At 45.4% G+C, this 71333-nt stretch overlaps 3 protein-coding genes across 3 annotated transcripts; all 3 read left to right on the top strand.

Moving 5' to 3' along the window:
• The first annotated feature begins 24441 nt into the window (after window positions 1–24441).
• LOC100304440 (uncharacterized) lies at window positions 24442–26331 on the top strand. Its single transcript, NM_001361421.1, has 4 exons — window positions 24442–24656; window positions 24947–25129; window positions 25221–25280; window positions 25855–26331. Exons 1-4 carry the CDS (start codon window positions 24450–24452, stop codon window positions 26140–26142), a joined length of 738 nt encoding a protein of 245 aa, NP_001348350.1. The 5' UTR covers window positions 24442–24449; the 3' UTR covers window positions 26143–26331.
• A 5626-nt stretch (window positions 26332–31957) lies between these two features.
• On the top strand, window positions 31958–35187 carry LOC100216661 (uncharacterized). Its single transcript, NM_001143072.1, has 4 exons — window positions 31958–32680; window positions 32942–33429; window positions 34174–34269; window positions 34944–35187. Exons 2-4 carry the CDS (start codon window positions 33298–33300, stop codon window positions 35001–35003), a joined length of 288 nt encoding a protein of 95 aa, NP_001136544.1. The 5' UTR covers window positions 31958–32680; window positions 32942–33297; the 3' UTR covers window positions 35004–35187.
• A 2081-nt stretch (window positions 35188–37268) lies between these two features.
• On the top strand, window positions 37269–45874 carry LOC103634773 (putative leucine--tRNA ligase, mitochondrial). The gene is given in 20 exon segments (NM_001348123.1): window positions 37269–37333; window positions 37599–37743; window positions 37821–37877; window positions 38582–38701; window positions 38909–39013; window positions 39128–39351; window positions 39451–39517; window positions 39582–39736; window positions 40247–40508; window positions 40588–40782; window positions 41413–41492; window positions 41704–41766; window positions 41852–41933; window positions 42569–42646; window positions 42724–42825; window positions 42911–43083; window positions 43151–43328; window positions 44496–44573; window positions 44846–44977; window positions 45398–45874. Coding segments are annotated over 20 exon segments (2547 nt in total). The 5' UTR covers window positions 37269–37316; the 3' UTR covers window positions 45632–45874.
• Window positions 45875–71333: the final 25459 nt, after the last annotated feature.

Here is a 71333-nt window from a genome sequence, read left to right as displayed (position 1 = left end):
TTAGGCTTGTTTGGTTCTACCCCAATCCATATGGATTGAGGGGGTTTCAATTTCTAGTAAATTAAAATCTCTCTCAATCCGTATCAATCCTCTCCAATCCATATGGATTAAAAATAACCGAACAAGCTCTCACTTGGTACTCACCCGTCCACAAATGTTTACCTTTATGATATTTAGAGCATCTCTAACAGACTAGTTAAATGGTTCTCCAACAGACTAGCTATCTGACTCTCTAAATTTACTCTTTCATTAGCCAAATTTAGCTAGCCACCTGACTAGCAAAACTAGATAGATAGTCTGTTAGAGTGAGATGCTACATATATAATGTAATCTTTATGAAAAGTTAAATAGAGAGTCAAATAGAGAGTCAAAAATAAAGAGTCTATTGAAGATGCTCTAAGAGCATCTTCAAGAGTTAAACATCCTTAAGTTTGACTAGATTTATAAAAAAATATTAGCAACATTTGTACCTCCAAATAATTTTACTATAAAAATATATTCAAATAATTATCTGATGACACTAATTATGTACTATAAATATTAACATTTTCTTATATATATTTGGTCAAAGTTAAAAATAGTTAACTCGAAAAGTGAGTACGACCAACATTTTGGGACGGAGGGAGTAGCTACCATGCAGAGCTACGTCGACACGGAGGAGGTGGATCTCAAGGATGTTGCTCTTGCTCGTGCTTTTATGTTGGACGTGTTGAATTAGGTTTTTTTGGCTTTAGGTTGGGTTTTGAATAAAAATCATAGCATGTGTCCGACTCGTGAGTTGTTGCAAATCGAAAACTATGATTCGTACATGTTCATTGCATTAGTCGGATTGAGTCGAGTCGGATTTTTTGGACGGATCAGATTGGTTGGGTCGGACGACCCATAGTCACATCTAGACATAAGTAAAACATATCCTGAGATATGTGAATGGCACAAGGGATCTTGGATTATTTCCAAAAGAGGCCCAGATTGTGATATGATTGGATATAGTGACGCTCAACATTTGTCTCATCTCTCCAATGGTAGATTACAAACAAGCTTTGTGAACAACTATTTAACTTTAGCTACTATATCCACAAATCATTATGAGGCCTCACATGATTGTGCCTAGGGATAGTAATGAGCAGCGGCGGACGCAGGACGAAAATCTATGGGGCCAATCACACGACAAAATCAAACAATTCCGTAAAAATTAGTGTTGAATAGAATTCAAGTTTTATATCAATACAGTTCAAAGAAGTAAACTATATAAACAAATGGCAAAAAACATACGGCTAAGTCCTTACTGACTAAGACAATTGCATCCTTATAGTTTTGAGACGTTAAAATCGTCGAATATTGATCTCATCATCAATCGTTGAATAATGATCTCATCATCCATTTGTCTTCTTAATTTTGTATATGTGTTGGGGACTTGTTCTCAAATGCTATGAATTAAGAACAAGGCAACATATAATGTTAAATGTTAATACCCTTCGCCCGCTGAAGCATTATTTCCTCAAGGATTTAATGAGCTTCGGACGAAGGTTAAAAACGGTACAATTACGAAGGTTAAATCTTCGTAATTGGACTCTCAGAGATTATATAAAACAATGCGAGATATAAATCATTAAAGACAAGTAAATTATAAGTAAAAGACATCATTTACATATTATATAAACATGATGTATTCAAATATTAGACACATTTATACCTCTGCCTTGGCAAAGAATAATTCCCGAGTGATGCGATTGCAATTACAAGAATGCGTGAACAGTAAAGTAATATTGTTCACTATTTATAGGCACAGGACACAGCCTGTGAGGAATTACAATCATGCCCCTCATAAAAGTTTACAACATTGACTCAGACCTTTATGGACTAAAAGGTCATTCTATCTTTAAGTCGGTTCGACCCTTCATCTTCGGATATGTTGCAATACCGAAGCTTCATGAATGGTACCTTCGGCGTCACGTACAAGCAGCTTCAGCCGAAGCTATCTCTTTCTGCAGGACCTTCGGCGACGAAGCATGGTCCCAACAGTAGCCCCTTCGCGGTGCTAGATCGTTTTTCGTAACGAGCTTGATCCGTGAAAAAAGTCTCTTAGGCTTCAGGAAGCCGAAGGTCCGAAAAACACCTTCCCTGAGCTCGTTGTCAAGAAACGATACAGTTTCCGAGCGCGTAGCGGTCCCACCCTGCAGGTTTACTATTTGGTCTCTGCGGCCCACCGCGCAGCGGGTGTGAGCAGCTGTTTGCCTGGTGTAAAAATCCTGACGATTCACCTTCTTACCTGCAGTACTATATAAACAGACGGGTAGGTGTGAAGTTACCACAACATTCATTGCTATTGCACTGTTTTGCTGCCAAAATTTTTAACCATAGCCGAAGCTTGACTCTCGCAATCAGACGAAGCTCCAGTTTAGAGCCTACTTCGTCAGAAGAAAAGCTTCGGGAGAAGAAGTTATTTAGTTCCCAAGAAATCTTTCAAGAAATTCAGAATTAAATGGCCAGAGTGCGCTCTACCGCTAGAGTTGAGCGCGAGGGAGGCAAAGCCAAAGGAGCGGAAACTGTTCCTATCTCCGAAGCAATGCAACGATCCGGATTAGTGACCTCGGAAGGAATCCCCACTGCCGAGACAGAACATACTGTTGCCGATACAGAACAAGTTGTTGCCGAAGCGGAGGAAGGACATATTGAGGAAGCTGCTTCCGATGATGATTACCATATCGCCGTACCGAGCAAGCCCAGTCATTTGGACTTCGGAAAGTCGACTGTCTCCAAGGCTGATTTCTCCAAAATGGTGAAGTCGGGCTATTTCAGTGAAAATGAGAAGGAGCTGCTTCGCTTCGGGGGGGAGGAAACTACCCCGAAGCCAGAAAAGGATGAAATAGTTATTTTCAAGAGTTTTCTGAAAGCTGGGTTGAGATTTCCTTTGAATAGAATGATTTCTGATGTGCTGCAAAGGTTTGGGATCTATTTTCATCAGCTGACACCTAACGCCATTGTCAGGCTTAGCGTTTATATCTGGGCTCTCCGAAGCCAGGCGGTGGAGCCGTTTGCCGATAGCTTCTGTCGAGTTCATGAGCTGCATTACCAGACTAAGGCCAGAAAAGATGGATTGCATGAAAATTTTGGTTGCTATAATTTTGCCTACCGGAAAACCACAAAGTTTCATGTGATCAGCTACCGAAGCAAATGGCCGGCAGGCTGGAAGTCAGAATGGTTTTATGTCAAAGTTGACGAAGACAAAGAGAAGCTGGTACAGAGCCCTCTTGAACTGATCTTCGGAGAAACAAGACCCTGATGCAAAATGGCAGTAGAAGGTCCAACTTGGGCTGCACTGACTGAATTCAAAATTATTGCAGAACATATTGACACTAGAGATTTAGTGAGGAATTTCTGGCCTTCAGGGTATTTCCAACTATGAAAGAGTGGACTATGCCGAAGCTTAAAGGGGAAAAGAAAGAGTGGGAACTTGTCCGACTACCCTATTATTATAAGTTTAAGAAATATTTTAAAGCACCTTGCCAAGAATGGCTCGATACAATTGAAATAATGAGTAATGAAATTCTTGGAAATTACTCCAAAAAAGAGGACCAGCTGATGACAGCAGCCTTCGGCACTCGGCCGAAGCGAAGGCTGAACAGGGTGCTTGACGCTATAGGATTTGAATATGCTGATTATGGTCGACTGGGCGGGGATGCTGGAGGCCCGAAGCGAAAAAGAATTGCCAGCACTACTGACGAAGAGGTCGGCAAGGTAGCCAAAAAGAAAAAGAAAGATTCTGAAAAACTTAGCCCTGAAGAGTTAAACCCTGAGCCGAAGGTGGCCACTACAAGAAAGAGAAAAAGTGCATCTCCAGAGCCTGAAGCGCTGGCTCGAGAAGAAGATACTCCTGCTACTCCTTCTGCTGTTGAAGTAGAAGAGATTATGAAGGTAATGACTGAACCCTTGCCTATCAGGCTAAGTCCGCTGGCACTGGAACTGACGAAGTTTTTTCAGAAGGACAAGGCAGCTTCGGCAGACGAAGGCCCTGCACTGCCGAAAAAACGAAGGATTATTCAAATAGCAGATGTAATTCATGGGACACCATCACCAACAGCGGCATCAAAAATTGCCATTGATCAAACTGCCAAAACTGCCGAAGCTAAAGGCACCGCAGCCGAAGCCACCAGAGCGGAAATTTTCGAAGCTGATACTGGCGCAGCCGAAGTTGCCGAGGCTGAAATCGGGGCCACAAAAGATCCGAACCTAGAAGAGACACTTGAAGTTATCGATAACATACTCCTAAAAATGACTGAGGAAGAATCTGTTGTGGCTGCGGCAAGCACAACTACTGAAAAGGGGAAAGAACAAGCTGAGGACATTTTGGAAGAAGGAGATTTTGAATTTCAAGATTTACTTGGGCAAGGACTGACAGACGCTGAAAAAGCAGAGCTTAAAAAATATACTATAGCCTGTGGATATAAGCCAGGGGCTACATTGTTCGGCGGTGTTAACGAAGGAAAATTAAGGTGCCTTCGAAACCGCAGCGAAGCTAAAATTGTTAGAACTGATAGTCGCCTAGAGGGGGGGTGAATAGGGCGAAACTGAAATTTACAAATATAAACACAACTACAAGCCGGGGTTAGCGTTAGTAATAGAAAACGAGTCCGAGAGAGAGGGCGCAAAACAAATCCCAAGCGAATAAGCAAGTGAGACACGGAGATTTGTTTTACCGAGGTTCGGTTCTTGCAAACCTACTCCCCGTTGAGGAGGCCACAAAGGCCGGGTCTCTTTCAACCCTTCCCTCTCTCAAACGGTCCCTCGGACCGAGTGAGCTTCTCTTCTCAAATCAAATCCGGGAACAAAACTTCCCCGCAAGGGCCACCACACAATTGGTGCCTCTTGCCTTGATTACAATGGAGTTGTGATCTCAAGAACAAGTGAGAAAGAAAAGAAGCAATCCAAGCGCAAGAGCTCAAATGAACACGGCAAATCACTCTCACTAGTCACTAGGGCTTTGTGTGGAATTGGAGAGGATTTGATCTCTTTAGTGTGTCTAGAATTGAATGCTAGAGCTCTTGTAGTAGTTGAGAAGTGGAAAACTTGGATGCAATGAATGGTGGGGTGGTTGGGATATTTATAGCCCCAACCACCAAACATGACCGTTGGCTGGAGGCGTCTGCTCGATGGCGCACCGGACAGTCCGGTGCCCCTGCCACGTCATCATTGCCGTTGGATTCTAGCCGTTGGAGCTCCTGACTTGTGGGCCCGCCTGGGTGTCCGGTGCACACCGGACATGCACTGTTTGATGTCCGGTGCACCAGTATGGGCGTGCCTGACGTCTGCGCGCGCTGCGCGCGCATTAAAAACACCGCAGGGAGCCGTTGGCGCCGAAGGGAGCCGTTGCTCCGCTGGTGCACCGGACAGTCCGGCGAATTTTAGCGGAGCGGCTGCCACGCGAACCCGAGGCAGGCGAGTTCCTGAGACCGCGCTTCCTTGGAGCACCGGACATGTCCGGTGCACACCGGACAGTCCGGTGAATTATAGCGCGCCGTCTTCCGAGAAATCCCGAGAGTGAAGAGTTTGAGCCTGAGTCCCCTGGTGCACCGGACAGGTACTGTTCACTGTCCGGTGGCACACCGGACAGTCCGGTGCGCCAGACCAGGGGTGCCCTCGGTTGCCCCTTTGCTCCTTTATTGAATCCAAAACTTGGTCTTTTTATTGGCTGAGTGTGAACCTTTTACACCTGTATAATCTATACACTTGGGCAAACTAGTTAGTCCAAAGATTTGTGTTGGGCAATTCAACCACCAAAATTATTTAGGAACTAGGTGTAAGCCTAATTCCCTTTCAAGAACTCTCTGCAAAAACATTGGCTTGCCGAAGCTAGAAACGGACCTGTGCCGTTATCAACGACACCATATCGCCAGAAGCTTGCTTTATGCCAACTTCAAGGTAACAAATATTTTTGTTATTTTATTACTACTATTATTATCTTTTAGGTCGTGTTCTAACGAAGATCGTTTCGACAGAGCATATTATTGAGCAAGGTTCTAAAAATGCAACAAGATCTGGAAGAAGAGAAAAACAAAGCCGTCATTCAGGATTTGGCTGAAAAAGTTGAAAATTACGAAGCTAATCTGAAAAAGAAAGACTTCACAATCCAGGACCTTGAAATCATGGTCAAAGAGCACGAAGGTGCATTAGAAAAGAAAGATTTTGTTATTCAGACCATGGAGGGTTCTTTGGCTGAAGTCCAAACTGAGAATAACAAGTTAAAGAATGAATTGCTCCGACAGTCAGAAAAATTCGAGCAAGAAAAGAAATATCTTGAAGCAAGCCTGAAAACTGAAGTGGATAAAAATTCAAATTTGCAAAAATCCTTTAAAGAACTTCAGGAGAAATGCTTAAGCTTCGGCAGCCGATGCGTGCAGCGGCTGAAGGATGTGTTTCACTCTGTTGGAGCTAGCTCTGCGAAATTTACACCTTCAGCTGAAAATCTGCCCAGAACATTAGAATATATTGAAGGTGAAGTTGATGCCCTTGACGAAGTTATTGGTGGGCACGCCGACTTCTGCGCCCTGGTAGCTTCTCGGGGTACAGCTACTGCTTTTTTGAAGGCTGGCTGCACGCATGGAAACATTGTAAACAGACCAAACTTCAGCTTGTCAGCATCAGATCTGATAGATATCCCAAGCCTAGCCCGAAGCATTGGAAATAGATTCATGACCCAGATTTGGGTAAGTGGCGGGCGAAAAATGGCAGGTGACGAAGCTCGAAGCCATCTTAAGCCGGTAAGAAACTTATGTTTGTTACTTTTACCTTCTCCTTTGAAATTTGCACCTTTCTTATTCTGCTGTTTGGTATACACAGGATGACGAAGCTGAAGTTTGACGAAGCTGAAGACGAAACCTAGGCTGAAGCTTAAAGTTGCTTACAATATGCTTTCCTGCAAAAATTCTTGGAGAAACTCTTGTAATATAGCTATGGAACAACTCATATAAATTTGTACATACCTTGTAATATATTCTGTCTCCCTTATCTGCATTCAGTCTGCTTTGCTGTGGACGAAACTTCTCTTTTGAGCCAAAGGCGAAAAACACCTTCCCTTCTTTTCGTACACAACGAAGCATAAAAAAAATTTCCTTCGAAACTTTTCCTCATTTTCTGAAGCACCTGTCTTCTTTGTGTAGCATGATGATGATTCTATATATGTCTACATGTTTATGAATGCAAATGACATGATGACATGTACTGTGCAAATGAATATTAGGACACATGTTCAAAAACCATAAGCACAACCCTTCATCCCCTCAAGAATGATACAAATCTTTTTGCCGTTTACTTTTCGGCTTCACCGTTTACTTTTCGGTGTATCAGCGTTGACTTTTCGCTGTAAGCCTCCCTTGGGAGCTTCTTCGCCTTTTACTTTCAGTGGAATCAGCGTTTATTTTTCGCTATAAGCCTCCCTTAGGAGCTTCTTCGCCTTTTACTTTCAGCGGAATCAGCGTTTATTTTTCGCTGTAGGCTCTGCATTCCCTTAGGAACGACTTTTGAGCTTCTCCCTGTTTCCTTTTCTTTTTTCCTTTGCGTTTACATTTACATTTTTGGGGGATGTCATTCTCATAGAATTGAAATAAGGAAAATTACATGTTGTGGCCCCATTAAAAACCTTTCTCCCCCTTTGGAAAGGAAAAGGGTGCCACAAAAAAGAATATAAAAAATTACATCAAACATAATATCGTCGAAGCTCATCCGCATTCCACGATCTAGGAATGTCGTTGCCGTCCATATCCTTCAATCTGTAGGAACCGGGTCTTGACGAAGATACTACTAAAAAGGGGCCTTCCCACTTCAGCTGTAGTTTGCCTACTGTCTCAGGATTGGCTACTCTTCGAAGTACCAAGTGTCCTGGTTCAATGTTCTTCAGCTTGACCTTTCTGTCACGCCATTTTATTGTTTCAGCTTGATATTTATTGATGTTTTCCACAGCTTGAAGTCTGATCCCTTCAATAGCATCTTTTTCTACAGAGCAATCAGCTTCGTTTTCGCCTTCTGCCGAAGCTACTGTCCTTATTGATCCTGTTTTGGCCTCTTCTGGGGTTATTGCTTCGTCACCGAACAATAGTTTAAAGGGTGTAAAGCCTGTTGATCTTGACATGGTTGTGTTATGACTCCACATCACTTTGATTAACTCGTCTGGCCACTTTGCCCTGGGCTGATTGAAGATTGACTTCATTATTCCTGTCATTATTATCCCATTGGCTCTTTCGACAAGTCCATTTGACTCTGGGTGTCGGACTGATGCAAAATGGATCTTCGTGCCGATTTGATCACAAAATTCTCTGAAGGCTTCAGAATCAAACTGTGTCCCATTATCCACAGTAATAGCCTTCGGCACTCCAAAGCGACAAACAATGTTTTGCCAGAAAAACTTTTGAATAGTAAATGAAGTTATTGTGGCTAAGGGCTTTGCCTCAATCCATTTGGAAAAAATATTCCACTGCCACCACCACATATCTTAAGTTCCCCTGTGCTGGTGGTAATGGACCTAGCAAATCCAGACCCCACCTTTGCAACGACCAAGTGGGTTGTATTAATTGAGTTAAAGACGAAGGTTGTTTTTGATCTCTTGCACATTTCTGACAACCTTCGCACTTTTGAACTAAATCCGCTGCATCCGAAGCTGCCTTTGGCCAATAAAATCCTTGGCGAAAAACTTTCCCAAGCAAGGGCCTAGATCCAATGTGAGATCCACACAGACCTGCATGTATGTCCTTCATTAATTCTATACCTTCGGATCTGGATAAACACTTGAGCAATGGGGAACAGACCCCACGCTTGTATAACTCCCCTTCTATTATGACATATGGTCGAGCTCTTGCTTCTATTCTCCTATTATAAGCTTCGTCGTCTGAAAGAAAATTACCCTGAAGGAAAGAGATGATCTCAGTTCTCCAATCTTCACTATAAACAGGGGATATGTTAAGGATTGCTCTTTCAAGAAGCTCGACCGAAGGTGCTTTTATTGTTTCAAAAATACTTCCGAAGGTATAGGCAGCCCCTGGGCTGCTGACTTAGCCAATAGACCAGCGTATTCATTTTCTCCACGAGGAATATTTTTGACAGAGAAACCTTCGAAGGAAGCCTCAATCCTTCGGACTGTATCTAGATACTTTTCAAGCTTCGGGTCTCTTGCTTTGTAGCTCTTGTCGATATGACCAGAGATAACTTGAGAATCAGTTTTAAGAACGGCCCTTCTGATTCCCATTGCCTTTAATTTCCGAAGACCCAAGAGCAGAGCTTCATACTCAGCGATGTTATTTGTGCAACTAAAATCAAGTCTTGCCGCATAACAAGTTTTAACTTTGGAAGGTGAAACCAACACAGCAGCCACTCCTGCTCCGAAGGTTCCCCAAGACCCATCGCAAAACACTGTCCATGCTTCGGCATCTTTATTTGTTTCTTCCTCCTGAGCCCCTGGCGTCCAGTCAGCAATGAAGTCTGCTAACGCCTGGGACTGAATCGAAGATCTATGAACATAATCAATACAAAATTCATTGAGCTCTGCAGCCCATTTTCCAATCCTTCCAGTAGCTTCTCGGTTTCTCATAATATCCTTCAGAGGTTGTGAAGAAGGAACAATTATGTTGTAAGCTTGAAAATAGTGCCGAAGCTTCCTGGAGGCCATCAAAACAGCATACAGTATCTTCTCCAATTCTGTATAATTTTTCTTTGATAAACTAAGAACCTCGGATACGAAATATATTGGGGCCTGCCTCTTAACTTGACCTTCAAGCTTCTCCTGGACAAGTGCTGCACTTACCGCTGAGTGCGAGGCTGCCACATATAATAACAAAGGAGCCCCTGGCGTAGGTGGAGTTAATGTTGTTAGATCTATCAAATACTGCTTCAGCTCTTCGAAGGCTTTCTGTTGGATTGGTCCCCATTGAAAGACTTCAGCTGACTTCAGCACTTCGAAGAATGGTAAGTTTCTCTCTGCTGATCTGGATATGAATCTATTGAGAGATGCCAGCCTTCCTGTCAATCTTTGAGCCCCCTTTTTTATACTTGGTGGTTCCATTCGAAGTATAGCTTCGATTTTACTTGGGTTGGCCTCAATTCCCTTTGTTGAAACTAGGCAACCAAGAAATTTCTCCTTCTTTACTCCGAAGACACATTTTTCTGGATTCAGCTTTAGACCAGCCTGTCTGAAGTTAGCGAAGGTCTCCTGTAAATCAGCAATGTGGTTATCTTGCTTCGTGCTTTTTACAATGATATCATCAACATAAGTTAGTACATTCCTGCCTATCTGAGAATGAAGAACCTTTGCTGTCATTCTGCTGAAGCTTCCTCCAGCATTTTTAAGCCCCTCGGGCATCCGAAGGTAGCAATATGTCCCACTAGGGGTTATGAAGCTGGTTTTCGGTTCATCCTCCTTCTTCATCCAGATTTGATGATAGCCTGAATAGCAATCCAGCAAACTCATAAGCTCTGATGAAGATGCTGCATCGACTAAAGAATCTATCCTTGGCAATGGAAACTCGTCCTTCGGACAGGCCTTATTGAGGTCAGTAAAATCGATACACATTCTCCATTTACCATTGGCCTTCTTCACCATAACAGTGTTAGCCAACCATTCTAGGTATTTTACCTCTCTAATAACTCCGGCACTGAGGAGTCTTTTCACTTCATTCCGAGCACCTTCAGCCTTGTCATCAGACATCTTCCGAAGCCTCTGCTTCCTGGGTCTGAAGGATGGGTCAACATTGAGCGAGTGCTCAATAACATCCCTGTTAACTCCACAAAGATCATTAGCTGACCAAGCAAAAACATCTTTATTGTTGAACAAAAACCTTATCAAGGTTTTCTCCTGCTCTTCGGACAATTGAGATCCCAATAGCACCTTCTGCTCTGCTATATCCTCACATAAGAGCATGGGTTTCGGCTGGTCAGCCGAAGCAGCTTTTTCCCTTCTGAACTTGTATTGCTCACAAGCTTCAGTTCCATCTATATTATGGATTGCTTTTGAGTCTGTCCAATTTCCTTCGGCCCTTCTGGCAGCTTCTTGACTTCCATGAATAGCAATGGGCCCTTGGTCCGAAGGTATCTTCATGCAAAGATAAGCTGGATGCAGAATTGCTTCGAAAGCATTAAGAGTACCACGACCAATGATTGCATTGTAAGGGTATTCCATGTCAACAATATCAAACATAACTTGTTGAGTCCTTGTGTTGTTGATAAATCCGAAGGCCGCTGACATTGAGATTTTGCCGAGTGCTACAATCTGCCTTCCTCCGAAGCCGCAAAGGGGATGTGTGGCATCAAGAATTTTATCTTCGGACTCTTGCATCTATCTGAAGGCTTTAGCAAATATGATATCAGCTGCACTGCCTGTATCAACCAAAACATTGTGGACCAGAAATCCTTTGATAACACAAGAGATAACCATAACATCGTTGTGTGGGTAATCCTTGAGTTGAAGGTCCTCTTGGGAGAAGGTAATAGGAATGTGAGACCATCTTGACTTGATGAAGGGTCCTTGCACCCCGACATATTGTACCCTTCTCTGTGCCTCCTTCTTCTGCTTCTTGTTGGCTGGCTCTGAACATGAACCGCCTGTTATCGGGAGTACCAGCTTCGGAGCCGAAGCAGCTCCAGCTTGAATGTTGAACGAAGCCATCGGCTCAGAAAAGTGGAAGTGAGTTCACCGGAGGTGGGCGCCAATGTTGGGGACTTGTTCTCAAATGCTATGAATTAAGAACAAGGCAACATAGAATGTTAAATGTTAATGCCCTTCGCCCGCTGAAGCATTATTTCCTCAAGGATTTAATGAGCTTCGGACGAAGGTTAAAAATGGTACAATTACGAAGGTTAAATCTTCGTAATTGGACTCTCAGAGATTATATAAAACAATGCGAGATATAAATCATTAAAGACAAGTAAATTATAAGTAAAAGACATCATTTACATATTATATAAACATGATGTATTCAAATATTAGACACATTTATACCTCTGTCTTGGCAAAGAATAATTCCCGAGTGATGCGATTGCAATTACAAGAATGCGTGAACAGTAAAGGAATACTATTCACTATTTATAGGCACAGGACACAGCCTATGAGGAATTACAATCATGCCCCTCATAAAAGTTTACAACATTGACTCAGACCTTTATAGACTAAAAGGTCATTCTATCTTTAAGTCGGTTCGACCTTCATCTTTGGATATGTTGCAATACCGAAGCTTCATGAATGGTACCTTCGGCGTCACGTACAAGCAGCTTCAGCCGAAGCTGTCTCTTTCTGCAGGACCTTCGGCGACGAAGCATGGTCCAAACAATATGTAACTATTTTATCTAAATTAAAATGATTTTCCACACTTGATTGTTGTGAAATTCTTGTTTGTGCAACAAACGAGTCATTCATATTGGTACTGTCATGACCATCTATTGTGGAACCCCTTAAAAGTAGTTGAAAAAAAATCTCCTTATTTATCTAAATAAAGAAGAGCAATAATCATCAACTACTTATCTAATCTTCAATTCACAATCAAAAGTGAATATTCTAATCTAATCCAAATATTCAATCTCATACTCAATCTGTCAAACGAATGGAAACAATATCCACTAAATCGAAGTCCTACGTAGCTTGTCGAATGTCGATCTCCTCGAAGGGCGGGGGCGTCGATATGGGGCAAGGTCGAGCGACGTCGCTAGCTAAGAGCCAAGGCTCGTTGGTTCGCCAATCTTGTCGACCGCTAAGGACAGAACGCGTTGTCGCAACGAGCGAGATTGAGTTGACGTCACGATGATCACGAGTGGGACGGGGGCCTAGGAAAGGGACAGGCCAGACGTCGTCGCGTGTTAGGAAGGGGTGGAGTCGAGAACGCGGTGTCAGAGCAGACTGACTCGAACGACGTAAGAAAGATTAGTGCCGGACAGATAGATGTGAGGACTAGGCCGAGACGATGGACGAGAGTAAGGAGTATTGGGCCGATCCAACAAGAAAACCCAAATATGACTATTTTGGCCCACCCAATACTTTATTTTTCCCCTATTCTTGATATCGGGTATAAGAGGTTTTAAAAATTGAGGAGGGGGCATAGCCCACCTTGCCCCCCTCTCTCTGCTCCTGGTAATAAGTTCTAAATTTTACACTACAAAATTTACAAAATTTAATGATCAGATCAAATTAGGGTTGGACTTTATTACTATTCATTTGTAAACTAAAATTAATCAAGGGTCCTACCATTGTGTGAATAAACATTTGGATGATATTTTTCAAACACTATTCTCAATGTAGAATTTTATTACACAATTTTTAAAAATATCACATCAGTCTTTTATTTATAAGACTGTGGATCTAGAGTTTCATTTAGATGAAACTCTCTCTATTCTTATTAAATTCTTATCATGTTATCAAATTTGCTTATTAGTGAGCTATTTAATGAAGTGAAACTCAAATAAAATATCCAATTCAAAAAGCTTAATACCAAACTAGCCTACTCGAACTTCTTCTCCTGAAGGTATATTCACATATGTATCCCTGATTATGTATCATGCATCATCTATATAGTAGCATAGTAGTATTTGCTAGTATTTACTTTTCCTTATGAATTTAGTTCTACAAGGTTGCCTAAGAAACACTTATTGATCATCAAAAGAGGAACAAAAGAAAGAGAGACCATAGCCTCGTCTAAAAGAACTTTCACAAAGTTGAAATCATTGAAAAAATATTTAAAGTTAACTATGTCGCAAGAAAGATTAAATAGCCAACTACATATTCTATCGAGAAGAATATATTAGAAAACATTGATCTGAACATCGGCCTCACAGATTTTGCTTAAAAAAATACTCGACAAAGTTATTTATTTTGAAACAGTAGAACTATATGTAATTTGAAATTGTTTAATACTCTAAATTTTATTCTCAATTGAGATGAACGTACAAATTTAGCATTGTTTTACTATTTTAATCTTTTCAATTTCACTATAATAGATGATAGAAAAGAAAAAAAATAAGGGTCCTGTAACACCCACTTTGTATGAAAGGCTAAAAAGAGAAAGTATAATACTCCATATCTATGTGTTACCCATGTTTATCATTTCATGTGAACACATCACTTACACAAACACATGATTAACAAAAAAATACCCGAAGATAATACATGCATCATGCTGGGTTTTGTTTGCTTGTGCATTTAATAATAAAAATTAATAAGGACACATGAATGATGAAGATTAAGGAATTTAATCTAAACTCAATCATAGTACTTGGAAATAAACTCTAAAGAGAAAGAGCATAAAACTTACCTAATATATATATATATATATATATATATATATATATATATATCTTCACACTTAGTACCTTAATTGTGCACCATAATCCGAGGACAAATCTACCACAAAATTTAAATTTAAGTTTGAAAAGAAGTTTTGAATTTGAGAGGGAAGAAAAGAAGATAGAAAAAAAATAATAAAAAGAAAAAGGGAAGGGCGTGATGGGCCTAATTCCCTACCGCTGGCCCACTCACCCCTTTGCTCCCTCGCGCACAGTCGGCCCAGGTCCCTCCTCACCGTGCGCGACACCCTGGCAACCGGACCCACGCATCAGCTAGCTCAGGCGCGCGTTCGCTTCTTACACCGGGCCCCGCGTGTCAGCTGCTTCAACCACTCCGCGAACTCGCCGCAACGAACGCGCGACAATGGCGGACGCCTTGCGGGTTGGTTGCGGATGCCGCAGGTTGATTAAAGCTAGCCCCTGCGGCCGCCTTCCCCTCCGTTCCCCTCTCCACCACCCACGACCCGTGCCGTTCACTGTAGCACTCCAATTTCGCCGTGCGACTTCGGCGTGTAACATAGTGCCGCCGCACATGGTGGCGGAATTCGTTGACGGGGCACTCTTGGTGCCTATCCGTGAAGCATATCCGGGTCGCCTCCAACGTGCCTGTGGCCGTGCCGGGTGGAAATCTGCGAGTGGTGACCGGGGTATTGCTCGCCGTCGATTGCAGTCGCCTGGCGCCGCTCTTCATCGAATTTGGCCCATCTGATTCCTCGCCATTGGTACGGCACTGCATCCTTTAATTCCTACCAGACATGACTTCGATTTGGGCTTGACCAATTTGGGTTTGGGGCACCGGGACCCCTTGGGCGACTGGCCGGAGATGGCCTCCGCCGCAGTCGGATGTGGGTGCCGCTCTGTTTTGACGATGGAGCATGTTGACTTGGGTGCACCGTCGATCAGTGGATGGACGCCCCGATTTGCGCACACGTACCCCACCTTCGCTAGATCTTCCCTGGGTCGTTAGATCGGAATCCGAGGGTTGTGGCGGGATCTCGGCTTCATTATATCCGTACTGTTGGATTTAGATCCAAGGGCCGCGATCGCATACCGCTTCATTATAATGACGATATAATCCGAGTCGTTCAATCGTGATCTGGCGGCTAGAGTCTTGCGATACCCCTTCGGTTGCGCAAATTGCTAAAGAGTCCCCGGATTCATACTTAAATAACCCGCGGTCCACAGAAACTGTTCCCTGTGCCTTAGGAATTTTAACCCGAGGCCCCTGCCTTTCTCAGATTTAGTGCGCCCAGGCCAGAGTTCATAATAAATGGATAAATAAAATCTGAAAATGATTTTTTATGAGAAAAACAATTGCTAGAACTTCAATAATTCATAGAAAATGCGTATGAAATCCAAATTACTCCATTCCAGTTCCAAAAATTTTGTATTATTATTCTCTACCATCTAGAGTCTCTGTTTTGACATGAAAACAGTAAGAAAATCAATTCCTCACTTAATCCCATTTTAAACACATAAAACCTTTGAAAATCCATAACTTAAATTCTATAACTCCAAAAATTATGATTCCTGTTCCTAGGATTTTATTTTAATATGTAGATTATTACTGTGTATTTTATTTATATGTTTGGTGTAATGTTAATTTCTCTATATACACTGTGCTTGTTTGTATTGTGGCGAGTAGAAGAGCCCGTTGCTGAGGACCCTGGTGGGCAGCAGGTGGAAGTAGCTGAGCAGGAGCTCATTGAAGGCAAGTTGTGCCCTTGACCACATTTTACCCAATAATGTTCTTTAATATCATTTATCCATGCATAGGTTAATTTTGATGGGACCCAATAGGTCACCCTAGATTGTTTATCCCATTACCTTGTTTACCCCTGATTCACTTGGGTAGTTTGCTAATGCTTTACCTGGTTTTGGGATAATCATTTATTACCTATATGTTCCAATTCTTTTTGTTATTCTATTTATGTTCATGTTGAGATCATTAATGTTAATTGGAACATAGAGCTTAACTTGAGTAACACGTGCCACCACAAGGGTTTAATGGGACGCCCTTGGCTGATTAATTAGGAAAGCTAGTGGAAGACTACCTTACCCGAAAGGGGCAAGGGCAGTAGGGGAGTGGTCAGTGTAGGGAGGTCCTTGCTTGATTTTGCTGCGATGGCGGTCAGGCAAGAACCCTGCATTGGAACTTCCTATAAACTGTAGCGGGTTTTCGGAAGCTAGTGGAACTTTGTAAAGGCCTCGTAGTGTTGCCCTGCCGCGCTTCCTAGGTAGAGGTGTATGGGATTCGCGACCCCTTGGCTGATGGGTAGCATGACTTGTGGGTAAAGGGTACAACCTCTGCAGAGTGTAAAACTGGTATACTAGCCGAGCTCACGGTCATGAGCAGCTCAGGACTCTCTGATGATTAAATTATGGAACTTAAATTCAATTTTGTCATTTGCATATGCATGGGTTTATTATTAATTTTGTTCTATTACTTTACTTAAGGTTTGGTATTTACTTACACTTAGTAACTGCTAATAAAATTTTGACCAACTACTTAAAAGCAATGCTCAGCTGTAACCATTCTCTTTGATAAGCCTTACACTCTATGGGCTCCCACCTTTGGTGAGTTCAAGTCACATTATTCCCCACGACTTGTTGAGCGATGAACGTATGTGAGCTCACTCTTGCTGTCTCACACCCCCCCACAGGAGAAGAGCAGGTGGTTCAGGAGGAGCCACAAGGCGAGGAGTATGATCTGATCTAGGTGGCGTTTCTCAGTTGACATTGGCGCCAACGATCCTTTGTTCGTTTTATGTTTATTCTTTTATTTTGTAATAAGTCTTCCGCTATGTAATAAATACTCTGATGTTTTGTGACATTTATCTCTATACACTCTGTTATTATATATGTTGTCTTCTTGGCACATGTATGAGATGCACCTGGCTTTGTTCCTTAAAGCCGGGTGTGACAGAAGTGGTATCAGAGGAAATGTTGACTGTAGGATGAAACCTAGATAGAAATGGACAAAACCCTTACCTACTTACCTTACTCTGATTCATTCAATACTTATCTTACCTTCATCCTGTCTCACCTTTTGCTACTCTACTCGGATTAATCTTATCTTTTCTACTCTAAGACAAGATGGATTTCACACCTTGGAATCCTACCACTATGATCTTTTTTAGAGATAGGGAACCTAAGACGAAATTAAAATTATTTTCTCTATTAAAAATGTTGGTTGATTGTTCTGATGATCAATGTCTGATTTGCTTCTTTGATTGATTGAAATAGTATAGACGGGCATCTTAGCATGTACCACCATAAGGTAATGTATTAGCTTTAGTGGATAACACACTAATCTACTTAGCTAATAAATCTTCCGCAGTAACATTCCTCGTAATTACTCGCCTTGTCTACAATTCTTCCTTTCTTACCCTGTATTTCTAACTCAGATGGGCTACCCCTATAGTGTTAGAAGAGAGCACTATAGATGTGATCCTTGGTATGTCATGGTTAAGAAAGGCAAAGGCAGTTTATACACTGTGCTAAGAGAACCGTAGAACTCACCAGTTCCAAAGCAGAAAGATTTGAAGTTGAAATTGCAGTAACTACCGCCACCAGACTAGCGACATTCTTAGTCAATGGGAAGTTTGTTGGTGACAACATCCGTTTGGTTAAGGATTTTCCAGATGTCTTTCCAGAGGAGTTAACAGGGATGCCACCAGATACGGAAGTTGAGTTTGTCATAGATCTCTTACCTGGGACTACTCTTACTTCCAAACGGCCATACGAGATGTCTGTAGAAGAGTTAAAGGAACTCAAGAAACAGTTAACGGGGTTACAAGAGGCTGGGTACATTCGTCCGAGTTCTTCACCTTGGGGAGCACCGGTCTTGTTTGTACAGAAGAAGGATGGGTCGCAGCGGATGTGTGTGGATTATAGATCTCTTAATGATGTTACGGTGAAGAACAAGTATCCGTTGCCCCGTATTGAGGATTTATTTGATCAGATGAGAGGTGCTAGAGTATTCTCGAAGATTGATCTCCGATCCGGTTACCATCAGATGAGGATTAGACCATCAGATATTCCCAAGACAGCATTCTCGACTCGATATGGATTATATGAGTTCACAGTTATGTCGTTTGGATTGACCAATGCACCAACTTATTTTATGAACTTGATGAATAAGGTGTTTATGGAGTATTTGGACAGATTCGTCGTGGTATTCATTGACGATATTCTTATCTATTCCAAGAGTGATAGTGATCACGAGGAACATCTGAGATTGGTGCTACAGAAGCTACGAGACAATCAACTCTACGCCAAGTATAGCAAATGCGAGTTCTGGATTGGCGAGGTGCCATTTCTTGGACATATCATTTCTAATGGAGGAGTATCAGTGGATCCTGCTAAAGTGAAGGAGATAGTGGTGTGGAGCATACCCACTACAGTTACGGAGATTCAGAGTTTCTTGGGACTTGCAGGATATTATTGGAGATTTATTGAAGGATTTTCTAAGATCGCTAAGCCCATGACCTCGCTTCTGGAGAAGGGAAGAGAGTTCAAGTGGGATGAGAAGTGCCAAGATAGCTTTGACCAACTAACGAAGAGATGGATGTCGCCACCAGTATTGGTTATGCCAGACCTACAGAAAGGATTTGATATCTATTGTGATGCATGTGGCCAAGGCTTAGGATGTGTGCTCATGCAAGAAGGACATGTGATTGCCTATGCTTCTCGTCAGTTACGCAAACATGAATTGAACTACCGCACCCATGACTTAGAACTAGCAGCCGTTGTGCATGCGCTTAAGATTTGGAGACATTATATTATGGGAACTAAGTGCCAAGTGTACACGGATCATAAGAATTTGAAGTATATATTCACTCAGAAGGATCTCAACCTTGGGCAACGCCGTTGGTTGGAGCTTATTAAGGATTATGATTTGGAGATTCACTATCACCCGGGCAGGGCAAATTTGGTTACAGATGCCTTGAGTCGAAAAGAGCATGTTCATTCAGGTGTTGTTGCCCAGCTACCCGATGAGATTGTTGTGGATTTTAGGAGACTTAACCTGGGGATAGCTGCTCACACTGAAGGAGTTATTATTGATGAGGAACCTACTGTGGAGCAAGAGATCCGCAAAGGACAGGTTGGTGGTGCTAAAATACAAGAGATTAAGGAACTGATTACTGAAGGACGAGGTCCGGAATTTACGGAAGATGAGCAAGGCACCATATGGTTCAAGGACAGGATGTGTGTTCCTGATATTGAAAGCCTTCGTGAGACTATATTGAAGGAGGCCCATGACTCGGATTATTCTATTCATCCTGGTAGTACCAAGATGTATCAGGATTTGAAGCGGAAATATTGGTGGTCTGGATTGAAGAGAGATGTGGCTGCACATGTGGCTATGTGCGATGTATGTCAAAGAGTTAAGGCTGAACACCAGAGGCCAACCGGACTACTGCATCCACTGAAGATACCTGAGTGGAAATGGGAAGAGATTGGTATGGATTCCATTACTGGATTGCCTCGCACCCAGAAAGGATATGATGCTATATGGGTGATTGTGGATAGATTGACTAAAGTGGCTCACTTTATTTTTGTGAAGACTACTTATAAAGGTTCTCAGCTAGCAGAGTTATATATGGCTCGGATTGTGTGTTTACATGGAGTACCAAAGAAGATCGTGTCTGATCGAGGTTCACAGTTTACCTCAAGATTTTAGAGAAGCTTTCATGAGAATGTGAGTACAAAGTTGAATTTCAGTACAGCTTATCACCCCCAGACTGATGGACAAACTAAAAGGACTAATCAAGTATTAGAAGACATGTTGAGAGCTTGTGCCCTTCAGCATGGTAGTAGTTGGACAAGAGTCTACCTTATGCTGAGTTCTCATATAATAATAGTTACCAGGCCAGTCTGAAGATGTCACCGTTCAAGGCTTTATACGGCAGAAATGCAGGACTCCTCTATTTTTGGACCAGACTAGAGGAAGACAATTCTTTGGACCCAAACTTATTCAAGAGGCAGGAAAACAAGTTCGTATAAATCGGGAGAATTTGAGGGTAGCTCAGACCGGGCAAAGGAGCTATGCTGATAATAGAAGGAGACCACTGGAATTTGAAGAAGGAGATTATGTGTATCTCAAAGTGTCACCACTTCGTGGGATGAGGAGATTCAAAGTCAAGGGCAAATTGTCCCCTCGCTATATTGGACCATTCTTGATATTTAGGCGAGTTGGAGAGATGGCATACCAACTGGAGTTACCTGCTAGTCTAACGGATGTGCATAATGTGTTCCACGTATCTCAACTGAAGAAGTGTCTTCGTGTCCTTGAGGAACAGTTACCAATGGAAGAGCTCAGTGTTCAGGGTGATTTGACTTACACGGAGTATCCTATCAAGATTTTGGATACTTTGACTCGAGTTACAAGAAATAAGGTGATAAAGATGTGCAAAGTGCAATGGAGTCACCACGGTGAAGATGAAGCAACTTGGGAAAGAGAAGAAGAGCTTCACATAGATTTTCCCCACCTTTTCCCTAGATCTTCCTAAATCTCGAGGACGAGATTATTTTTAAGGAGGGTAGGATTTGTAACACCCACTTTGTATGAAAGGCTAAAAAGAGAAAGTATAATACTCCATATCTATGTGTTACCCATGTTTATCATTTCATGTGAACACATCACTTACACAAACACATGATTAACAAAAAAATACCCGAAGATAATACATGCATCATGCTGGGTTTTGTTTGCTTGTGCATTTAATAATAAAAATTAATAAGGACACATGAATGATGAAGATTAAGGAATTTAATCTAAACTCAATCATAGTACTTGGAAATAAACTCTAAAGAGAAAGAGCATAAAACTTACCTAATATATATATATATATATATCTTCACACTTAGTACCTTAATTGTGCACCATAATCCGAGGACAAATCTACCACAAAATTTAAATTTAAGTTTGAAAAGAAGTTTTGAATTTGAGAGGGAAGAAAAGAAGATAGAAAAAAAATAATAAAAAGAAAAAGGGAAGGGCGTGATGGGCCTAATTCCCTACCGCTGGCCCACTCACCCCTTTGCTCCCTCGCGCACAGTCGGCCCAGGTCCCTCCTCACCGTGCGCGACACCCTGGCAACCGGACCCACGCATCAGCTAGCTCAGGCGCGCGTTCGCTTCTTACACCGGGCCCCGCGTGTCAGCTGCTTCAACCACTCCGCGAACTCGCCGCAACGAACGCGCGACAATGGCGGACGCCTTGCGGGTTGGTTGCGGATGCCGCAGGTTGATTAAAGCTAGCCCCTGCGGCCGCCTTCCCCTCCGTTCCCCTCTCCACCACCCACGACCCGTGCCGTTCACTGTAGCACTCCAATTTCGCCGTGCGACTTCGGCGTGTAACATAGTGCCGCCGCACATGGTGGCGGAATTCGTTGACGGGGCACTCTTGGTGCCTATCCGTGAAGCATATCCGGGTCGCCTCCAACGTGCCTGTGGCCGTGCCGGGTGGAAATCTGCGAGTGGTGACCGGGGTATTGCTCGCCGTCGATTGCAGTCGCCTGGCGCCGCTCTTCATCGAATTTGGCCCATCTGATTCCTCGCCATTGGTACGACACTGCATCCTTTAATTCCTACCAGACATGACTTCGATTTGGGCTTGACCAATTTGGGTTTGGGGCACCGGGACCCCTTGGGCGACTGGCCGGAGATGGCCTCCGCCGCAGTCGGATGTGGGTGCCGCTCTGTTTTGACGATGGAGCATGTTGACTTGGGTGCACCGTCGATCGGTGGATGGACGCCCCGATTTGCGCACACGTACCCCACCTTCGCTAGATCTTCCCTGGGTCGTTAGATCGGAATCCGAGGGTTGTGGCGGGATCTCGGCTTCATTATATCCGTACTGTTGGATTTAGATCCAAGGGCCGCGATCGCATACCGCTTCATTATAATGACGATATAATCCGAGCCGTTCAATCGTGATCTGGCGGCTAGAGTCTTGCGATACCCCTTCGGTTGCGCAAATTGCTAAAGAGTCCCCGGATTCATACTTAAATAACCCACGGTCCACAGAAATTGTTCCCTGTGCCTTAGGAATTTTAACCCGAGGCCCCTGCCTTTCTCAGATTTAGTGCGCCCAGGCCAGAGTTCATAATAAATGGATAAATAAAATCTGAAAATGATTTTTTATGAGAAAAACAATTGCTAGAACTTCAATAATTCATAGAAAATGCGTATGAAATCCAAATTACTCCATTCCAGTTCCAAAAATTTTGTATTATTATTCTCTACCATCTAGAGTCTCTGTTTTGACATGAAAACAGTAAGAAAATCAATTCCTCACTTAATCCCATTTTAAACACATAAAACCTTTGAAAATCCATAACTTAAATTCTATAACTCCAAAAATTATGATTCCTGTTCCTAGGATTTTATTTTAATATGTAGATTATTACTGTGTATTTTATTTATATGTTTGGTGTAATGTTAATTTCTCTATATACACTGTGCTTGTTTGTATTGTGGCGAGTAGAAGAGCCCGTTGCTGAGGACCCTGGTGGGCAGCAGGTGGAAGTAGCTGAGCAGGAGCTCATTGAAGGCAAGTTGTGCCCTTGACCACATTTTACCCAATAATGTTCTTTAATATCATTTATCCATGCATAGGTTAATTTTGATGGGACCCAATAGGTCACCCTAGATTGTTTATCCCATTACCTTGTTTACCCCGGATTCACTTGGGTAGTTTGCTAATGCTTTACCTGGTTTTGGGATAATCATTTATTACCTATATGTTCCAATTCTTTTTGTTATTCTATTTATGTTCATGTTGAGATCATTAATGTTAATTGGAACATAGAGCTTAACTTGAGTAACATGTGCCACCACAAGGGTTTAATTGGACGCCCTTGGCTGATTAATTAGGAAAGCTAGTGGAAGACTACCTTACCCGAAAGGGGCAAGGGCAGTAGGGGAGTGGTCAGTGTAGGGAGGTCCTTGCTTGATTTTGCTGCGATGACGGTCAGGCAAGAACCCTGCATTGGAACTTCCTATAAACTGTAGCGGGTTTTCGGAAGCTAGTGGAACTTTGTAAAGGCCTCGTAGTGTTGCCCTGCCGCGCTTCCTAGGTAGAGGTGTATGGGATTCGCGACCCCTTGGCTGATGGGTAGCATGACTTGTGGGTAAAGGGTACAACCTCTGCAGAGTGTAAAACTGGTATACTAGCCGAGCTCACGGTCATGAGCAGCTCAGGACTCTCTGATGATTAAATTATGGAACTTAAATTCAATTTTGTCATTTGCATATGCATGGGTTTATTATTAATTTTGTTCTATTACTTTACTTAAGGTTTGGTATTTACTTACACTTAGTAACTGCTAATAAAATTTTGACCAACTACTTAAAAGCAATGCTCAGCTGTAACCATTCTCTTTGATAAGCCTTACACTTTATGGGCTCCCACCTTTGGTGAGTTCAAGTCACATTATTCCCCACGACTTGTTGAGCGATGAACGTATGTGAGCTCACTCTTGCTGTCTCACACCCCCCCACAGGAGAAGAGCAGGTGGTTCAGGAGGAGCCACAAGGCGAGGAGTATGATCTGATCTAGGTGGCGTTTCTCAGTTGACATTGGCGCCAACGATCCTTTGTTCGTTTTATGTTTATTCTTTTATTTTGTAATAAGTCTTCCGCTATGTAATAAATACTCTGATGTTTTGTGACATTTATCTCTATACACTCTGTTATTATATATGTTGTCTTCTTGGCGCATGTATGAGATGCATCTGGCTTTGTTCCTTAAAGCCGGGTGTTACAGGTCCAAACATTAAAATTAGCCTAAATCTCTCTAAAACCTTGAGCCGGCATATATATTGATAATCAATAAAGAATACTAAAAATCATGGCCAACCTTTTTTTAAAAGTCTAGTTCAATTACTGAACAAATCGTAAAAGTTAAAACGGGAACCGAACGCAGCTCCCACACTCCCATGGGCCATAGCCAAGGCCAAGAGAAAGTAAGGTTAAGCTTTGCCCACGTCAGCGGGGTGCCATGTTTGGTAACCAAGAGTTCAGCACTCCTCTCGCGTCCTCATTCTTCAACCGCCACACAAACCCCTCGCTTACTGCACCTTTGCAGCACCGCTCTCTCGATCGAATCCCAAGGAACGAAGACGACGACGATGGCGTCGTCTGCCTGCTTGCTCCAAGCTTCCACGGCCTTCGCTCCACGCTTCTCCCTCCCGTCCCGACCCCAGCCCCCGCTACACCTGCGTCTCCGCGGCTCCCCCAACCGTCGCCGTGGCATCTCACTCACTGCTTCCTCCGCCGCGTCCCCGGAAGTCGAGAAAGAGTCCTCGCCCTCGTCCTCGCCGCAGGAATCTCTGTCTGTGAGTACACATAGGGGCTGTATATAGCATTAGTAGTTTTACTTTCTGCCATAGGATATGTGGTCTCTATCAGAAAGAAGAAGAAAAAAAATCCAACTTGCTTGGATAATGAAATTGCCCACGCACTTGTTGAATTCACATGGAAAATGTGCTTGGTTATTTTCTTGAAAGTATCATTTAGCCATTAATGCCATCGCTTCATAATTTCTTGGAAGTTTCATGGTTCTTTACAAGGTTCCCTGTTACGCAACTAGTAAAAAACCTTTTTTTTAAATGTGGGTTTAGCGTAGGCTGTCGCGGACAGTGTGAAGGTGCTCAAGGTGGCAGCCAAGACGAGGAAAGTACCTGCCCCGGAAATTCTCTCGGCGCTGTCCAAGATCAAGAAGGCAAAACTCGACACGTCGGCATTCTTTGAGACACTCGGTGGTACCGAGTCTCCAGGCAGGACGTGGATGCTTATCTTCACTGCAAAGGTGAAGACCCATATGTTTTAACAGGTGCCATGGACTACGTTTTCTGGTTTGCTGCTTGACTGATTGATTCAGTGTCTGTATATGTACGTAGGGTCGGCTGGAGAAAGGGCAGTATTTCCCAGTGACAGCAGTCCAACGCTTCGATGCTGCGGTGAGCTGAGCTTATCATGGCAACCCCTCTATGAATATATGATATGCTTGTTCTGATCAGTGGTACCTGAACAATCTAGTACTTGAGTTTCTATGCATGCTGAAACATTCCAGTTATGGCTGTGTTCACAGTTCAACAGCTTCTTGTCCGACACTGTATAGTTCTTTTCGCTGAACAATGCAAGAAATGCAGGCACTAGAATATTTTTGCTCTTCATCTCTAGGTATGGGGATTGAGGGGATTAAAACTCTTTCTATTCAATTTTGACTAGCAAGAGATTTAATACCCTTCAATCCACTTGTAACCTTCAATCCACTTCTAACCGAACAAGCTTTTATAAGAATGCATCATATGTTCTCATTTCTCTAAGAAACAATGTTCATCAATATGCCCATTGTTATGTACTAATGCTCAATTGAGGTCAACCATTACCAAAAGCTAGCACCGTTAACTGCATGAGCATTAAAAAACATTAGAATTTGCGAATTTGTACACTGCGGGTCCACTATAGTTCGCGAGCTAGCTTGTGCTGAACTCCGATGGAGTATATGACTACCGTGACTATTATCCGCAGGGCAAACGCATCGAGAATGGCATATATTTGGGCCCCATCGGGTGCTTGACCTTCGAAGGGAGGCTGTCATGGAAAAAGAAAATACTTGCGTTCATCTTCGAGCGGGTTCGCATCAAGGTCGGACCGTTTGGTCCCCTGGAAATCAGCCTCGGAAGCGGTGACGGTGGTAGGGAGCCCAGCACGAAGGACCCCTTCTTCGTTTGGTTCTATGTTGACGAAGAGATCGCTGTTGCGCAAGGCAGAGGCGGGGGCGTAGCTTACTGGTGCCGATGTCAGCGTGTCCCCTGAAGATCCAGACATCCTCATCTCGCTTCAATGATCACTGTACAATATCAGGATAAATGGATAATGTTGAGTCTCTAGTTTGTAGGGTTCATGTTCATCTTTGTACTATCTGCTTTGTCTCCGAAAACGAGAAAAAAAGGCAATTGGAGGTGTAAATAATGAAATGCTATTTGTTGATAACTAAAATTTTCTATTTTGTGATGTTGTCAACAATATAAAACGGATCTCCCCAATTTGTTCCTCTCGTCGAAATGGTAAAAAATATATACATATATATATGTAAGTCCAATTTAGAGACCGAATGAAGGCAGTTGACTTGCTTCACCAAGCTTTCGCAGCGGCAAATGGTAGCGGGAACGCAGCTAGGCATGTCCCAGATAATACTTGGGAACAGATTGCCTCCCTGCTGCATCAGTCTGTGGTGAAGAACCAATCCATGCCCAATTCTAGGTGGGATGCAGCGGGTCTAGATCATGGGCCTCAGCTCAGTTCAAAGCTTGAGAATTCTTTGATTATGTACTAATACCAGTGGCAAAAGCAAAGGTTCCATTTTGTTTCAGGTGTAAAACAAAAGGACACCAGTTCAGTGACTGCAATATTGAGTTGTTTTGTAAAGTTTGTGATGTCAAAACACACTTAACTTCAAAATGTCCGGTGGTCCGTGCCTGCAGATCTTTTGCAGTACGTTGTGGGTATTGCGGTGGAGGGCTTAGGGTTTTAATGTATACATCAACTCAATCCAGTCAAGCTAAGGCAAGGTGGTTGTAATGATACAATGACTGTTGTGGGTGTTCTCTGACAGAGGAGCAGATTATGAATGAATTGAAAAGGTTGGTGTCTTCTGATTTGGAATGGAGGGTGAAGAGTTTGGGGAATAATGTGTTCTCAACGGTTTTTCTTTTAATGGGTGAACTTCATCAAATGATTGAATGAGGAACAGTTCACATTAAATTTGGAGCACAAATGCAAGTCAAGGAAGATGGTGATGGAGAGGAAATAAAATACGAGATGCCTATGATATGGATGCAATTTACTCGACTACCTAAGGAACTAAGGGAGTATTCGGTAATCTAGGCGGTTAGTTCTATGTAGGGATGAAAACGGTCGGAAACGGTATTTATTCGGTAATCAGTTTTTTAGTCGTTTTTCTTTGATTGCGAATAAATAGGATATATAATCTACAATACAAATTTGTATTCTTGTTTTTAACATCTAGCTTGTAAAGATTCATAAAAGGTAAACCTCAAATTCATCCTATATTTTCTCAAATAATAGATATAAACTTCGGTATGGATTCGGAAATAAATTCGGTAATTTTTTCAATGTTTCGTGTTGTAGGGAGCAAATAATACATAAAACAATTTGTGTAATATTTTATTCATATGTGTACTAATGTGATTGATAACATAAGAAAAGATCAACATTAAATTTTATGCATATCTATTTTAAAATATTAAATTTGTTCTAACAGTTCGGATTACCGTTTTCATCCCTAGTTCTATGCTAGGCATCTCAAAAGAGATTGATATGGTGTTTACTAGGAAGTTTGGCATGGCAAGGTTGCAGGTGGCAGTGCTTGACCCAAATTTGATTCTGCATTTGTCGATGTAGTAATTGGAGAATATTTATATGAACTGAAATTTAAGGTGGAGGTGGCTACCGATGGTGAGCAGCCTTTGCTGGTGGATATGGATCACTTCGGGGCAAATGATGATGATGAATTTTAGGAGCTTAACAAGGATCATAATTTGGGTGACAAGGGGAACACTAGGTCGAAATCGTTGGAAACATCGAAGGGTGCAGCAGGTGCGGTTAACAATGTGTCGACCTCTAAGCATAACAACAACAAGTCCAAGGGTAATTCAATGAGAGATGAGGTATCAGCTGCTCTTCCTGGCCTTATGCAGCAGGATCTGGAACGACAACAGGACATCAGGCCCCCAGTTTCGGTTGCTAGCTTTGAAGTTTTGGGTGGTATCCCGGATGTGGCTGGAAGAGTGCAAGAGAAGCACTGTAGTAAGCGTCGTTCCGATTCGGTGAGCGAAGACTCGCTTGTTCGGGTAGAAAGGCTTAAAGCGGGATACAACTTGGAGGACCAGTCTTCTAAAGGTAACGATGAATCCTTTGTTGGTTTCCCCGAAAAATTTATTTATAATTCCTTTAAAAATATTGGTATCCTAGTGGGTAGTAATCCTATAGTTCAGTTGCATCATCTATTAGTCATTTAAAAAAATAGTGATTAATAGAGTTTAGGAACAGCTAAAATGTAAGCCCAAGAATGCTTTGAATGATTTTTTTGGAAAAGGAAGCAAAATAAGAGAAAGAGTTTGATCGTTTCATTTCAAATCATCTATGCGGGGATATTATGCATGAAGTGACAGTTGGTAATGATGAGCTGCTCAACGCAACCTATACAAAGCCATCTAGTCACAGTTCCCTATGTAATAAGAAGAGGTCGGGTTTGACTATTATTTAATTGTTTCCCAATGAATGGAAACTTTTAGAATAGCAATAGGTTTAAAGATTTAAAAAAGCATAGATTTATTTCGGATTTTACCAAGGAACACAATCTTAGTTTCATTGCCAGTTCTGAAACAGGGCTTCTAGATCATTTACTAAGAAATTTGTGTGCTGGGGAAAAATCATCTGGCATTAGAAAGAACCACATGGTAGATCTGGGGGAATGTTGTTAGGAATTGATATTGATTCTTTTGATATAGGTGCCATCTTAGAAGGTGATTTCTTTATAAAGTTTAATTTACATGATGAGGTGGATGGTTTTAAATGGGCTCGTCTCTCTTTATGGACATGCTCAGGATTGCTTTAAACAAGACTTCCTTTCAGAGTTAGTTCGTTTGAGTAATACTGAGACATTACCTATTCTCATTGGGGGAGATTATAATATTTTAAGATCTCCATTTGAGAAAAATAATATAGATTTGACCATCGATGGTCGTTTCTATTCAACACGGTAATTGATGGTCTTGATCTGAGAGAAATTGATATGTCTGGGCATAGGTATACATGGACTAACTCTAGGGGTAATCCGACATATGAGAAATTGAATCGGATTTTGGCAGCTACAGAATGGGAGGAAAATACCCTAGAGCTTTAGTGCATGCCTTGTCTAGAAATATATCTCACCATACTCCTCTGCTCCTGAGCACATGAGTTGTAACTGTTCAAACAATGCCTACTTTCAAGTTTGAATTTGGATGGTTTATGCGGGACAGTTTTGTGGATATGGTAAAAGATATATGTATCAATGAGACAGGAGGATCTAATCAGATGGAGAAATGGCAAGCTAGGATTAGGAAAGTGCGCCAGCACTTAAGGGGATGGGCAAAACATACCTCCGGTTCTTTGAAAAAGGAAAAGAAGGAGATTATTTCTAAGCTCGATGATATTGATAAGAAAGCTAAATTAGTTTCTTTGAGTTCAATGGAGTTAGATCTATGCAATTACTTTTAGAACAGGTTTGCATAGCTTCTCCGCGAAGAGGAAATTAAGTGGTATCAAAGAGCGAAGGTTAATGAGCTTCTAGAAGGTGACAGTAATACAAATATTTTCATATGGTAGCCAATGAAAAACATAGGAAGAATCGTATCTTCGAGATGCAAAACGAAGATCGTATGTTATATGGCGATGGGGAGTTAAAAAGTCATATAACTGGTTATTATAAAAATCTCTTTGGCCCTCCAGAAAGTTTATCATGTACTCTGGATGAGGATCTTAGAGATGATATAATAAAAGTCTCTCAGACCGAGAATGTAAAGCTCATATAGGCCTTTTCAGCAGAAGTCAAAGCGGCGGTGTTCAGTATGGAACATAATAAGGCACCAGGGCCTGATGGATTCATGGATTCTCAGTGGAATTTTATCAAGTCCGTTGGGAGGTTATAAAAATGATCTTATGGTTTTGTTTCTTGAGTTCCATGCCGGGAATCTCCCTTTGTTTAGTCTTAACTTTGGGACTATTGTTTTGCTCAGTATAAAAAATGATCTTCGTATGAGGCCAAGGTCAGACTATGTGTCCATTATCTAAAAAATATAAAACACATACATCAAATATTATATGAATCTATTAACACTCTAAAATGAATACTATTTTGGGACGGATGGAGTATTTGGATATAAAAGGTTATCTGTATAGTAGATCAGAAGTTCCGACAATGGTTGCAAGTTGCAACTCCGACGTTGGATGTCTAGGGTTATCCCCACTTCGGAAGTTCCGACAAAGGTGAGAACTCTGAAGGACGTTGGAAGTTCCGTTAAACTAAAAAAACACTGTTCGAATTTGGATTTCTATGATAACCATTCCAAACTCAGGTAAAACATGAGAAAAACGTCTTGAAAAGGTTTTCTAATGGGACAAAAGTATCCATTTATACATATATTAGAGGATTATGACCGACTGAGCAATCTAATACATAATCAAACGAAAACTAATCTACTGTCTCTCTTTTGCCCTTCTAACCCTCATATTGTTGTTTATCTCTTTGATCCGAAATCAAGATGGTGCCCTAGACTTGTCAACCGACCTAGTATAACCAGATGACATTATTGCCTCGATGGAATGTCTCTCAACGAGAGCTTCAACATTTTTTTCTAGTTTAACCGAAAATTAATCGTTCTTCATCACATAAGCGCGATAACTATTCTTTTTGCCGGTTCTTGCCGCTATTCTTCGCGAGAACGTGTTGGTTACCCGTTGTGTTCTTTGATCCGTGATGACTCGAGCGATCTAGCTTTAGGCTCTTCCTGTGTTTTTCCTGTGAAAATAAACTGATTTATGTGAAATTTATGTATAATTGCTCTAAAATCCTTGTATTCCAAAGGGAGCCTTAGTTAATATGTGCTCAATCTTTATGTTAATATATTAAAATGATACACTTATGTTTGTGTAGTATACGGTTGATAATGTTTGCAATTAACTAGTACCCCTTCCATCCCATAAGTATACATCTCATTTATCAGTGAGTGAAACTCTTTTAAATTTGACTAAATATGCACACAAAAGCATAGGACTAGGAGTATTAATGTTCATAACGGGTATAAAAAAATACTAATGTTCAAAATGTGCAAAAGCTTTATAATATAGATCACGAGATGTACTATCATATATAAACATGTTTAGACATAAATATTGATGCCACTTTCTGTATAACTAGTTAAAGTTTGACCATTCGAGAAGCGTACCGTGCATTTTTTACTTAAAACTTGACCGAGTTGCCTCAAGTGTACAATCCAAAGGAGTTGGATCGGACGTAGACCCGCAATTATACGAGTTCTTCTCAAGTGCTCTCTGAACTCTGCACTGTTCGCACAGGTTTCTATTTGGTGCAACATCAAAGTTCGAAGTTTCAACCTCCGCCACTGCTTGTTGAGGAGATATAGTTTCGTTTCACGGAAGTTTCATCGAAGCCTCGAAGGTTCGGTAATGTTCTGGGCGCCTCCGGAACCAAGCGAGAAGCGAGAGAAACAGACACATGGTAATAAACTAGCATTTTTTTTTACAGAAGCGTATGCGTTAACCTTTTCCCAAATTCCCAGTTTATGGGTGGGCAATGGGCAGTCAAAGCCAACCTGCTCCCGTAATTAGGCGACCTTGCAGAATTCCTTTTTTTATCTCCAGGAAAGTTCAGAGACAAACAGAAAGCTGGGCGAAGAACGAAGGCACCTCGAAACCAAGCCTGGCCATGAGACCATCAAAATCTGTAAACAGCACGTAGTCACGGTGGGGCGCGGGCCTATATATTGTCTTGTCAGGCCTTGTTCGTCTCTTCAGAATCTTCAGACATCCGAGCGTCTTGCGCGTTCGATTTGAACCACTTGGCGCTGCTGCCTGACCGGTCCTCACCCCTCAACCCGCCGAACTTCCTCGTCACCGCCGGCGGCGATCGATCGTTGCCAAGTCTCCCACCATCGCCTCCACGGGAAAAAATGGCGCAGGAGGCTGCACCGGCGAGGCCGGTGGGCCCCACCAGGCTCGTCTACTTCGATGATATGGGGGCACTCCACCACTCATCCGCCACCGTTCTCTCCGTCCACCAGGTTTTTTCTCTTCCCTCCTCCGTAGGCGCGCAACCCTAGGCTGGAACCGGCGGGCGGCGGCCTATTGGCCTAAGCTAAGCTCCGGGTGTCCACAGGAGGAGGGCGGCCGGGTAGCGGTGGTGCTGGACGCCACGGTCTTCCACCCGCAGGGCGGCGGCCAACCGGCGGACACGGGCGTCATCTCCGCCGGCGGAGCCAGGTTCCTTGTTGAGGATGTGCGGGCGAAAGACGGAGTGGTGAGCATCCGGGGGGGGTTTCGCTACCCTCACGAAAAGCTGCAAACTTGTCTATGAACCATGCTGCTGTCGCAGGGATTTTGATTTTCCTCTTTTTTTCCCACTTTCCGTGCCCCACTCATTTTGTGATTGCACCCAGGTTTTCCACTACGGAAGATTTGAGGGCACGGAGCAAGGATGTGGGACTGTATTTAAGGAGGGGGGAACCGTTAGCTTGCAGGTCGACGCAGAACGACGCAGCTTTAATTCAAGGTGATGCGATCTGAATGGTCCATACTAGTTAAGTTGCTTGAAGCTAACATTAATTCGTAGCTGACATCCTGGCCAGATGATCCATACTAGTATTTCCACGGGGAATGCCTGTAGAAGTAGTGATGTATTCAGCTCATAGATACTCAATGTAATAAGCAGTTTGAGAATTTCATCAACCAGTTTCTGTCAGCTCGTAACCATTTCATTATTTCTGAAAGTCTAAGCTTTACTTCTCATTATGCTATCGCTGTAATGCTCCAGGCTTCATTCTGCTGGCCATTTGTTGGACATCTGTGTTCACAATGTAGGCCTCTTTCATCTGGAGCCTGGGAAAGGCTATCATTTTCCTGATGGGTATGATTGGTTACCTTTGATGCATTTATTCTTTTGCTCTTTGTATGGATAGCATTTGGGTCCAGTTGTTACTAGCTGCTGGCATTTCATCTCATTTTAGCATTTACCAGTTTTGCTCTCTTGTGCCTCTGTTCTTTGTAGACCGTTTGTTGAGTATAAGGGAATAATTCCTCCAGATCAAATACCGGTTAAGAAAAATGAACTGGAAAGAGAGGCCAATAGACTAATTTCAGAAGGAGCGAAGGTGGATAAGCAAGCTGACTATGTTGAAGTTCACATCATCCATTCTGTCGTCTTTTAAGTGTTCACCCTTTTTGCAGGTCTTAGCTTCTGTTTTTCCTTATGAGGAGGCAGCCATATTATGCGGAGGTTCTTTGCCTAGCTACATTTCAAAGGTTAGTCCTGTAGACTTCTTATATGCATTGTCTTTGCTTGTACCAAATCTACACTCCACCGGCATCATTGATCGTATACATTTGAATGTCTTTTTAGTAAATACCATTCCAGTTTACTTCTTAGTTCTTACTCAAGGATTGCAGAAACATTTCTTATCTCTTGATCTATTGACATCATCACTGTGTGATACTCCATGGTCCATGCGATTCAAAATACATATTTTAGAGTTGTGCACAGCTATTAAGAAATTATTCCTTTTAAAATACTACACCCGTTCTCGAATATTTGTCACCCGCTAGTTCATTTTTGAACTAAAACACGACAAATAAAAAAGAACGGAGGGAGTAATAAGAAATTTGATGCCAAAACTGAAAGAGATTCATTTATTTGTGAGAATGTTATCTAAAAACATTATTTATGAGAGTGATAATATTTATGTAGCAAGGGCAGGAAAGGAAGTACTAGAGAGCAAAAAGTGCCTAGAAGTTCTAGGATGACATGTATTTTAAAAGAAATTGAGAAGGTTAAAACAACAAATATTTTGAATCAGAGGGAATATACCTGCATTTGCATCTGAAAAATGCATAAGGCTGCATTTCTGTGTGTGAGTATGTCTTGAATTATCATCGAAATCGAGCATCAATAGTTAGATTTTAACCAGAAATATTCTAACGAAGATGTCTATTTTTCAAAGTTTTGTGTTTATCATTAACATTGTTTGCGACATTATGTTTTCATGGCAGGATAGCAATCCTCGCATTGTTAAGTTTGGGGATAACCCTGGTGGTCCTTGCGGTGGCACTCATGTTGCCGACATTTCAATCATCAACAGCCTAAAGGTGATTGTTTTTTTTTGCCAAGCTAGTTTTCTCACAGCTGGATTTCCCAGGCCTGTCAAGTTTCATACAGAACTATCCACTGGTCTTAAAAACTAAGGCCCTGACTGTTTACCCTCTAGATTATATAATCTAGCTTAATTAAGTTGAGATGTAATTATGTAAACAAACAATATATATTATTAAGTTATATAATATAAATATCTAGATTATGATAATCCATAAGTAGGTCAATATGTGCTTATATAATCTATGAGCTGGATTATATAATCCTGAAAGAAAACAAATAGGGGCATGGCCTTTCCATCCCGAAATCTGGAAGTAGATTGGCTTTTGTGAATCCTAAACAATGATACTCGTTGCAAATGATATTTTGAGTGGAGGGCACCGTAGTTGGACATTTGGGTGTTTCTAGTAAGTCAATGCACATCGTGTCCTGCTAGTGCATTCATGATCTCCGTTTCCTATGATTTGCATCGTTTTTTTTTCTTTTCTCATTTCCGACTAGATGGCACTCATGCCACCTAATTTGGCCTACACAGAAACTGTCAGGACAGATAAACGGATATAAAAGAGTCAATAACTTGACATATGCTGTGCATATCTTTTTTTTTTCTATTCTGTACCTTTGGAGCTAGGACTTGGAGAAGCTGACCTCATTTCCGATGTTTCGTCAGGTGACAAACATAAGAGTCAAGAAAGGCCTCACTAAAGTCTCATACAGCATCAGCCCATGATCCTTTTCCAGCAGCCGCAGCAGACAACACCTGGAATTTATTGGAGCGAGAATTATTAATTGAATCAGAAGGCTGTACTTTAGTTTCGTGGCATCACATGTATACGTAGGGTGGCAAATAAACAATTTCTATGTAGTAAAGTCTGCCAGTTCCTCATGTACTTCAATAGATGATTTGTTTCTGTACTGAGTCGTAGCAGAGCCGTTAAGGTTCTGATGTAGATGATGACACATGTAAAACTGCCACGGCACCATCATACAACAACATGAAGGAGATTTAAATTTGTTAGAGCAACTCCAATAGTTATGTAAATTTTAGCTCTCTAAATCACAGATTTAAAAAGTTGCTAAATGACTTTTGAGTAAAAAAATGTGAGTTCTCCAATAGTTCTCTAAATATAGATTGTAATTTTGTTTTGTATCTATCCACATAAAAAATAAGTCACAAAAACTATATAATACAGTCAACATTTTTGTTTAGGAAGTTGTTAAATGGTTGTCAAATGTAGAGAGAAAATGAGGTTAGATAACAAGTTGTTAAATTTAGAAAGTTCATTTAGAGAACTGTTGGAGAATAGTTTTTATGTTAACTACCTAAATTATTGATTTAGGAAGTCTTTTAGAGAACTACTGGAGTTACTCTTAGGCTGTATTTAGTGGATCGTGTAAAATAACTGATACAATATGATATCATATAATATTGTTTGAAATAGTGAAGTTTGAAATAGGAGATAAAATATATAAAATGGAATAAGGGAGTTGCTACCGCCTTAGCCTTTCTCGTCTCTCTCCAGCCCCACCCGGCGTCCCGGCCACCTCCCTGCCCCATCTCGCTCCAAATTTTAAGACCACTAGCGGCCTTTATATCCCAATCTAGATCTAATAGTTCCATAAAATATGTTAAATGTAAAAAATATTCTCTCCGTCCTAAAATTTGTTTTAGTTAATTAATAGATTCATATAATACTTGATACTTGATATACATGTTTATATATATGTCTAGCCGTTTAGGTTCATCTTCATTTATTTAAATATAAACATAAAAACCAAAAGTTAAAACGACTACTATTTTAAGAGAGAGTAGATATTAGGGTTTAGGTGGAAGAAGTTTATACTATATTTAGGGATGGGGTTTGAGCCGTCACCCTCCCTCCTCTTACACCCAAGTTCTAACCACTAAAGCTCACAACCATTTGTAACACATGTGTAACTAGTTTATTGTAGAATAGTAGTTATTGTTGGATTTTGTTTGAATGCACTAGATCATTTGATTACGCACTTTTACCAACATTATTGATAGCATAAGATATTAATCACAAAAGATTTATTTCTTATATATCTTGTCCCTCTCTAATAGAGTCTTCTATCTCGTCCTCTACAAATAAATACTTATATTAAAATATAAGACATATTTTATTTCAAAATTTCTAGGTATGTATTTATTATACAATTAAATTATATATATTAGTTTTGTTTAATTTATGGTTTAAAATATTGAAATATAGAGATAAAAAATATCCTATATTTTTAGATAACACTATAAACTCGAAATTTAGAGAATAAAAATATCGTATATATTTAGAGAATATTATAAAAGAGAAAATCTACTCTAAATTTAGACCCGTTTAGTTCGAAAGGCTAAAGATTAATTCTTCCATTTTAGTCTCATTTAGTTCCTAAATTACTAAACTATGGAATTAAAATAGAGACTAAACTGTTTTAATCTCTAGTTTTTAATGAGTGACTAAAAGGGACTAAATTGTTTTAATCTCTAGTCTCATTTAATGATTTTAAATATATTTAGTACCTAGAGTAAACATGATATAGACTAAACTTTAATCTAATAACTAAATTTTAGTCCATTGACTAAAGTAATCAAAGGGCCTTACCGGAACCTTTTTGGACTGTTGGAGCAGCCTAAAACCTTATCCCAAATCAGGGCTATACATTTGGCCAGCAGGCTGGGACGCTCAGCTCCCGCTCCCGGACGACGACGATGGCCTTGGCGCTGCAATGGCCCCTCCAATTCCCACTCCAGCTCCAGGCGCGGCCTCCCGCCGTTACCGCGGGCCATCACCGTCGCCGCCACCGAGTCCTCGCCGTCTGCCGCTCCCCGCCGCTCCCAGCTCGCTGTTGTGCCAGCGCCGCCGCTGCGGCCGACACGGGGAAGGCGCAGACAGCGGCGAGGAGGGCTTACCCATTCGATGAGATCGAGCCGAGGTGGCAGCGGCACTGGGAGGAGCACCGCACGTTCCGCACCCTGGACATCGGCGAGGGGCTCGACACCTCCAAGCCCAAGTGCTACATCCTCGACATGTTCCCCTACCCCAGGTAGGGCGCCATCTATCCATCCATCTAATTTGCACCGCGCGGATTTGTGTGCTGCAGTTGTTCAATTTCACCGCGGTTTCGTTAGCACAAAAATGGTGCGTGTGCGATTATGGTGTGCGCCTATGCCTGTTCGTTTTTTCTTTCTTTCATGAATTAGCAGAGTAGGCGTGTTTGGAAGCAAAGCATTTTTGGAGCTTTGAGGTAAAACCGTGAAACTTTCGATAGTGTTGCTCGCTGTTTGAACTGTTTTCAAAATGTTGTGCAGTGGGGCTGGGTTGCATGTTGGGCACCCCCTTGGATACACGGCAACTGACATTCTGTCAAGATTCAAGCGCATGAAAGGCTTCAACGTTTTGCATCCAATGGGATGGGATGCATTTGGTCTTCCTGCTGAGCAGTATGCTATTCAGGTCGTTTAGAACTTTCACTTTATTCCCTCAAAGCTTTATTATATACTGTAGTTATCTGACATGTACTCTGTGCTCAGACGGGAACCCACCCTAAGATTACCACTGAAAGAAACATTGAGCGCTTTCGCACACAGGTAATATGCTTATGTAGCTTTGCTGCAAATTTTGTCTCTGGCATGCAGATTGCAGAAGGAGCTTCCATGCTTCTTTATGCAGTACCATTTTAATATGTCCCGCACTTTTCAATCATTGAATTACCACTTGGTTGCCAGAGAAAAATAAAAAGACTGGGCACTTGCCATTAGCCTTGTTAGTCTAATAAAAGTGTGCCCTCATGTGGGACTGCGACACTCTTTTGAGTATCTTTATAAAAAAAATGTGTCCTGATGCTTGATCTGTATTATATGAAATGACTAGCTGCAGTGCTGATATGACTGTGGCACTGTCAAGTGCTCTAGAGCAATATAAACATGTATGCAGATCTTAATAAGATGTAAAACGAAGTAACCGTATAACTCTTTTGTGGACCTTTTTTTTTTAATGATTGTGGGGTGCTTCTTTGTGTAATCAGCAGATCAGTACTGAGCAATGTTTGATTTGTATCAACTATGCAGTTGAAAAGTAATGTGCTACATTTCTTTTGAGAAAACACAAAAGAAATGTCCATGCCATTCCATTTAGAAAAAAAACACTAATCTTGCAATTTGTAGTTACTGTGAACCATGGATAAATATTTACTTTTTTATTGTCTTTACCTACTGAAAGAGAAGTGAAAGTTTTATGTATCATACTTTGACTACTAGTGGTTCATTAAGAACATGTTTTCTCATTTTTGCAGCTTAAATCGTTGGGTTTTTCATATGATTGGGATCGTGAAATCTCCACGACAGAGCCGGGTTATTATAAATGGACACAATGGATTTTCCTTCAACTGTTAAAGAGAGGACTTGCTTATCAGGTCAGAAACACTATTTTCTGCCATTCTTGTTGAACCTTAGGTTACAAATATGCTTATCATTTGTTATAATTCCTGTTTCACACTTTCTTTATTTCTAGTGATAAACTATTTTGTACTGTTCATCTTTAGGGTTCTGTTTTTATGTTCTTAGTGTTGCATTTTTGGTTTTCAATGATTTTTAGGCTGGCATTGATATCTTACAATCAGGCTGAGGTACCTGTCAATTGGTGCCCTGCTCTTGGAACTGTCCTGGCGAATGAAGAAGTAGTAGATGGTGTGAGCGAACGTGGTGGCTATCCTGTTATACGAAAGGTATGCTTTAGAATCTGCGGAACTTGTTTGTTTCAATGCATCATTGCTAAGTAGTAAGTACCTATATGCAGAAAAGTCATATTGTGACTATCCATTTTCTCCCCTGCTGTATAGCCAATGCGCCAGTGGATGCTAAGGATAACATCTTATGCTGATCGTCTTCTTGAAGATTTGAATGATCTTGATTGGCCCGAGAGTATCAAGGAAATGCAAAGAAACTGGATAGGGAGATCAAAAGGTGCTGAGCTTATTTTTTCTGCAGTTGACCAGGAAGGACATGACCTGGGTGCCACTTTATTGGTTTACACAACGAGGCCTGACACGATTTTTGGTGCAACGTGTGTACTTGGTTTCTCCTTTCTTTTGTCTTTTTGCATATTACTACAGTTTATGGACCCAGATGGACAATATAAAGATGATTTTTTCTTCTTCTGCAGATATCTTGTTGTGGCACCTGAGCATGTTTTACTGTCATCTCTAACATCTGAGGAACAACGAGCACATGTATGTTCCTTTTCCTTAATATCATAAAAAATGAAGTATACTATGGACTAATCAGAAGTGGCAGGTAGAGGAATACAGAGAACTTTCAGCAAGAAAGAGTGAACTAGAAAGGACTGAACTTCAGAAGGAAAAAACTGGGGTTTTCAGTGGTTCTTATGCTAAGAACCCAGCAACCGGGGAAATCATTCCAATATGGGTGGCAGATTATGTTCTAGGAAGGTTTGTCAACATATGTTCCTTACTTCCTTGTGTATTCTGATGTTGTGTTGTGCATTATCATTGTTTTGTTCATTTTATTTCTGAAAGACCAAATGCTAGAAACTCTAGAGTAGTTTGCTAGAGTACCTAAGTTTCTACATCGATTTAGTAATTACTTTACACTTTTTATTGTAGTTTGGTAGAGAACCTATTTTTTACATCTATGCAATATTTTATGCTCTTATGTAATATTAAAGGCAAGCGTCTTACTATAGTTTGCTTAATTCAGTTCTCCATATACATACATTATAATTTTGGATTTATGGTTCTTTTTTTACCATCAACTAAATTTTGCTTCCTAGTTAGGGATCTGATCACCTGGCAGAATATTGTTGCTACTCATAAAATTGACAAACAAGCTATTGGAATTACCTTTATATTTAATAAACATCTGAGATTTTTTTTTAAAAAATGCTTGCTACTATTGTTTCCAAACTGTTTGTGCATTCTAATCTGTCTGCCTCGATGCAGCTATGGCACTGGGGCTATCATGGCAGTGCCTGCACATGATTCTCGCGACCATGAATTTGCTGTGAAATATGAACTTCCAATCATTAAGGTTGTAAGTCCACCGAATGGTAATTGTGATCCAGTGGAGGCATATGAAGATGATGGCATCATGATTAATTCATCTAGTTCTTCATCTGGACTGAATATTAACGGAATGCTTTCCCAAGATGCTGCTAAGAAAGTTACTGAGTGGATAGAGAATAATGGTTTTGGAAAGAAAAAGGTGCTTTCTTCCTGCTTCATCATATAATGTTATGCATACTGCTTTCATCAGAATTTAATTGAGGAGAACCAAACATCAGGTAAACTACAAGCTTCGAGATTGGCTTTTTGCCAGACAGCGCTATTGGGGTGAACCTTTCCCTGTGAGCTACCTTGATGATACCAATGAAATGGTTCCTCTTACAGAAGATGACTTGCCCTTGACCCTTCCTGAATTGGATGATTTCACTCCAACTGGTACTGGGGAGCCACCTTTGACCAAAGCAACAAATTGGGTATGACTACAAGCTGTTCGATACATTACTGTACAATGGCAATATATTGTTAATCTAAAATAACCATAATGGAAGAAATCGTAATGTCAAATGGGAAGGGGAGCATAGAGGCTGGACTGTTTTTGATATAGAAGAAGGGTGTAAGTGGCAAACATATTTTGAAGGCAAGAAAATAGGAATACAAAATTGTGACTATATTGTGTGAATCCCAAAACTGCATTAGAGGACACAAGTCCCCAAACATTCATATCTGTTTTTTGGACTGCATTGAGTTGTTCATCACTATTCCTTTTAGTTAGACCGTGTCTAGCAGTTCACCCATATAGTCACCCAAAACACTGTTTTGTACTGTAGACTGTATTTTTTTTTGCACAGAGGAGTTTGAATATGGGTGTGGGGAATGGGTAAGCTGCTGAAGGTAGCCTTAGCATGCTAGAAAGACAATTGGTTGACATGAACATTGATTGTTTGAAACTACAAGAAACATCTGCCTATCAGTGTCATGAAATTTAGTTAGCCCACTTGAGTTCACCCCTTTTCTGTTGGCAAAACTTGCATTTATCATTTTTTTACTCTTGCACATCCTGAGCACATCTATTTACTATTTAACCGTTTTTACTTCCTTTGCAGGTTAGAACCATTGACCCTTCATCTGGGAAGCCTGCGAGAAGAGAAACAAGCACCATGCCACAATGGGCTGGATCTTGCTGGTAACTTTTATCATATTCTAATTGTTGGGCATTTGGAGATTTTTTCTAATATATAATAGGAGCCTTATTGTCTCATGGAAGAATGCATCAAATTCTAACATCAAACTATCATTTGGAAAATTACTCCCACATTATTGAAACATATCCTTTCTGGTGTTGCGAGTGGCTGGTGAACCCTTACATCTTTAGGGTCATGAAATCATCATTTCAGGTACTATTTGAGGTTCATGGATCCCAAAAACTGCAGTATATTGGTTGATAAGGCTAAAGAAAGGTGCATCCTTGTTTCGTGTGTCATCTCTCATAAGGGGTGTGCTACATGGTGGAACTAACTGTATTCTGTTTTTCATATCACACAGGTATTGGGGTCCAGTTGACATCTACGTTGGTGGTGCTGAACATTCTGTCTTGCACTTGCTTTATGCAAGATTTTGGCACAAGGTATTTTTTTTTAATGTTTGAATATAAGTTTTTGCCCTTCTATAGTTCCATTAAAGGTGATGGAATTAGCTATTTTTCTTGTCCCACACAAACCTTGTAGCTTAATTTGTTGATATCTTGTTGCAAGTGCTACCATGTTTGCATTACTATGATTTTGCCTAGAACATGCTTGTAGCATGGTGGTAAGCCTTCCAGTTGTGAGGCTACAAACAAGGGCTCAAACCCTGGTTCTCACAAAAAAAAGTCCCCTTGCTGTATGATCCCAAAAAGTATGGGTGTGGTACCGGTGTTCCCATATGGGTAAGAGCCAGCTTTGAGGTGCCTTTTCTCAACTTATCAAGCAATGCCTTTAGGATTCTCTTCCCTTGGGCTGTGTTTTTTACTTTTAATTTTGCTGATTTATGATGAATAGGATTTTTGGTGCATGAAGTTTTGGATAATATCACGAACTCCTGAATTGGCTATTTTTAAAGCTATACAATATCCATCAGAAATTCTATCTCCTGTTAGCCAAAATTCGTTGCTCTTAGAAAATATGGGGACCAGTGGTTAATGTCTGGATTTCAAGGGTGTTCTCCCTTGTTCTAACATACATTGTTGTATGGCCTTTATTCTAACTAAGTGATGTTTCATAGGTTCTTTATGACATGGGTGTAGTCTCCACTAAAGAGCCCTTCAAGTGCCTGATAAATCAAGGATTGATACTAGGAGAAGTAGGTGCCACAAGTGTCTACCAGAATTTCTACATGTTCATGAATGATTTTATTGTTGCTAATAAATGCTGTAATAGATTGAGTATACTGCATATAGAGACAATGAAGGCAGATGGGTTTCTGCAGACTCAGACTCAAGTTTGATTGATTGCTACCAAGAAAAAGTAGCTCCAGACAAGGTCTGCGTCTGGCGCTTGTGTTCATTATCAATTGATGCAATAAACGTTTGGAGTTTAATTTTTTTTCTGCTTCATTCTTTGCAAGGTTACAAAAGTTGGAGATCATTATGTTCTGAAGGATAATCCAAACATTCGTCTGAATGCTCGTGCCTACAAGATGAGTAAAAGTCGAGGGAATGTCATCAACCCTGATGATGTTGTTTCAGAATATGGCGCTGATTCTCTTCGCTTGTACGAAATGTTCATGGGGCCATTGAGGTGTGTATAAATATTTACAGATGAAGTACAACTCAGACAAAGTTGATGAGATATATGGTACTTCTAGAGATTCAAAGACATGGAGCACTGGGGGAATCGAAGGTGTGCACCGCTTCCTTGGACGAACGTGGAGACTCATAGTTGGTCCACAATTATCTGATGGATCATATAATGATGGAACCATGACTACCGAAGATGAACCAACCTTGGATCAGCTTCGAGTTCTTCACAGATGTATTGCAAGGGTAGGTGACAATTGTCACTGTTAGCAATTAACACTCCTTTCACTCATGCACTATGAAATATAAGGACAGACTTAGTGCCGGAGGCTCCCACATGAGTAGGGTATTGAGAAAAGGATAAATCAAAACAAGCCTTTCCCCCAAACACGTAGAGACAACTTCAAATCCGTGACCTGGTGACTCAGTGAGACAACTCTTATCACTACACCACTCTGAAATAAACCATGCAAAATGTTTAGCATATCAACTATTTTTCGGCAAACTTTTACGAGCAAAGATAATTCTTTGGGTATATTCTATTTTCTCCTATCTTCTCTTGACTGCCTATCCCATATCCCTGCGCTTACATTATATGCACACCTTAGGATGTCATGCTGCACCAGTGCCTCTGAGGCCTCTGTTAGACATGTCTAAATCATCTCAGTTGATGTTGCTATTGGAAACCCTAACCGTAAACTGGGTTGGGTGATATATTTATAACAGAGATATTGGGCCTAAGCCCATTATACACAGCCCTATTACAATACAATTACTATATCTCTAACAGTTGCCATGTTGGACAAGCTTTTTCTCAGTTGGTGTCACCCCTTATTGTGTATGTCATTGCTTTAAGAACTTCTAATTAAAATGAATTAGTATTATCTCTACAAAGGAAACTAATCAAGTTATTTAGGAAATATATAAACTTGGCGTCTTGGCCATGAAGAAATCATCCTTCGAACCACAATACTGCTATTGCTACTATTCATGTGAGTACTTTGCATGTGCAGTACGCCCTGGCCATAACACGGGTGTGTTATAACTTCCAAGTACACAATAAGAGAAAAGCAGGCCCATCTTATAACATTCAGGTTGATGTGCGGTAGTAAGGATACAAGGTGTCATCCCACAACTTATTCACCCTGCCATTTTAGTTATTTTATACCTATCAGATCCAATAATAGAGGTGGCTAGTTGTATGCTTATTTACCAGTTTCCATGTGAAAAGGTATGCCCATGCCTAGGTGGGATTGACATAAATAGAATTATCAATTATCATTACATACAGATGTAGTCATAATGCAGAACATGATTTGTTCAGTGACCATTTTCATTTTTTTGTACTGTTGTGATGGACTAATTGTGGTTGATGACTGGCTGATGTATTATTTGCTATTCTCGTTCATATAGGTCACGGAGGAAATTCAGGAAACAAGATTTAACACTGCAATATCTGCAATGATGGAGTTTGTGAATGCTGCATACAAGGTGAAACCAAACTTATCTTAATTTCTCTAGCAATATTAGAATTTATAAATATTGGATTTGACAAGTGTAAGTAAAATTAATATCCTCATCATCAAGTACTTCCATTATGCTCTATTCCTTTTTACACAAGGGAATTACTAGTCAACATTGGCTCTATTGGATCTTGCCATGTCCAAAATGACATGCATTTATACATAGAGGGAGCTAACTAGCTAAGGTCGTATATTCCATGGTTTACGCAAGAACAGGATGTGACTCTTATTTTCTTTCAGTGGGAAACCCAGCCAAAATCTGTTATTGAATCCTTTGTTCTGCTGCTTTCACCCTTCGCGCCACACTTGGCTGAGGAGCTTTGGTTTCGCCTCGGACATCCACAATCATTGGCCTATGAACAGTTTCCAGAGGTATCCTCAAGACCTTAAACCTATCCTGCTTCAGTGCATCGCCCCTTGTTGGCGAATCACATATGCTTATGATTCTTTTAAAGATCTAAATCTAGTAGAAAGTTTGTACTGTTTGTTCATGGTTGCTACGCACTAAAACTACCTAATCTGAATAAGCATAGAAGACACTGCAGTATTTTCCTTCGTGCGTGAAAAGAAAAAGGTTGAATAGTATGCCTACAGTACATGACAGGGATTTGCTATCAGTTGCTACCATGATGCCTTACTTAAAGATTATTTTACACTGATGCATCTTATTGGATTAGTATTCTTATATATGCTCCCTTGAACATATCTGGTGACAGTGAAATTTCACCCATGGGTGAGATATTGTGTTTTATGGCATATAAAAAAACACTGAACAGTTTTTCTTTTGCCCAGGCAAAAAGTGAGTACCTGGAGGAATCAAAGCTTGTACTCCCTGTCCAAATCAATGGAAAGACCAGGGGTACAATCCTTGTTGACAAAGCGTGCTCTGAGGATGATGTTTTTCAAATTGCAGCCTCGGATGAGAAACTCTCCAAATATCTTGATGGGAAAGGCATCAGGAAGAAAATTTATGTGCCTGGAAGGATCTTGAATGTTATCTTAGATCAACAAAAGTCAAGGACCTGATAATTGCTCTTGTTTGTCCATTTATCTCGTTATGAGTCAGGAATAGAGATCAATAAGACATGACAGATCTGTAAATTTGTTTTTTAGCACTTGCAGTTTACTGTCAATTTGCCAACAACAACAACGTCGAACACTCGTTAGGTTAATGTTAAAATCCAACAGAAACCGTCAGTCAAGGTTAAGCATATGGATAGTTATTTTTATGCACTCTTTGGGGTATTTGAAACTGCTCTAGGTTCCAGCTTCAGTGTGGAGCTGTAGTTTACAATACAGATTTAAATAGTTTTAACAAATATTTTTAATCAAAATAATAAACAAAATAAATTATCTAAATGTCTTTTAAAAGTTTACAACTCTAGCTTTACGATTTTATAGAGCATCTAGTGACCTGTTCTATCACTTTACCAAATTTTTTGGAGTTGAAATTGTTCTAGACAAGACCTTAGTCTAAATCTTTAGGTATATTTAATACTTTTAAGTCAACTTTGGTCTTTCTCTGTTTCTATTATTATTGCTCTTTAGGATTTGAGTTTGCACCTGTACTGTTGAAGGCCTCTGTTGATATGTCCAAATTATCTCAATTGATGCTACTCATAGCCTATTATGTATATCATCGTTCTAGACTTGATTTCTCCTAGTACGACCATAAATCTAATGTGCCATTTGTATTTCCACAATACTTATTTGATGTCTATCTCGCCTTTTTATAGGCTAACATTATGCACCATACAACAAAGCAAGTCGATCGTCATTCTATAAAACTTATCTTTTAGCTTATGTGGTATCCTCTTGTCATACACATTTTCGTAATACTTATTTGTTGCACGCGTCGTCCTTTTATGGGTTAACATTATGTACCATACAACATATTAAGTCGATCATCGTCTTATAAAACTTGTCTTTTAGCTTATGTGGTATTCTCTTATCATAGAGAATGCCAGATGTTTGATATCACTCCATTTATTCTATTTTGGTCCTATGGCTAACATCTTTGTCTCTCTGTAGTTGATTCTAAATATCCAAATGCGTTCTTTTTAGGCACGACATGACCTTTTAAACTAGCATATTTTTTCTCATGTGTAGTAGTGTCGCAGTCACATTCTATATATTCGGTTTTAGTTTTAGGTAGTCTAAAATATTTAGACTCTGGAATCTCCTGCCATAACTTTATTTCCCTATGTATTCTTGCTCGACTTTCATAAACTAGCACTATATCATCCGTAAAAAGCGTACACTAAGAGATATCCTCTTGTATGTCCCTTTAAACGTATTCATCATTCACGCAAAAAAGGTCAGGGCTTAAACCTGATCCTTGATGTAGTACTATTCTAATAAAAAAATTATTTGTGGCTCCATCATTTATTTAAACACTAGCCATAATGTTGTTGTACATGTCCTTAACGAGTCCAATGTACTTTTTGTCGGGTACCGTAATTAGGGGTACCCAATGCTCCTAAACACGGCTGGAAAACATCTTCAGAACAAACCATAAACAGCTGATAAAGCGCGATTTAAGTCAAGGCCTCGTCTACCAAGGGACGCGACCTCATCCGAGCCTAGCCTCGGGCAAGGACGGTAGTCCCAGACAGATTCACGCCTCGCCCGAGGGTCCCCTCAGTCAGCAGACGCACCCCCGTCTCACCCAAGGCTAAGCTCGGGCGAACTTTGTCGTACAGCGACCTCGGCCGGATCGCCCTACCAACCGACCGTATCGCATGCGCATTTAATGCGGGGATCACCTAACACTTTATCCTGACACGCGCGCCTCAGTCGGCAAGGTCGAAGTGACCGCAGTCACTTCGCCCTTTCACTGACCGTTTTGACAGGAAAACAACACTATTCGTCCCGCTCCAGCTACTGTGCCAACCACCAGGGTAAGACTAGCAACAGTAAGTCGTGACCTCTCCCGAGTTCAGCCTCGGGCGCGACAGGGAGCTCCGCCTCGCCCGACCTCAGGCCTCGGGAGAAGGTCTCCGCCTCGCCCGACCCCAAGCCTCGGCCTCAGCCTCGGCCTCGGGAGGAGTCACATCCTCGCCCGACCTCGGCCTCGGACCGACTACGCTACAGGAGATACATCATTACCCTACCCCTAGCTAGCTACCTCAGGCTATGAAGGAACAAGACCGGTGTCCCATCTAAGGTTACTCCGGTAACAGGTAATGATGGTTCCCCGCGTGCGCCCATGACGTCGGTTGCTCTCAACCCCCAACAGAAGCAAGGAAACGTCAGCATGATCCATGCCGCACCGCCAGCTATGCTTTTACAGGGCTCAAGGCACTTCTTCGACAGCCATGTTAGCACACGTACAGGGCTCAAAGCACTTCTCCGCCAGCCACGTTAGCACATAGCTACATCCCATTGTACAGCTGGGCCATCTCCTTGTATCTATAAAAGGGGACGTCCAGGGCCTTCCTAAGGCACGGGGCACGCACACAGGGAGAGGACGAGCAGAGGCAGGCAGAGTAGGAGAGACACGGTGGAGGCCAACTCAGGCGCCTCACCTCAAGACCGAACCCTCTCTCTCTCTCGCTCGCTCGCTCTCACCCTCTTGCGACGCTTGTAACCCCTACTACGAGCACCCCGGTGCAAGATAATATAAGTTCCATTCCCTCCCGCTTGTGTTCCATCTTGAATCAACCCATCTGGGCAGGGGTACGCAACGATAAATTCACTAGTCGGTTGACGGTCCTCGTGGGTCCGAAACGCCGACAGTTGGCACGCCAGGTAGGGGCCTGCTGCGTGTTAACAAATACTTTCCCGTTGAGTTCCAGATGAGTAGCCTTCAGCAGCCTCTTCAGCCGGGGACGGTGCTCCGCTTCGGGAGTCTCGAGTTCATGTCCGCAACGGCAGCTACGACATGGTACTCCTCCCCTCGCAGCACGACAGCAACGACGGTCGTCGGCTCGCCCGGCGGCGGCGAACTCGACGACGACTTTCCCCCGTGGCAGAAGAGGAACACCCGGGTTTGCCACGCCACCCTCCTCGCCGGAGGAGGAGGAGACGGGGCAACCGTGGCCAGGCAGGAGGCGGCACCTCGTCGGCTGTCGGACCAGAGCGAGTCGACGACGCCGGCACCCCTGCGGGGGACATGTCGGGTGTTGTCCTCGCACCTGAGACAACGACGGGTGTCGCTTCCCTGCAACGTGCCAACCCCAAGCGGACTGATGACGCCAGCACCCTCACGAAGGACTTGCTGGGCGTTAGCCTCGTACCTGAGATAACGGTGCATTCCGTCCCTGACGCGACTTCACCACCGTCCATCAACCAAGAGGTACCATCCGTTTTCCACCCTGTCCCTTTTAGATTCAGCTTCGATCCACCAAGCGACCCCGCTTCGGTGAGCGCTTTCGCAAGGGCGTATCCCGACCTTCCAGGGTATCATATGTGGTCATCTTGGGACCGACTGACGGCCGTCTCAACCTTTGGACCCGCGGGTTCTGAGGAAGACGACAACCCTGACTTTGGTTGGGATTTCTCCGGACTCCGTGATCCCAGTGCCATGCGAGACTTCATGTCCGCATGTGACTACTGCCTCTCCGGCTGCTCCGACGATGACCACAGCCTCGACGACGAGGGTTATGGCCCAAGTCGCGAGTGTTTCCACATCGATCAGGGGGATCACGATGAAGACAACCACCTCGGCATGCCAGAATATGACAACGCCCCTGTGCCTGCGTCTCGCGTTGAGATCCCGCGGGAGCTAGCTGTGGTCCTAGTCCCTACGGGGGGTCAGGACACAGCTCGAGCAACTCCGCGAGATGCAGGCCAAGCTCGACAAAGAAGCGGAGCGGCTTGTGCAGCTCCGACAAAATATCGAGCAGGAATGGGCAGGCCGGGCACTAGCCGGAGGAGCGCGTCATCGGGCCCGGGACGTCCAGCGCCGTATCATTGGCAATGCCAGGGCAGGGCTGCCCCCGACCTTTAGCGGGGCCGGCCAGGACCTAGCTGCAGCGGTGATGCTACTTCGAACAGTGCCGGAGCCATCCACCACCGAGGGGCGGCGTATCCAGGGCGAACTCAAGGATCTCCTGGAAGATGCTGCAGTCCGACGAGCCGAGAGCTCTGCCTCCCGAAGGCAAGGGTGCCCCTCGGAGCATCGCGCAACGCCCTCTCGACGCATACGGGAGGCCTCGGTCCGCACCGAGCGCACACGGGACGGGACGCCCGCGGCCCCGGATCGCCTCGGCGACGAGCAGCACCGCCGCGACCGTCGAGCCCGCCTCGAAGAGAGGGTGCACCGAGGCTACCACCCCAGGCGCGGAGGACGCTACGACAGTGAGGAGGACTGGAGCCCCTCGCCCGAACCACCAGGTCCGCAAGTCTTCAGCTGGGCCATACGACGGGCGCCGTTCCCGGCCCAGTTCCGAGCCCCGACTACCATCACCAAGTACTCAGGGGAGACAAAGCCCGAGTTGTGGCTCGCGGATTACCGGCTGGCATGCTAGTTGGGAGGGACGGACGACGACAACCTCATCATCCGCAACATCCCCCTCTTCCTCTCCGACGCTGCCCGGGTATGGCTGGAGCATCTGCCTCCTGCGCAAATCTCCGACTGGGACGACCTAGTCAAGGTCTTCGCGGGAAATTTCCAAGGTACGTATGTGCGCCCTAGGAACTCATGGGATCTCTGAAGCTGCCGCCAGCAGCCAGGGGAATCCCTGCGAGGGTACATCCGGCGGTTTTCGAAGCAGCGCACTGAGCTACCCAACATCACCGACTCGGACGTCATCGGGGCATTCCTCGCCGGCACCACGTGCCGAGACCTAGTGAGCAAACTGGGGCACAAGACTCCCACCAAGGCGAGCGAGTTGATGGATATAGCCACCAAGTTCGCCTCTGGTCAGGAGGCGGTTGAAGCCATCTTCCGGAAGGACAAGCAGCCTCAGGGAAGACCGAAGGAAGACACCCCTGAGGCGTCCGTCCAGCGTGGCACGAAGAAGAAGGCAAAGAAGAAGACGCAAGCGAAACGCGATGCCCTTGACGCGGATCTCGTCGCTGTGGCCGAGCACAGGAGCCCTCGGAAGCCTCCCGGAGGGGTCAACACGTTCAACAAAATGCTCAAGGAGTCGTGCCCCTATCACAGGGGTCCCGTCAAGCACACCCTTGAGGAGTGCGACACGCTCCGGCGTTACTTCATCAAGGCTGGACCCTCGGCAGAAGGTGGAAAAGACCAAGGCAACAACAAGAAGGGGGGCGACAAGGATGAGGAGTTCCCGGAGGTCCATAACTGCTTCATGATCTACGACGGACAGGTGGCGAACGCCTCGGCTCGGCACCGCAAGCAGGAGCGCCGAGAGGTCTGCTCGGTGAAGGTAGCGGCGCCGGTCTACCTAGACTGGTCCGACAAGCCCATCACCTTCGACCAAGGCGACCACCCCGACTGCGTGCCGAGCCTGGGAAGGTACCCGCGCATTGTCAACCCTGTCATCGGCAATGCTAGGCTCACCAAGGTCCTCATGGACGGAGGCAGCAACCTCAACATCATCTACGTCGAGACCCTAGGGCTCTTGGGGATAGATCTGCCCACGATCCGGGCCGGTGCAGCACCTTTCCATGGGATCGTTCCCGGTAAGCGCGTCCTGCCCCTTGGGCAACTTGATTTGCCCGTCTGCTTCGGAACTCCCTCCAACTTCCGAAAGGAAACCCTCACTTTCGAGGTGGTTGGGTTCCGAGGGACCTATCACGCGGTGTTGGGAAGACCGTGCTACGCCAAGTTCATGGCCGTCCCCAATTACACGTACCTCAAGCTCAAGATGCCAGGCCCCAACGGAACCATCACCATCAGATCCACGTACCGCCACGCTTACGAGTGTGACGTGGAATGCGTGGAGTACGTTGAGGCCATCGCCGAGTCCGAGGCCCTCATCGCCGACCTGGATTGCCTCTCCAAGGAGGCGCCTGATGCGAAGCGCCACGCCGACAACTTCGAACCGGCCGAGGCGGTTAAATCCATCTCTCTCGACCCCAGCAACGATGCCGGCAAGAAAGTCAGGGTCGGCTCCGAGCTCGACCCCAAATAGGGAGCAGTGCTCGTCGACTTTCTCTACGCAAACGCCGAATTTTTTGCGTGGAGTCCCTCAGACATTCCAGGCATACCGAGGGATGTCGCCGAGCACTCGCTGGACATCCGAGCCGGTGCCCGACCCATGAAGCAGCACCTGTGCCGTTTTGATGAAGAAAAGCGCAGGGCCATAGGCGAGGAGGTCCACAAGCTGATGGTTGCAGGGTTCATCAAAGAGGTATTCCATCTAGAATGGTTAGCTAACCCTGTGCTTGTAAAGAAAAAAGGTGGGAAATGGAGGATGTGCATAGACTACACTGGTTTAAACAAAGCATGTCCAAAGGTTCCCTACCCTCTGCCTCGCATCGATCAAATTGTGGACTCCACTGCTGGGTGCGAAACCTTATCTTTCCTCGACGCCTATTCAGGCTATCACCAAATCAAGGTGCAACCTACCAAAGATGCATGAACCACGTGTTCCGAGAGCACATCGGCAGAACGGTCGAGGCTTACGTCGATGACATCGTCGTCAAAACAAGGAAAGCCTCTGACCTCCTCTCCGACCTCGAAGTAACTTTCGGGTGCCTGCGTGCAAAGGGCGTAAAACTCAATCCCGAGAAGTGTGTCTTCGAAGTCCCCCGAGGCATGCTCCTGGGGTTCATCGTCTCCGAACGAGGCATCGAGGCCAACCCGGAGAAAATCGCAGCCATCACCAACATGGTACCAATCAAAGATTTAAAAGGAGTACAAAGGGTCATGGGATGCCTTGCGGATCTGAGCCGCTTCATCTCGCGCCTTAGCGAGAAAGGATTACCCTTATACCGCCTCTTAACAAAGGCCGAGCGCTTCACTTGGACCCCCGAGGCCGAAGAAGCCCTCGGAAACTTAAAGGCACTCCTTACTAATGCGCCCATCTTGGTGCCCCCCGCTGCGGGAGAAGCCCTCTTGATTTACGTAGCCGCAACCACTCAGGTGGTCAGCGTCGCGATCGTAGTCGAGAGACGAGAAGAGGGGCATGCACTGCTCGTCCAGAGGCTGGTCTACTTCATCAGCGAGGTGCTATCCGAGACCAAGATCCGCTACCCACAAATTCAGAAGCTACTGTACGCAGTAATTCTAACACGGCGAAAATTGCGACACTACTTCGAGTCTCATCCGGTGACTGTGGTGTCATCCTTCCCCCTGGGAGAGATCATCCAGTGCCGAGAGGCCTCGGGTAGGATAGCAAAATGGGCAGTGGAACTCATGGGCAAAACAATTTCATTTGCCCCTCGAAAGGCCATAAAATCTCAAGTCTTGGCGGACTTCCTGGCTGAATGGGTCGACACCCAATTACCGACAACTCCAATCCAGGCCGAACTTTGGACCATGTACTTCGATGGGTCGCTCATGAAATCCAGGGCAGGTGCTGGCTTGCTCTTCATCTCACCCCTCGGGAAACATGTGCACTACGTGATTCGCCTCCATTTTCCAGCATCAAACAACGTGGCTGAGTACGAGGCTTTGGTTAATGGGTTGCACATCACCGTCGAGCTAGGGGTTCGGCGCCTCGACGCTTGGGGCGACTCGCAGCTTGTCATTGACCAAGTCATGAAGAACTCCCACTGCCGCGATCAAAAAATGGAGGCCTATTGCGACGAAGTTCGGCGCTTGGAAGATAAGTTCTACGTGCTGGAACTCAACCATGTTGCTCGACGGTACAACGAGACCGCGGATGAGCTGGCGAAAATAGCCTCGAGGCGGACAACGGTTCCCCCGAACGTCTTCTCCATGGACATATATCAACCATCCGTCAAAATCGACGACACGCTCGAACCCGAGGGGACCTCGGCCTGGTCCGAGGCACCCTCGGCCGCCGAGGGTGAGGCCTTGCGCATCGAGGGAGAGCGGAATGGGGTTGCGCCAAACCAAAACTGGCAGACCCCGTACCTGGAATATCTCCTCCGAGGAGAGCTGTCCCTCGACAAGGCCGAAGCTCGGCGTCTGGCTCGGCGCGCCAAGTCGTTCGTTTTACTGGGTGATGAAAAAGAGTTGTATCACCGCTGCCCCTCAGGCATTCTCCAACGATGCATATCCGTCGCCCAAGGACAAGAGTTGTTACAAGAAATACACTCGGGGGCTTGCGGTCACCATGCAGCACCTCGGGCCCTCGTGGGAAACGCTTTCCGACAAGGCTTCTACTGGCCGACCGCGGTGGCCGACGCCACTAGGATTGTACGCTCCTGCCAAGGGTGTCAATTCTACGTGAAACAGACGCACCTGCCCACTCAAGCCCTGTAGACAATACCCATCACTTGGCCGTTTGTCGTATGGGGTCTGGACCTCGTCGGTCCCTTGCAGAAGGCACCCGGGGGCTTCAAGCACCTGCTGGTCGCCATCGACAAATTCTCCAAGTGGATCGAGGTCCAACCCTTAACCAACATCGGGTCCGAGCAGGCGGTGGCGTTCTTTACAAATATCATCCATCGCTTTGGGGTCCCAAACTCCATCATCACTGACAATGGCACGCAGTTCACTGGGAAAAAGTTCCTAGACTTCTGTGAAGACCACCACATCCGTGTGGACTGGGCCGCCGTAGCTCACCCAATGACAAATGGGCAGGTGGAGCGCGCCAACGGTATGATTTTGCAGGGAATGAAACCGAGGATCTACAACGACCTCAACAAGTTTGGCAAGCGGTGGATAAAAGAACTACCCTCGGTGGTTTGGAGTCTGAGGACGACGCCGAGCCGGGCTACGGGTTTCTCGCTGTTCTTTCTAGTCTATGGGGCCGAGGCCATCTTACCCACGGACTTGGAATACGGGTCCTCGAGGACAAAGGCATACGACGACCGAAGCAACCAGACCAGCCGAGAAGATTCATTGGACCAGCTGGAAGAGGCTCGGGACGTGGCTTTACTACACTCGGCGCGATATCAGCAATCTCTGCGACGCTACCACGCCCGAAGGGTACGACCCCGAGGCTTCCAAGTGGGAGACTTGGTACTTCGGCTGCGATAAGACGCCCGAGGGCGCCACAAGCTTACTCCTCCCTGGGAAGGGCCGTTCATCATCGCCAGGATTTTGAAGCCCGGGACATACAAGCTAGCCAATGACCAAGGCGAGGTCTACAGGAACGCTTGGAACATCGAACAGCTACGTCGCTTTTACCCTTAAAATGTTTCAAGTCGTTCATGTATCTCGCTTTCTTTACATGCATAAATAAAGTCTAACCATCAAGGAAGGATCAGCCTTGCCTCGGCAAAGCCCGACCCTTCCTCGGGGGCTAGAAGGGGGGAACCCCCTCTGCGTCAAAATTTTCCTCGGAAAAGTCTTTTACCAGAACGACTTTCGCGCTTTTCGACTGCGTCGATAACATAATCCTAAAGACGAGCAAGAGAGACCTTGAGCGGCAAGGCCGGCCGAGCCGAGGGACTCCTACGCCTCCGGGATACGGATACCTCACTCATCACCTTCCGCGAAAAGTAACTCACGTTCGGATAAGCGATTCTGCTACCGAACAAGTCCTAACGCTCGAAAACTTTTCTACCAAAACGACTTTCTTGCTTTTCGACTATATCGATAATGGAATCCTAAAAACGACGAGAGAACACGTAAGCGGCAAGGCCGACCGAGCCGAGAGACTCCTACGCCTCCGGGATATGGATACCTCACTCATCACCTTTCGCGAAAAGTAACTCACGCTCGGATAAGCGATTCTGCTACCGAACAAGTCCTAACACACGAAATAAGAGGAAAGAAAACACAGCTTTATAATCCAACAATTAAAATGTTTAGGCCTCAGCGACCGCAAAAAACATACGCATACTTAAAGCAAACTATTCCTGTAGGCTCAGACATCAGCAGGGGGAGAAGCAGCACGCTCGGCGTCATTTCCACCCTCGGTAGAATCTGGCCCGACCTCGGACGGCGACACGGGCGGAAGGATCTCCACCTCAAAGGAGGAAGCCAGCGCCACGCTTGGGCCCTCGACAGCCGCGACAAGCCTTTGGACCTCGGCTAAGGCAACCTCCTCTTCATCGGGTAAGCAGTACCCCTCGCTGACCCGCTCCAGATCCACGTCGTAGTGGGAAGCGAGCACGGCGAAGGCCCGCCTAACACCATGGTGCAGCGCCCCGCGGAGTCTGCTGCGCACATGGCCGCCCAAGGCCCGCAGATGACTCTGGGGGGAGCTACCCGAGGGGATGCTGTCGAGGCCGAAGGCCTGGCAAAAGGCCGAGATAGCCTTGGACATGGCCGCACGATCGACCTCCTTCTGCTCAGCCGCCTGGGCAAGCGCCTTGTAGTTCTTGACGGCCTCGTTAAGAGCCATCTCGAACCCTGCAGACAGCATGACAACATTCTTCAGACGCAAGGTGAAGAATGGAGACAAAAAACAAAGTCACAAAGCGGGCAAAACATACCTTCGACCCGGGCACGCTGCTGCGAGGCCTCGGCTTGGGCGTACTGGGCAGACCCGACGGCCTCGGCCAGGCTCTCCGCAAGGGTCCCGGCCCAAGCGAACGCCTCGGCTAGCCGCTCCGTAGCCTCAGCCAGCTGACCCCTAAGGGCCTTAGCCCGGCTCACGGCCTCGGCAGCTTGGCTCCGAGATTGATCCCGCTCGCCGATAGCCTGGCTAAGCTCCAGCTGCCGCTGCCGCATCTCCTCGGCCTAGGAAGCCACCAGCTCCTGGGCCGACAAAGCCTCCGCTCGTGCCGACGCCGCCCTGTCCGCGCCGCTGCTGCCTCCGACTTCAGCCCGTCGCAGAGCAACCGAAGGTCCGCCACCTCGGCGCTCCATTGGGCAAGGCGCTCATTGGCCTCGGCAAGCGCGGCCCGCTGGGATCGTAGCGACTCCCAAACATCGCTTTCGCGGCGGATGAACAGCGACTTGGCGGTGCTCGTGTCTGCAAGCTCCTGAGGAAGGAAAACAAGATGTCACAAAGAATGCCCTGGTCACACAAGGTGTACATCTAAATCCTTACCTGGAAAACCTTGGGAACGTCCCTGGAAAGGATTTCCATGGTTGACCGAAGCGACCTCATCGCCGCATCGGTATACTCACGGAAACTATCCTGGGACTTCTCCTCCAACTCGTCATTGAGGAAGAGGAGGGGCTCCGAGGTGGCGCGGCTCTAGAACCGGAGCGGCTGCCCACACCACTCATTAGGATTGAGCTACGCAGGAGTAAGGTCGCCGCTCCCCAGAACAGGCCATGATTTTGCGCGCCCCTCCACCAAGGCATCGGGTCCCCCTGTAGCCGATGCATCGGGTACCACCACCGTAGACGTACTGGGCCTCTCCTCGGCTAAGGTGGCAGGCCTCCGATCACCAACCTCGGCGACGACGGCCGCCCTCTCCTCTTGGCCGAGAATGGGGAGGTCGGGGACAACCGTGGGCGGCGGCGCCTCAACCATCCCGACGTTGGCGGCGACGGGCGGCTCCGCGGGAGAATCAGCGACGACCCTGGCAGGAGTCGATGCCGGCACCAGCAACAAGTCAGGCAGGCTCAGGGCCGCGGCCGCGTCAGCGGCCTCCCCCGGCGTGATGGCCGCTCCAACAGGGGGGGTCAGCCGGGGAGGCTTGCCCCGTGGCAACTCGTGCCGCCTGGGCCCCCCGCCGGAGGGCGCCTTGCGCGGAGGCCAACCAACCGGCATGGCACGCCACAACACCGGCCGCCGAAGTCGGCTTCGTCTTAAGAGCCTTCGTGGGGGCCAGACCAGCCAAGCCCTGCCTCCGCTTGCTGAAAGAAAGAGAGAGCAAGTTCAAGGAACACAGTGAAAAAACCGAAACAGAGGTATCCTCAGATACTTACCCGCTCCGGGGCAAGGCCAATCGTGCCTGTGGGGAGGCCCCTCGGGTCCCTATCCCCGCAGGCGCTGCCAAGGGTTGCCCTGCCACCGGCTTCGGCACCGTTTCCGCCTCGGACGCCCGAGGCACCGAGGGAGTGGCCTGCCTAGGCGTCGTCACGACGGCCGAGGGACCGGCCTCCTGTGCAGCCAGCGCGGGCACCTGCTCTTGGGGGACAGGCGGATCGGTCTGACCCCCTGGAGTCACAACAATTATCTCGGCCAAGGGGTCAAGTACCCCCTCGGCCTGCCTCCGCTCCTCGGACCGGGACCTTGGTGTCCCAGCCCCAGGCACTGATGGTGCCAACCCACCTGGAGGCTGGCTCGGCGACACCTGGCCCAGCCTCGGGTCCGGACTGAGGCCAAGTCGGGCTGCCATGTCGTCGTCATCGTCGTCTTCGTCAGGCGTCTCCGGCGACGACTCCAACGGGAGCCCATCCCTTGCCTGCCTTCGACGACGCTTCTCCAAGGCATCCCGAGCTCGCATCCTCTCACGAGCTTGGGCCTTCTCCACGTCCTTCTTCTCCTTTTCCTTCTCTGCAGCAAGCCGCCGCACGGCTCGGTCCGCCGCGTCCTCCGGGACCGGCGGCCGGGCGGGTTTATAAATACTCAACCCCTGGGGACAAACAAAAATCTCAATAGTAAGAATCAAAGGCACAGAAAACTCGACGCAAAACAGGAGAAGGACCGGGCGCTTACCAGGGACACATACCCACGGTCGGGACGCATCGCGGGCTGGCTAAGGGTGCCAGCATCCAGCCTCCCTACCGTACCTACTACCCGCTTGAGGAGGTCGTCGGCGGAGAGGGAGGTCGAGGACATCCGCGAGCCCTCCAAATTGACCCTCGGCTTCATCTCCGCAAGCCGCAACCGCCGCTCTACCAAAGGGAGCACCCTCCGACGATGGATAGCGGCGATGACCCTCGCAGCGGTAAAGCCCTCATCTCGTAACTTCTGCAAGGCCTGCAGAATAGGCTGGAGCTTCTCCTAGTTCTCGCGCGTGGCCCCCCAGCGCCAGTTATTGCCGGCGGCGGTCACCACTCGTTGAGAAAATGGCGGAAGCATCCCGTTGTCGTTCCGGAGATAAAACAACTGATTCTGCCACCCCTTGTTCGAAGACACAAGGGAGGAAGGGATGTACTGCTGCGCGCGCCCCGGCCTCAGCGGGAGGGTGCAGCCACCGGCCCGCACCGCCATACGGACCTTCTTCGCGTCCGTCGTCGCGGCGAAGAACTCCGCGGAGAAGAGATGGGTCCACAGGTCCCAGTGAGGGTCAATCCCAAAAAACCCTCGCAAACCGCCGCGAAGATGGCCGCTTGCGCGATAGAGTTGGGGTTGAAGTTATGCAGCTCCATCCCGTAGTGGCGCAGGAGCGCCCGCATGAAGCGGCTCGCTGGCACTCCAAACCCCCGCTCATGGAAGGGAATGAAACTGACCACATACCCCGGTGGCGGAGTCGGGTCGGCCTCGCTCGCGGGGGCCATCCACTCCGGCTGCGGCCCACCAGAGAGAGGACAGAGCAAACTGATAAACGCCTAGAGGGGGGGTGAATAGGGCGAAACTGAAATTTACAAATATAAACACAACTACAAGCCGGGTTAGCGTTAGAAATATAAACGAGTCCGCGAGAGAGGGCGCAAAACAAATCGCGAGCAAATAATGAAGTGTGACACACGGATTTGTTTTACCGAGGTTCGGTTCTCTCAAACCTACTCCCCGTTGAGGAGGCCACAAAGGCCGGGTCTCTTTCAACCCTTCCCTCTCTCAAACGGTCTCTCGGACCGAGTGAGCTTCTCTTCTCAAATCAAAGCCGGGAACAAAACTTCCCCGCAAGGGCCACCACACAATTGGTGCCTCTTGCCTTGATTACAATGGAGTTTTGATCACAAGAACAAGTGAGAAAGAAAAGAAGCAATCCAAGCGCAAGAGCTCAAATGAACACGGCAAATCACTCTCACTAGTCACTAGGGTTTTGTGTGGAATTGGAGAGGATTTGATCTCTTTGAATGTGTCTAGAATTGAATGCCTAGCTCTTGTAAGTGGTTGAGAAGTGGGAAAACTTGGATGCAATGAATGGTGGGGTGGTTGGGGTATTTATAGCCCCAACCACCAAAAGTGGCCGTTGGAAGGCTGCCTGTTCGATGGCGCACCGGACAGTCCGGTGCACACCGGACAGTCCGGTGCCCCCTGCCACGTCACCACTGCCGTTGGATTCTGACCGTTGGAGCTTCTGACTTGTGGGCCCGCCTGGGTGTCCGGTGCACACCGGACAGGTACTGTTTGCTGTCCGGTGTGCCAGCATGGGCGACTCTGACTCCTGCGCGCGCAGAGCGCGCATTAAATGCGCGGCAGAGAGCCGTTGGCGCGGAGATGACCGTTGCTCCGGAGTCGCACCGGACAGTCCGGTGTACACCGGACAGTCCGGTGAATTATAGTGGACGAGCCGTTGGCTTTTCCCGAAGCTGGCGAGTTCCTGAGGCCGACCTCCCTTGGCGCACCGGACACTGTCCGGTGTACACCGGACAGTCCGGTGAATTATAGCCGAGTCGCCTCTGAGAATTCCCGAAGGTGGCGAGTTTGAGCCTGAGTCCCCCTGGTGCACCGGACATGTCCGGTGGCGCACCGGACAGTCCGGTGCGCCAGACCAGGGGTGCCTTCGGTTGCCCCTTTTGCTCCTTTGTTGAATCCAAAACTTGGTCTTTTTATCGGCTGAGTGTGAACCTTTAACACCTGTATAATCTATACACTTGGGCAAACTAGTTAGTCCAAAGATTTGCGTTGGGCAATTCAACCACCAAAATTATTTGGGAACTAGGTGAAAGCCTAATTCCCTTTCAATCTCCCCCTTTTTGGTGATTGATGCCAACACAAACCAAAGCAAATATAGAAGTGCATAATTGAACTAGTTTGCATAATGTAAGTGTAAAGGTTGCTTGGAATTGAGCCAATAAAACTACTTACAAGATATGCATGGAATGTTTCTTTCTCATTTAACATTTTGGACCACGTTTGCACCACATGTTTTGTTTTTGCAAATCCTTTTGTAAATCTATTTCAAAGATCTTTTGCAAATAGTCAAAGGTAAATGAATAAGAGTTTGCAAAAGCATTTTCAAGATTTAAAATATTCTCCCCCTGTTTCAAATGCTTTTCCTTTGACTAAACAAAACTCCCCCTAAAAGAGATCCACCTCTTAGTGTTCAAGAGGGTTTTGATACACCATTTTTGAAATACTACTTTCTCCCCCTTTTGAACACAATAGGATACCCATTGATAAATACTTTTGGAAAGCACTAAGTTTTTTTGAAATTGGTGGTGGTGCGGGTGGTGCGGTGGTGCGGGTGGTGCGGTGCGGGTGGTGCGGTCCTTTTGCTTTGGGCTCATTCTCCCCCTTTTTGGCATGAATCGCCAAAAACGGAATCATTAGAGCCCTCGAAGTACTATCTTCCCCTTTGGTCATAAGTAAATGAGTTAAGATTATACCAAAGACGAAGTCCCTTTCTTTGATGCTCATTTCTCCCCCAAAGAATAGAGAGATGGTTGGAGTGATGGCGAAGGATGAGTTACGGAGTGGAAGCCTTTTTTCTTCGCCGAAGACTCCAATTCCCTTTCAATATACCTATGACTTGGTTTGAAATAGACTTGAAAACACATTAGTCATAGCATATAAAAGAGATATGATCAAAGGTATTCAAATGAGCTATGTGTGCAAGCTAGCAAAAGAAATTTCTAGAATCAAGAATATTGAGCTCATGCCTAAGTCTGGTAAAAGATTGTTCATCAAGTGGCTTGGTAAAGATATCGGCTAATTGATTTTTAGTATTGATGTAAGAAATCTCGATATCCCCCTTTTGTTGGTGATCCCTAAGAAAATGATACCGAATGACTATGTGCTTAGTGCGGCTATGCTCGACGGGATTGTCGGCCATTTTGATTGCACTCTCATTATCACATAGCAAAGGGACTTTGGTTAATTTGTAACCATAGTCCCGCAGGGTTTGCCTCATCCAGAGCAATTGCGCGCAACAATGTCCTGCGGCAATGTACTCGGCTTCGGCGGTGGAAAGAGCGACCGAATTTTGCTTCTTTGAAGCCCATGACACCAAGGATCTTCCCAAGAACTGGCAAGTCCCCGATATGCTCTTCCTATTAATTTTACACCCCGCCCAATCGGCATCCGAATAACCAATCAAATCAAACGTGGATCCCCGAGGGTACCAAAGCCCAAACTTAGGTGTATAAGCCAAATATCTCAAGATTCGTTTTACGGCCGTAAGGTGGGATTCCTTAGGGTCGGATTGGAATCTTGCACACATGCAAACGGAAAGCATAATGTCCGGTCGAGATGCACATAAATATAGCAATGAACCAATCATCGACCGGTATACCTTTTGATCCACGGACTTACCTCCCGTGTCGAGGTCGAGATGCCCATTTGTTCCCATGGGTGTTTTGATGGGCTTGGCATCCTTCATTCCAAACTTGCTTAGGATGTCTTGAGTGTACTTTGTTTGGCTGATGAAGGTGCCCTCTTGGAGTTGCTTCACTTGAAATCCTAGAAAATACTTCAACTCCCCCATCATAGACATCTCGAATTTCTGTGTCATGATCCTACTAAACTCTTCACATGTAGACTCGTTAGTAGACCCAAATATAATATCATCAACATAAATTTGGCATACAAACAAGTCATTTTCAAGAGTTTTAGTAAAGAGTGTAGGATCGGCCTTGCCGACTTTGAAGCCATTAGCAATAAGGAAATCTCTAAGGCATTCATACCATGCTCTTGGGGCTTGCTTGAGCCCATAAAGCGCCTTAGAGAGCCTATAGACATGGTTAGGATACTCACTGTCTTCAAAGCCGGGAGGTTGCTCAACATAGACCTCTTCCTTGATCGGTCCGTTGAGGAAGGCACTTTTCACGTCCATTTGATAGAGCTTAAAGCCATGGTAAGTAGCATAGGCCAATAATATGCGAATTGACTCAAGCCTAGCTACGGGTGCATAGGTTTCACCGAAATCCAAACCTTCGACTTGTGAATACCCTTTGGCCACGAGTCGAGCTTTGTTCCTTGTCACCACACCATGCTCGTCTTGCTTGTTGCGGAAGACCCATTTGGTTCCTACAACATTTTGGTTAGGACGTGGAACTAAATGCCATACCTCGTTCCTTGTGAAATTGTTGAGCTCCTCTTGCATCGCCACCACCCAATCCGAATCTTGGAGAGCTTCCTCTACCCTGTGTGGCTCAATAGAGGAAACAAAAGAGTAATGTTCACAAAAATGAGCAACCCGAGATCTAGTAGTTACCCCCTTATGAATGTCTCCGAGGATAGTGTCGACGGGGTGATCTCGTTGGATTGCTTGGTGGACTCTTGGGTGTGGCGGCCTTGGTTCTTCCTCATCCTCCTTTTCTTGATTATTTTCATCTCCCCCTTGATCATTGCCATTATCTTGAGGTGGCTCATCTTCTTGATTTTGCCCTTCATCAACTTGAGCCTCATCCTCATTTTGAGTTGGTGGAGATGCTTGCATGGAGGAGGATGGTTGATCTTGTGCATTTGGAGGCTCTTCGGATTCCTTAGGACACACATCCCCAATGGACATGTTCCTTAGCGCGATGCATGGAGCCTGTTCTTCACCTATCTCATCAAGATCAACTTGCTCTACTTGAGAGCCGTTAGTTTCATCAAACACAACGTCACATGAGACTTCAACTAGTCCAGTGGACTTGTTAAAGACCCTATATGCCCTTGTGTTTGAGTCATAACCAAGTAAAAAACCTTCTACAGTTTTAGGAGCAAATTTGGATTTTCTACCTCTTTTAACAAGAATAAAGCATTTGCTACCAAAAACTCTAAAGTATGAAATGTTGGGCTTTTTACCGGTTAGGAGTTCATAGGATGTCTTCTTGAGGATTCGGTGAAGATATAACCGATTGATGGCGTAGCAGGCGGTGTTGACCGCTTCGGCCCAAAACCGGTCCGGTGTCTTGTACTCATCAAGCATGGTTCTTGCCATGTCCAAAAGAGTTCGATTCTTCCTCTCCACTACACCATTTTGTTGTGGCGTGTAGGGAGAGGAGAACTCATGCTTGATGCCCTCCTCCTCAAGGAAGCCTTCAATTTGAGAGTTCTTGAACTCCGTCCCGTTGTCGCTTCTTATTTTCTTGATCCTTAAGCCGAACTCATTTTGAGCCCGTCTCAAGAATCCCTTTAAGGTCTCTTGGGTTTGAGATTTTTCCTGTAAAAAGAATACCCAAGTGAAGCGAGAATAATCATCCACTATTACAAGACAATACTTACTCCCACCGATGCTTATGTAAGCAATCGGGCCGAATAGATCCATGTGGAGCAGCTCTAGCGGCCTGTCGGTCGTCATGATGTTCTTGTGTGGATGATGGGCTCCAACTTGCTTCCCCGCCTGGCATGCGCTACAAATCCTGTCTTTCTCAAAATGAACATTTGTTAATCCTAAAATGTGTTCTCCCTTTAGAAGTTTATGAAGATTCTTCATCCCAACATGGGCTAGTCGGCGGTGCCAGAGCCAACCCAAGTTAGTCTTAGCAATTAAGCATGTGTCGAGTTTAGCTCTATCAAAATCTACCAAGTATAGCTGACCCTCTAACACACCCTTAAATGCTATTGAATCATCACTTCTTCTAAAGACAGTGACACCTATATCAGTAAAAAGACAGTTGTAGCCCATTTGACATAATTGGGAAACAGAAAGCAAGTTGTAATCTAAAGAATCTACAAGAAAAACATTGGAAATAGAATGGTCAAGAGATATAGCAATTTTACCAAGTCCTTTGACCAAACCTTGATTTCCATCCCCGAATGGGATAGCTCGTTGGGGATCTTGGTTTTTCTCATATGAGGAGAACATTCTTTTCTCCCCTGTCATGTGGTTTGTGCACCCGCTGTCGAGTATCCAACTTGAGCCCCCGGATGCATAAACCTACAAAACAATTTTAGTTCTTGACTTTAGGTACTCAAACGGTTTTGGGTCCTTTGGCATTAGAAACAAGAACTTTGGGTACCCAAACACAAGTCTTGGAGCCCTTGTGTTTGCCCCCAACAAATTTGGCAACTACCTTGCCGGATTTGCTAGTAAGTACATAAGATGCATCAAAAGTTTTAAATGAAATGGCATGATCATTTGATGCATTAGGAATTTTCTTCTTAGGCAACTTAGCATGGGTTGGTTGCCTAGAACTAGATGTCTCACCCTTATACATAAAAGCATGATTAGGGCCAGAGTGAGACTTCCTAGAATGAATTTTCCTAATTTTGTCCTCGGGATAACCGGCAGGGTATAAAATGTAACCCTCGTTATCCTGAGGCATGGGAGCTTTGCCCTTAATAAAGTTGGACAATCTCTTAGGAGGGGCACTAATTTTGACATTGTCTCCCCTTTGGAATCCAATGCCATCCTTAATGCCCGGGCGTCTCCCATTATAAAGCATGCTACGAGCAAATTTAAATTTCTCATTTTCTAAGTTGTGCTCGGCAATTTTAGCATCTAGTTTTGCTATATGATCATTTTGTTGTTTAATCAAAGCCATATGATCATGAATAGCATCAATATCAACATTTCTACATCTAGTACAAATAGATACATGCTCAACAATAGATGTAGAGGGTTTGCAAGATTTTAACTCTACAACCTTAGCATGCAACATATCATTTTTAGTTCTAAGGTCAGAAATTGTAACATTGCAAACATCTAGTTCTTTAGCCTTAGTAATCAACTTTTCATTTTCTACTCTAAGGCTAGCAAGAGATACATTCAATTCATCAATCTTAGCAAGCAAATCAACATTATCATTTCTAAGATTGGGAATTGAAACATTACAAACATGTGAATCAACCTTAGCATTTAAAATAGCATTTTCATTCCTAAGGTTGTCAATCATCTCACGGCAAGTGCTTAGCTCACTAGATAATTTTTCACATTTTTCTACTTCTAGAGCATAAGCCTTTTTAACCTTAACATGTTTTTTGTTTTCTTTAATTAGACAATCCTCTTGGGAATCCAAAAGGTCATCCTTTTCATGAATAGCACTAACTAATTCATTTAATTTTTCTTTTTGAGCTATGTTAAGGTTGGCAAAAAGGGAACGCAAATTATCTTCCTCATCACTAGCATTGTCATCACTAGAGGATTCATATTTAGTGGAGGATTTAGATTTAACCTTCTTTTTGCCGTCCTTTGCCATGAGGCACTTGTGGCCGACGTTGGGGAAGAGGAGTCCTTTGGTGACGGCGATGTTGGCGGCGTCCTCGTCGTCGGAGGAGTCGCTTGAGCTCTCGTCGGAGTCCCACTCGCGACAAACATGGGCATCGCCGCCCTTCTTCTTGTAGTACCTCTTCTTCTCCTTTCTTCTCCCCTTCTTGTCGTTGCCTCGGTCACTGTCACTAGATATAGGACATTTAGCAATAAAATGACCGGGCTTACCACATTTGTAGCACACCTTCTTGGAGCGGGACTTGTAGTCTTTCCCCCTCCTTTGTTTGAGGATTTGGCGGAAGCTCTTGATGACGAGCGCCATTTCCTCATTGTCGAGCTTGGAGGCATCGATTGGTTGTCGACTTGGTGTAGACTCCTCCTTCTTCTCCTCCGTTGCCTTGAATGCAACGGGTTGGGCTTCGGATGAGTCGCCAAGCTCGTTGATTTTCCTCGAGCCTTCTATCATGCACTCAAAACTTACAAAATGCCCGATAACTTCCTCGGGGGTCATTTTAGTATATCTAGGGTTACCACGAATCAATTGAACTTGAGTGGGATTAAGAAAAATGAGAGATCTTAAAATAACATTTACCACAGCGTGATCGTCCCACTTCTTGCTCCCGAGGTTGCGCACTTGGTTCACCAAAGTCTTGAGCCGGTTGTACATGTGTTGTGGCTCCTCTCCTTTGTGAAGCCGGAACCGACCGAGCTCCCCCTCGATCGTTTCCCGCTTGGTGATCTTGGTGAGCTCGTCTCCCTCGTGCGCGGTTTTGAGTACATCCCAAATCTCCTTGGCGCTCTTCAACCCTTGTACTTTGTTATACTCCTCTCTACTTAGAGAGGCGAGGAGTATTGTTGTTGCTTGAGAGTTGAAGTGCTCGATTTGGGCCACCTCATCCTCATCATAGTCCTCATCCCCTACGGATGGTACCTGCGCGCCAAACTCAACAACATCCCATATGCTTTTGTGGAGCGAGGTTAGATGAAATCGCATTAAATCGCTCCACCTAGCGTAATCTTCACCATCAAAAGTTGGTGGTTTGCCTAATGGGACGGAAAGTAAAGGTGTATGTTTGGAAATGCGAGGGTAGCGTAGGGGGATCTTACTATACTTCTTGCGCTCTTGGCGCTTAGAAGTGACGGAGGGCGCATCGGAGTCGGAGGTAGAAGTTGATGAAGTGTCGGTCTCGTAGTAGACCACCTTCCTCATCCTCTTGTGCTTGTCGCCTTTCCGATGCGGCTTGTGGGAAGAAGATTTTTCCTTCTTCTCTTTGTGGTGAGAAGAAGATTTCTTCTCCTTCCCTTTGTTGGAGGAGCTCTTCTTCTTCTCCCTCCTTTTGGTGCGGGACTCTTCCGATGAAGTGCTCCCGTGGCTTGTAGTGGGCTTTTCGCCGGTCTCCATCTCCTTCTTGGCGTGATCTCCCGACATCACTTCGAGCGGTTAGGCTCTAATGAAGCACCGGGCTCTGATACCAATTGATAAACGCCTAGAGGGGGGGGGTGAATAGGGCGAAACTGAAATTTACAAATATAAACACAACTACAAGCCGGGTTAGCGTTAGAAATATAAACGAGTCCGCGAGAGAGGGCGCAAAACAAATCACGAGCAAATAATGAAGTGTGACACACGGATTTGTTTTACCGAGGTTCGGTTCTCTCAAACCTACTCCCCGTTGAGGAGGCCACAAAGGCCGGGTCTCTTTCAACCCTTCCCTCTCTCAAACGGTCTCTCAGACCGAGTGAGCTTCTCTTCTCAAATCAAAGCCGGGAACAAAACTTCCCCGCAAGGGCCACCACACAATTGGTGCCTCTTGCCTTGATTACAATGGAGTTTTGATCACAAGAACAAGTGAGAAAGAAAAGAAGCAATCCAAGCGCAAGAGCTCAAATGAACACGGCAAATCACTCTCACTAGTCACTAGGGTTTTGTGTGGAATTGGAGAGGATTTGATCTCTTTGAATGTGTCTAGAATTGAATGCCTAGCTCTTGTAAGTGGTTGAGAAGTGGGAAAACTTGGATGCAATGAATGGTGGGGTGGTTGGGGTATTTATAGCCCCAACCACCAAAAGTGGCCGTTGGAAGGCTGCCTGTTCGATGGCGCACCGGACAGTCCGGTGCACACCGGACAGTCCGGTGCCCCCTGCCACGTCACCACTGCCGTTGGATTCTGACCGTTGGAGCTTCTGACTTGTGGGCCCGCCTGGGTGTCCGGTGCACACCGGACAGGTACTGTTTGCTGTCCGGTGTGCCAGCATGGGCGACTCTGACTCCTGCGCGCGCAGAGCGCGCATTAAATGCGCGGCAGAGAGCCGTTGGCGCGGAGATGACCGTTGCTCCGGAGTCGCACCGGACAGTCCGGTGTACACCGGACAGTCCGGTGAATTATAGTGGACGAGCCGTTGGCTTTTCCCGAAGCTGGCGAGTTCCTGAGGCCGACCTCCCTTGGCGCACCGGACACTGTCCGGTGTACACCGGACAGTCCGGTGAATTATAGCCGAGTCGCCTCTGAGAATTCCCGAAGGTGGCGAGTTTGAGCCTGAGTCCCCCTGGTGCACCGGACATGTCCGGTGGCGCACCGGACAGTCCGGTGCGCCAGACCAGGGGTGCCTTCGGTTGCCCCTTTTGCTCCTTTGTTGAATCCAAAACTTGGTCTTTTTATTGGCTGAGTGTGAACCTTTAACACCTGTATAATCTATACACTTGGGCAAACTAGTTAGTCCAAAGATTTGCGTTGGGCAATTCAACCACCAAAATTATTTGGGAACTAGGTGAAAGCCTAATTCCCTTTCACAAACCATCAGCAACAAGGGCCTCCAGATCCTCCACAGCAACGGTGGAAAAAGGCCACGGGTCACGCGGCGGAACGACGGTCACCTTGTCAGCCATCGCCGAATGGAGGTGGTGGAGGCGGAGGGGATGAGGTGCGCAGTTTTCTCTTCTCTGGCTATTCTCTTAGGTTGCGGAAACTAAAGCAGAAGGCAAGCGCAGATGGCAGGGTAAAGAACCACTGTCGGCCCCCTTCCGGGTATATAAAGGCCCGGGCGAGATCCACCCAAAACTTCGCCCGAACCCGTCGCGAAATTCAAACTCAAAGGTGAAATGGTTTTTCTGTTCCTCGAATGGCTCGCGCACGCGCAACAGACGCCCCGCGAATCGCCCGTCCCGTCGCATTAACTCCTTGGCAGGGCAAGCGACACCTCCGGCAGGCGAAGCGGGCACCGTTTCACCTCCGTCATGATGACCGCGTCAAAAAAGGTGTGCTACATTATTTAAATTCATATCCTTTTTTCTTTTCCTCTCTCTCTCTCTTGCCACAGGGACCGGGCAAGGGGATATTTCGAAAAAGGATCCTTCTCAGTGAAGGAAACGGGCCCCGAGCCCTCCTACTGATCAAGGGTTCGAAGGTTGCACCCTCCGGGGTTCGGCAACCGCCCCAGAGCACTCGGGCTCCGAGCCCATTACTGATCGGGGGTTCGAAGGCTGGCCCCTCGGAAGGGTTCGACAGCCGCCCTAGAGCACGCAGAGTCAGGGATGACCCTGGGTACGTCTGTTACATGGACGAGGCTCGGGCTACGCTCTCGAGGTACCCTAGGACATTTCCGAGACCAGCGGGAACGATTTGTAATGGAATCCCACCGGAGGGAGGTGTCGAGCCCTCGGACCCTATCGAATGGGTCCGGGTCCAGCAAATAACCCGCAGGTACTTTTGGAGCGCGCCTCTGGGCCACTAGCCGACCCTTATCGAACGGGGCTCGGGCGTCCACTCGGATCACCCGTTAGCAACTCACTGGAAACACCGTGTTCGGTGCCCTCCGTGGGTAACATGGTGCTTTCCCCCCCTTCCTCCTTGCGGAAAGGAGACGAAGGGGTGTGTCGGGGACCATAATTAGGGGTACCCCCAAGACTCCTAATCTCAGCTGGTAACCCCCATCAGCACAAAGCTGCAAAGGCCTGATGGGTGCGATTAAGTCAAGGCTCGGTCCACTCAAGGGACACGATCTCGCCTCGCCCAAGCCCAGCCTCGGGCAAGGGCAGCCGACCCTAGAGGATTCATGTCTCGCCCGAGGGCCCCCTCAAGCAACGGACACACCTTCGGCTCGCTCGAGGCCCAGTCTTCGCCGAGAAGCAACCTTGACCAGATCGCCATGCCAACCGACCGTATCGCAGGAGCATTTAATGCAAAGGTGGCCTGACACCTTATCCTGACGCACGCCCTTCAGTCGACTGAGTCGAAGTGACCGCAGTCACTTCGCCGCTCCACTGACCAGCCTGACAAGAAGACAGCGCCGCCCGCGTCGCTCCGACTGCTGTGCCACTCGACAGAGTGAGGCTGACAGCGGCCAAGTCCGACCTCGGGCGCCATAGGAAGCTCCGCCTCGCCCGACCTCAGGGCTCGGGCTCGGGCTTGGCCCCGGAAGATGACGAACTCCGCCTCGCCCGACCCCAGGGCTCGGACTCGGGCTCGGCCCCGGAAGACGACGAACTCCGCCTCGCCCGACCCCAGGGCTCGGACTCGGGCTCGGCCCTGGAAGACGACGAACTCCGCCTCGCCCGACCCCAGGGCTCGGACTCAGCCTCGGCCCTAGAGGACGACGAACTCCGCCTCGCCCAACCCCAGGGCTCGGACTCGGCCTCGGCCCCGAAAGACGACGGACTCCGCCTCGCCCGACCCCAGGGCTCGAACTCGACCTCGACCTCGGAGGACAGACTCGACCCCAACCTCGGAGGAGCCACCGTCTCACCCGACCCAGGGCTCGGACCAACCACGTCACAGGGGGAGCCATCATTACCCTACCCCTAGCTAGCTCAGGCTACAGGGAACAAGACCGGCGTCCCATCTGGCTCGCCCCGGTAAACAAATAATGATGGCGCCCCGTGTGCTCCGTGACGACGGCGGCTATCAGCCCCTTACGGAAGCAAGGAGACGTCAGCAAGGACTCGACAGCCCCGACAGCTGTCCTTCCGTAAGGCTCCAGCGCTCCTCCGACGGCCACGACATCACATGAACAGGGTGCCAAAATGTCACACCCGGTTTTAGAAGGTAAACCGAATGCGAACTATGTACGTGCCAGGATCAGAACTCACGTACACAGTGGTTACATAAATGAACATCAACGCACATTGCTCGAATAATAACTTAAAAGAGTGTTAACTTATTACATCACAGAGTCATAGACATCCACATAGTCATCAACTTAACAGTTAAATCAAAGTGCTAGCGAAACGCAGTAAAGATAAGGCCTTCACAGGCAGCTGACTGGGGGTTGCCGCCAACCCACTCCTAGAATTCGTCGTAGTCTTGGAACTCCTAGAAGTCTCCTTCCACGGCTTCACCTTCTCCTGAGCAGTGGTTACAATGTGGACAACCTGGTGTTTTGTGGTAAAGCAAGGATGAGTACACATCAACGTACTCAGCAAATGTCCCGTTTGGCTGAAGTGGACTAGCTTTACGTGGGGTTAGGCTCAAGCAGTTGCTTTTAGTTGGTCAGGTATTTATTATTAGTGAAGCCAGGTTTTAGCAATAACCAACCCATGAACCATTTCCTCATCGAGGAACAACATTATCATCATCGGACCAAAATCATAAATAGAACCATTGTATCTCGAACCATTTGTATCTCTAATCAAAGAGGATCCCAAGGC

This window comes from Zea mays, chromosome 8 (assembly GCF_902167145.1).
Source record: "Zea mays cultivar B73 chromosome 8, Zm-B73-REFERENCE-NAM-5.0, whole genome shotgun sequence".
Lineage (NCBI taxonomy): Eukaryota > Viridiplantae > Streptophyta > Magnoliopsida > Poales > Poaceae > Zea > Zea mays.
This window is presented reverse-complemented; position numbering and strand designations above follow the sequence as displayed.

What these genes read in the sequence shown, in the direction of transcription:
- LOC100304440 (NM_001361421.1), top strand. Translation starts at nt 24,450, where the DNA reads ATGGCGTCGTCTGCCTGCTTGCTCCAAGCTTCCACGGCCTTCGCTCCA. An exon ending in TGCTTATCTTCACTGCAAAG is followed by an intron (nt 25,130 to 25,220) that starts GTGAAGACCCAT and finishes ATATGTACGTAG; the next exon opens with GGTCGGCTGGAGAAAGGGCA. An exon ending in TCCAACGCTTCGATGCTGCG is followed by an intron (nt 25,281 to 25,854) that starts GTGAGCTGAGCT and finishes TATTATCCGCAG; the next exon opens with GGCAAACGCATCGAGAATGG.
- LOC100216661 (NM_001143072.1), top strand. Translation starts at nt 33,298, where the DNA reads ATGTTGAAGTTCACATCATCCATTCTGTCGTCTTTTAAGTGTTCACCC. An exon ending in TGCCTAGCTACATTTCAAAG is followed by an intron (nt 33,430 to 34,173) that starts GTTAGTCCTGTA and finishes TTTTCATGGCAG; the next exon opens with GATAGCAATCCTCGCATTGT. An exon ending in CAATCATCAACAGCCTAAAG is followed by an intron (nt 34,270 to 34,943) that starts GTGATTGTTTTT and finishes ATGTTTCGTCAG; the next exon opens with GTGACAAACATAAGAGTCAA.